The 72,089-nt window shown below is 37.3% G+C and overlaps 1 non-coding gene and 1 pseudogene across 1 annotated transcript; both read left to right on the top strand.

Annotated features, from left to right (window-relative positions):
• The first annotated feature begins 404 nt into the window (after window positions 1-404).
• On the top strand, window positions 405-511 carry LOC138811566 (U6 spliceosomal RNA). The gene has a single exon (XR_011367429.1). It is a non-coding gene; the product is annotated as a U6 spliceosomal RNA (small nuclear RNA).
• A 41,305-nt stretch (window positions 512-41,816) lies between these two features.
• Window positions 41,817-41,913, top strand: LOC138811568 (U6 spliceosomal RNA; annotated as a pseudogene).
• Window positions 41,914-72,089: the final 30,176 nt, after the last annotated feature.

A 72,089-nucleotide genomic window follows, 5' to 3' on the forward strand; every position in this document is an offset into this window, starting at 1 on the left:
ATACAGAATAATTGAATTCGTCCTCCTACACATCTCTTTTTTATTTTTATTTTTTGTGAACATACTGTACAGAGGGGTTACATTTACATGGGCAAGATAATGAGTAAGTACATTTCTTATGAAGCATTGCAGCCTCCTCCTTTGTTTACCCTTCACATCCCTTCCCAGCCTTCCTCCGCCCCCCCCAACCAATTCCACCCCCCTCCCCCGATCCTACACATCTCTTGAACAACAATATCTGGGATTATTTTGTTTTTGACATGTCAATCTTGGCTATTCTTAAATGTGTGCTTATGTAAGAAGTACATGGTTTTAAAATTTCACGAGAATTCTTCAAAACTTACTTTTCTTTGAATTGTCTAGTTCAAGAAAATCAATTACACTTTATATATAAAAAATGCTCTGTGCTCAATTCAGCAGCACATACACTAACATTGGAGCAGTACAGAGTAGATTAACATGGCCCCTGTGCGAGGTTGATATGCAAATTCTTGAATCATTCCATATTTTTACAACTAATGATGCTGGAAAGGATGTGGCCACAAGGGAACCTTACTAGATTCTTGGTGGGAGTGTTAACTTGTTCAACCACTTTGGAAAGCAGTATGGAGGCTCATCAAAAGACTCCATATAAAGCTCCCCTATAACCCAGCAATCACACTTTTGGGGATTTACCCAAATGATCACAAAGAAGACCATACTAAAACTCCCAGAACAACTATGTTTACTGCAGCATTATTTACAATAGCTAAGATATGGAGCCCATCCCGATGGCCCACAGAAGATGAATGGATCATGAAAATGTGGTATATATACACAATGAAATTCTATGCCTCCATGAGAAAGAATGACATCGCCCAATTTGTTAAGAATTGGAAAGACTTGGAAAAAAATTTATTAAGTGAAGTAAGCCAAGTCCAAAGAAACGTAGGTCCAATGGTTTCCCTTATTTTCAACAGCTAATATATGTCTGGGATAAGCGGAATAGATCAGAAGCTATGTGCATATCAGATAAGATGATATTACAGGAAATGGACCAGACAAGTGGTTTTTTTGTTGCTATTGTTTCTAAGATACTTATAATGTGTGATGTGATTTTTTTTGTTCCTTTATATGTTCCTTCCCTACGCTCTAACCCCTGTTTTCACTGTACTTGAAGTTGGTGCGCCTACATCCTGTGTATATGTTTCTCTAATTTGGGGAGGGGAAAGGGAAATACAAAATTCTTAAATATGGATACAGGTTGAGATGCACAAGACACTATGTTGAAAAATGAACTTTACACTTTAGGCAGGGGAAGGGGGAGGGGAGTGTATTTCTGGAGGTGGGAGGGAAAGGATGGTGGAAGAAAAAGAAAGGTAGAGGTTACAATGCTTGTTAGGAAATGTACTCATTATTTGCTCATATAAATATGACACCTCTGTACAGTTATTTTTACAGGTGGACCCATTGGCAACAATGAGAAGTACAAGTCGTTATGTTGAAAACGAACTTCACAACTTTGGTGGGGGGAGCGGGGAGGATTGGGTGGGAGGGCTACGAGGATGGGAAGGGATGGGAAGGGGAAACAAAGGAGGAGGCTACAATGCTTGATAAGAAATGTACTCATTATCTTGCCCATGTAATTGTAACCCCTCTGTACAGTATTTTCACAGTAAAAAAAAAAAAGGATAAAAATGTTCTGATATAGAAGAGTTTATTTCCTCTATTTTACCCAGATAATATCGTTAACAAAGAAATTAATGCAGAACACTGATATGCTGATTTGAAGGTATTTTGAATAAATGTGTGGGTGTGGGTGTGTGTACACACACGCATGCACACATGCACACATGCACATGCTTGTGCATTGGCATGCTCAGAGTTTGAAATCAGGGCTTCAAGGTCTTGCTAGGCCTTTCCTCTCTAGATTGATGAGCTAATATATGAGCTACATCTCCATTCCTGGCTCTTTGCTAGTTCATTATAATTTCTGAAAAATAATCTCATGAATTTATTCTGCCCTGAGTGGCTTCCAACAGTTTTCCATAGATCTCAGGCTCCTGAGTAGATATCCCGAGTAGATAGGATTAAAGGTGTTACCAGCCAGGACAAGGCTTTCAGAATAATTTTAAAAGTAGAAGAAAGTTTACTTGATGGGGGCCTGTTTTATCATCTCCAACTTTTAAATCATTTTGGAGTGATTATATGTGAATTCACTTCGTTTTTGGATTCTTAAAAGATAGTAAGTTTTGGTATTTAAAAGTTTTAGTACTTTTTAAAAAAGGATACAGGAGCTATGGGACAAAAGAAATTTGACTATCTTTGGACCTCAATTTATAAGCTCAGCTCTGTGCATGATAACCCAATGTCACCAACACAGTCTGTGTTCAGACAAAATGTAACAGAAGACAATCACCATGGGCAATATTTGGTATGTTATTATTTATAGGACAATATAAATATTGAAATGAGAGTGTAAGAGAATGGAGAGATTTTTACCTACATTTTTTGTATTGCTAAAAGGCTTTTGGAGACCGTGACTCATTTCCTTCCTCACTATGTGTCTTTGGGCCATGCACTTCGTCCCTTAAATTACAATTTTTCCCAACGCTAAAATGGTAATAACATTAGCATTATAGCAATTGTTATCTTAAGAATTGAGAGAAATAAAACATGCAAAATACTTAACATAAAATTCTGTGAATGAGCTTTGAGTTTAGCCAAAATTTTTTAATACTAAATAGTATGCAATAATATTACAGAAAACATTACAGGTAGTGAGCAACCAGAAGGAATGTGATCTATTGACCATGCTCTGCTTCCAAGGAAGCCATGTGTACAACGTCTCATGCTTTAAATCATACTGGTTATCTTATGTCTTGGTAGTGTAAAAGTATCAAGGACAGAATAATGAAGGAATGTTGTAGACTGAGGTAATGTCCTTATGATAATGTGCAAAACTGATAAAACGTAAAAGTACCTGAGCAGTATATTGTGTTTTATATCATTTAATTTCCATTCAAAGATAGGGAATACTTAGAAAAATGAATTCTCTTTTTGATATCCTATCATAGGTCCTTAGCAGGATGAACTCTTTCTTCATTCTTATTGAGGCATTATCAGATGAGAAGAACTGTATTTTTTGTTTGCTTCCTTCAATTTATTCTTCAATTTGAAATCTGAACTACTTGACACTGAAAGAAACCAAGGGAAATTAGACACGCAGGCTTTGGAAAAAACAATTAACATAAAATAAATAAAATACATATAGCTTTATGAAAGGTCTAACTAAATTGAATTCTATAGTGTAAAGATTAAACAGAAAATGATATAAGCAATATCATGTTATTGAAAATTGGAAAATGTAAAGAGTTGCTTAAATTTTCCTTTCTCCTCCCTTGAATTAATTATTGATTTTGTATAAAGAGATTAAAGATGAGATTAACAAGAAATAATTAAAATTCAAAAGAGTTCAGGGAAGATGGTAGGGGAGAAGGTGGAGTCTAAACAGGCTCTCTCATAGAAAGCAGTTTAAGTATTCCAGTGAACAGTCCTAAGTAAAAGAATCACACCAAGGGTGCCATCACCAGAGAGTTTGGCCAGAGAGGGAAAATCCAGGCAAGGGGACAGGTCCGTGCACTTGCCAGCAGGCTCCGCTGTGGTTGTGGCGGTGGCTGTGGCAGCTGTAGGCCATCAGAAATGAAACACAGAGAGTCTGGGACCAAAGCCCCAGATCAGCGGGCTAGGGGATTCTACACAACACCAGCAAGAACTGACAAGGAACAGACATCTTCATCCTGCAAATCGCAGACCAGCGATGACCCAGGAACCACGACTCTGGCATGAGTAGAAGCCTGACATCCTCACTCCTTCTAAGGGAGCAGAGGAGGAAAGGCAACACTTCCCCTCCCCACTACTGGAGATCTCCATCTTTTATAGTGATAAAGGCCTGGCTGAGCAGCTAGCTCCAACTCAGGCCTTGGAAGAAAACAAGAGTCATTTAGCAGATCACAGGAACCCGACCTCACCTGCCAGGCTCAGCTCCACCCAGGGAAAAGTCATCCCGCCCAAGCAGAGAAAGTTCTGTCCTCCTCAAGTGTTGATTTCTTCACAGGCTAAACAGAGCCAGAGGCTGCCCCTCCCTACAACAGTCTTGACAATCAACTGAAATTCAGTAAACATAAACCCTGAGTATATCTCCAGGATAGGCTCTGTAAGTGTCTCAGAAGCTAGCCCCTCAGGGAAACTCTACTGCTTGCTGAAAGGCCTCCACTCTACCCAGAACCAAGCCTCAACAAAGCATCTCCAAACTAGAGGAAAAATCCATCTCCCTCTTTTGTGAGACTCAAAGCAGATCTCCCTCCCATTGAACTAGCCTGGGAGGAGGATCACAAAATTCTGGGTAAAGCAGAACATTTTTCTGCCTGCTCAAACAAACTAACTTAAGAAACCAATCAAGCCACAAGAAAATCAAACACCACAAGCAGACCAGAGACTCCAACAAGACTGGTTACAGACACAAGGGAGATACAGTATCTTCCCACACCCTCCAAAAATTCAAAGAACTCATTTTTTGTACCTTTTAAAATTTGTTTAAATTTTTTGTTTTCATTTTTAATTTTAAAAAATTGTTTGCTGTTAACCTTTTTTTCTTCCTGTTATAATTTTTATTTTGGGGGAATATCTGTGCGCGCGTGTGTGTGTTTGTGTGTGTGTGTGTGTGTGTGTGTGTGTGTGTGTGTGTGTGTGTGTGTGTGTGTTTTAGCTCTACTTAACTTTTTCTTTTCACTTTTTTTCTTCTTTCGTTCTTTTTTGCGTGACTTAATTGCTTTTCTGCTCATCCTCAGATATACCAATAGTTGATTATTAGACCTTATCCCCCATTGTGTACACAATCCAGAAATTTATTACTCAATTCAAATCATCTTTGACAAGTTCCTTAATAGCAGTACTGCCTCTTTATACCTGTATAATATTTTCAACTCTTTTTTACTTTTTCGCATCTCCTTTCTATCCCTCGCCTTCTCTCATCCTATCCCTGTTCTTCTGTGAATATTACGTTCTTAAATTTGCATAAATTTTAAGTGTTTCAATTAATAGTTTTTAATATTTATTTTTCTATTCTTTCTTGTCTCTTTTTTCTTTTTCTTATTTTTTCTTTCTCTATTATCATTCTAACCAAACTATTTCCTTTATTGAGATTAGGACTTAGATAATTTAATTCTCCTTTTACCTTTCCACATCCCTCTATATCTATTTTTACCCACATTTCTCACTAAACCTTCTAATTTCTTGTATGTCAAATTATTCTTTGCTGTTCATAGCCCATTAGTACATAGATGTTTGATATTGAATAAAAAGATCTGTTGAACTAGATTGTATCTGCAGATTTTTGATTGTGCAACTACAGACTTTGGATGATGCTTGTCTTAAGATAGTGTTCTAGCATAAAACTGGTGTTACTTTCATTCCAAATCGGCAGAACAAGCAGAAAAACACAAGAAAAATGGCAAGTCCAGGTATCTCAACTCCCACTCATAATAATCAGGGGACAGAACAGATAATAATAATCCAGGAGAGAGTTCCCCAAAAGCTATACAAACACTACTGGTAAACATGATAAATGAAAAAATTGAAAACCTGCAAAGGACTCAGTGTGAGCATGATAGGGAGAGAGAGGAGCAAACCAAAGGTCAATACAGGAATATCATGAGCTTGAGACAATTACTCAAAGATTGACACAGGAATTGTTTGAGCAGATTGAAAACACTCAAAGAGAAATACAGGGATGGCAAGAGCAGGCTGAGTCCAGTCAAAGAGATAGACATGAATTGCGTGAGCTGGCTGAGAATAGACAAAGAGAAAGTCAGGAAATGCATAAACGTGAGGAAGCTAATCAAAGAGTAATACAGGAATTGAGAGAGCGGGATGAGATAGACAAAGATCTTTAGAGGCATTTATGGAATCCATAAAGAGAGAGCTGAAAGAAATCAGGAAGACCACAAAGGGAATGCTGAATGGAACCCAACAGAAGGAATGGGAGTCCAAGGAAACCATAACCAATCAACTAAGTGATTTGAGAATAAACACTGAACACCAAATTAAGGAAGCAAAGAAGTTCATAGAAGATCTGTAACAAAGCTCCAACAAAGAGTTTGAAGCAATCAAACCAACCAATTAGAAAGAAAAGAAATATTAACAAAGTAGAAAGTCTTGACAATAGGTTAGACCATGCAGAAGATCAAATCTTGGGGATTGAAGACAGCTTAGATATTATAGAGAAAGAACGTACAAACATCAAGACAAATCCAAGAAATATGACAGATCTATTCAACATTTAGAAGACACCATCAGAAGGACTAATCTGAGGATAATGAGTGTAATGGGGCACTTAGAGAGAGAAGTCAATGGTCTAGGAAATGTGTTTAACAGGATCCAACAGAGAACTTCCCAAACATGCAAAAAGATAGGCCTATTCAGATACAAGAAGCTTTTGGAACTCCAACTATACCAGAATAGAACAGGACTTCCCTCCTTCACATTATAATCCACACAGGATCAATTTAGACCAAGAAAAAGATCCTTAAAGCTCTCAAGGAGAAAAGATCAATAACTATTAAGGGAAACCAATTAGAATCACCTCAGATTTCTCAGCAGAGACAACCAAAGCAAGAAGAGCCCGGGATAAGGTATGCCATGCCCTAAAGACAAACAATTATAAACCAAGAATACTATACACAGCTAAACTTTCCTTCATAACTGAAGGTCAAATAAAAACCTACCATAGCAAAGAAAATTTGAAACAATATATCTCTGCCAAACCAGGCCTACAAAAGATTCTTAAACATATCCTACACATAGAAAACCAACAAGACCACAATAAAGGCCAAGAAACTGCACCCAAATTGAGAATCCAAGAACATAGGAAGAACCCAGTTGGTACAGCTCGCAAGAAGGTGGATAAAATGGCAGGAACTCCCAAATACCTTTCAGTCCTATCTCTCAACATTAACGGAATGAACTCTCCAATTAAGCAACATAGACTACCTAGTTGGATTAAAAAGCAAGATCCTTCTATCTGCTGCCTTCAGGAGTCACATCTTGCCCATAAAAACAAACACATTTTGAATGTCAAATGCTGGAACAAAATCTACCAAGCAAACGGCCCCCATAAACAGGCAGGTGTTGCAAGCCTCAGATCAGATAAAATAGACTTCAAATTAAAATCAATGAGAAGAGATAAGGAAGCTCGCTATATATTATTTAAGGGATCCTTCCTTCAGGAGGATATTACAATTCTAAATATCTATTTTCCAAACAATGGAGTACCCAAATGTATCCAAGAAAAACTACTTTCCCTCAAGTGCCACATAGATACAATGACATTGATTGTTGGGAACTTGACACAATATTCTCCCCACTAGATAGATGAACTCGGCAAAAATTAAACTGAGAAACTGCAGATCTAAACAACTGCATACATCAACAAGATTTCACAGACATCTACCGAATATTTCACTCAGCAGCATCAGAATACACGTTCTTCTCATCAGCACATGGAACATTTTCCAAAATAGACCACTTTTTACGTGACAAAGCAAACTTGCCCAAATTCAGAAACATTGCAGTAATACCTTGCATTCTCTCAGACCACAAGGGAATAAAATTAGAACTAAAAACCAAAAGCTACCAAAGAAAGTCCTGTAACTAATGGAGGCTAAACAACACACTGCTGACTCACGAGTGGGATTTGGAAGAAATTAGAAAGGAAATTCAAATGTTCATGTTATTCAACAAAAAAGAACACACATATTACCAGGTCCTCTGGGAAACAGCAAAGGCAGTACTCCGAGGCAAGTTTATAGCTCTGAGATGCTATATCAACAAATTGGAGAGATCTGAAACCAACAATTTAATGAGACATCTGAGCCTCCTTGAAAAAGAGCAGCAAGATAAACCCCAATCCAGTAGATGGAAATAAATGACAAAATTAAATCAGAAATAAATGAAGTGGAATCCAAAAATACATGGAAAGAATCAACAAAACAAAGAGTGGGTTATTCGAAAAAATTAAAAAAATTGATAGCCCCTTAGCAAATCTTATCAGAAAAAAGAAGAGAATACATACAAATAAATAAACTCAGAGATGAGAATTTTAACATCACCACAGGAACAACCAAGATTCAGAACATTATCAGGGAATAATCCTCAAAACTTTATGCTAATAAGTTTGAGAACTTGGCAGAGACAGAACTTTTCCTGCCAAATATTGACATGTTGTACATAAACCAAGATGAGTTAAACCATCTGAAGAGGCCCATTTCAAGCATTGAAATAGAAAGAGCAATAAGAGACCTCCCATCCAAGAAAAGTCCAAGACCAGGTGGTTTTACAGTGGAATTCTACAAGGCTTTCAAAGCAGAGCTCACACCAATAATCCTTTAGCTCTTCAATGAAATTTGAAGAGAAAGTTCACTACCAAGCTCATTCTATGAAGGCATCATAACCCTCATCCCAAAACCAGGCAGGGACTTATCAAAGAAAGAGTACTATAGGCCCTTTTGTTTGGTGAACATTGATGCAAAACTTTTCAACAAAATTTTGGCCAATCGATTTCAACAATTTATCCAAAAAATCATGCATCATGATCAAACAGGAATCATTTCAGGACTGCAAAGCTAGCTCAATATATACAAATCAATTAATATAATTCATAACATCAACTGAAGCAAGGATAAGAACTGCATGGTTATCTCAATAGATGCGGAAAAAGCATATGACAAGATCCAAAACCCCTTTATAATGAAGGTTCTGAAAAAATTAGGAATCCAGGGAACATTCCTCAATACAATAAAGGCTGTATATGACAAACCTACAGCCAGCATTATACTTAATTGTGAAAAACTGAAGCCATTCCCTCTTAACTCAGGAATGAGACAAGAATGTTCACTCTCTCCACTTCTCTTCAATCTAGTATTAGAATGTCTAGCTACAGCCATAAGATATAAACATAAAGGGGATCCAAATAGGGAATGAAAAAGTAAAACTCTCCCTCTTTGCAGATGATATGTTACTGTTATTAAAGAATCTCACAGATTCCACTCCCAAATTTCTCAAGTTGATTCAAAAAAAGTAGCACGGTATAAAATTAACCCTCAAAAATCAATGGCTTTTCTGTTTACCAACAATGAGAAAAGTGTGGCTGAAATTAGGAAAGCAACTCCATTCATAATAAGCCTCCAAAAAAATAACTAGGAATTTAATTTACCAAAAAGTGAAGGACGTCTATGATGAAAAATTTAAAAACCTGAAAAAGGAAATCAAAAAAGAACTTAGAAAGTGGTAAAAACACCCATGGTCTTGGATTGGAAAGATCATCATCGTGAAAATGGCAATACGTCCTAAGACTATCTACAAATTCAATGCGATATTTATCAATATTCCAACCTCCTTCTTCAAGAAAAGAGAAGCGGCAATCGAAAATTTCATATGAAACAATAAAAGATGCCAAATAGCGAAAATGATCCCTAACAGAAAGCGCAGGGCTAAAGGAATGTCAATACCAAATTTCAAACTCTACTACAAAGCCATAATAATCAAAACAGCTTGGAACTGGCACAAGAACAGACCTCAGGACCAATGGAATAGAATTGAAAACCCAGAAATGAACCTACAGACCTCTAGCCATCTAATTTTTGATAAGGGAGCTAAAATATAGAATGGACAAAAGACAACCTTTTCTGTAAATGGTGCTGGCAAAATTGGTTAACTACTTGAAGAGAACTAAGGGTAGATCGTTAGATATCACTCTGCACCAGAATCAACTCCAAATGGATGAAAGACCTTGGAGTCAAAGCAGATATTCTGAAAACATTACAGAATGGAATAGGAGAAACCCTAGGTCTCCTTGGCAGAGGCCTAAATTTCCTTAATAGAGACCCAGAAACACAACAAATCAAAGAAAGATTGGATAAATGGGATTGCATGAAATTGTAGGGCTTGGGCATGGCAAAGGACATAGCTAGCAACATCAATCGAAAGCCCACTGATTGGGAGAAGATCTTAACTAGCCATACAACAGACAAGGGTCTCATATCTAAAATATACCTGCAACTCAAAAATATTAATTCCCCCAAGAACAAATCTTCAAAGAAACAACAGCCCAATAAGAAAGTGGGCTAAAGAAAAGGAGAAAATTCTCTGAAGAGGAAAGAAGCATGGCCAATAGACACATGAATGAAGAAATGCTCAACCTCCCTAGCCATAAAAGAAATGTAAATCAAAACAACATTGAGATACCACCTCATCCCAGTTAGAATGGCAATAATCAAGAACTCTAATAGCAACAGATGCTGGAGGGGATGTGGACAGAAGGGAGGCTTGCTGCATTGTTGGTGGGAGTGTAAATTTGTTCAACCACTTTCAAAAGCAGTATGGAGATTCCTCCAAAGGCTCCACATAGAGCTCCCCTATGACCCAGCAATCCTACTTTTGGGCATTTACTCAAATGACCCCAAACAAGACTACACTAAGGCTACCAGCACGACTATGTTTATTGAAGCATTATTTACCTTGGCAAAGATATGGAACCAACCCAGATGCCCCTCAAGTGATGAATGGATCAAGAAAATATGGTATATATACACAATGGAATTTTATGCCTCCATCAGAAGGAATGACATTGCCCCATTTGTTAGGAATTGGAAAGACTTGAAAAAAAATTATTTTAAGTGAAGTAAGCCAGGCCCAAAGAAACATAGGTCCCATGGTTTCCCTTATAAGCAATAACTAGTATATGTCTGAGTCAAGCAGAAAAGGTCAGATCAGGTGATGGTAGGGAAATGAACCCTAAGATATGTATTCAAATGTTTTTTTTTTTGTTTCATGCAATTGTTCCTAAAGTATATATAAGATTTTTTGTTGCTTTCTATGTCTCTCCTCCACGGTATAACCCCTGATTTCATTGCATTTGATGTTGGTATAATTTGTCGAGGGGAAGGAAGAAACAAATCGTTTAAATAGGAAATCAGGTGGACCCATTGAAACAATGAGAGGTACAAGTTATTATGCTGAAAAACTAACTTTAAACTTTTATGAAGGGAGAAGAGGGGGAGGAAGATTGGCTGGGTGGCACGGGGAGAATGGGAAGGGATTGGAATGGGAAACAAAGGAGGAGGTTACAATGCTTGATAAGGAATTTACTTATCTTTCGCATGTAATTGTAACCCCTCTCTACAGTATTTTCACATTAAAAAACAGAAATGATTAAAATTGGACAAAAGTTCGGAATAGACCTGTTTTCCAAATAGCCATGAAAGTTGCCAGTGGGTTTACAATGTCGTGTTTAATACAACTTCTATGTTGGCTTAATGCTTTTGGAACAGAAGTCATTAGAGAAATGCAATTCAAAATTACTATGATACTACTTCATAACTATTATAACACTTATCCAAAAAATCAAAGGAACCTGGTGTGGTGGTAAAGGTTTGTAATTCCAAGCATTTAGCAGGTTGGAGTAATAGGATTTTATTCTAAGGCCAGTCTGGTTTACTGCACATAGTACAAACCTGCCCTTATAAAAAAGGTAATAATGTTGGTGAGAATGTGGATAAAAGAAATTTTCTAGGGCTGGGAATGTGGCTCAGTGGTAGAGCGCTTGCCTTGCATGCCTGAGGCCCTGGGTTTGATTCCTAAGCACCACATAAGTAAAAAGAAGAAATTTTCCACACTCTTAGTCAAAATACAGGTTAATATTCTCGTTGTAGAAAGTAGTATGCAGTTTTCTAGAGAAATGTAAAGTTGAAATGTCATCTGACCCACCGATTATGTGTTTATTTCTCTTTGGGAAACTGATAAATATATCTATAGTTCATTGCTATTCACATTATTCACAATAACGGCCAAGATATAAATTCAAGTTAAGGGATGAACTACAGACTAATAAAGCACTGTGTTGTATGCACAATATATTTTTGTTTCATCTTTAATATAGCAAGAGTCTTCTCCCAGTAGCCACAATTTACAATAACCTGAAAGATGTATTCTAAATGAAGAAAAATGTCTTCTGATCTTTGTAAACCACACACACACACACACACACACACACACACACACACACACACACACACACACACACACACACACACACACACACCCCAACCTGAACGATTTAGAGGGAAATGATTCTTTTTGTTCCCAAGAATTTTTTATATTGTGAAAGTACTGTACAGAAGGGTTACAATTACATGGACAACATAATGAGTACATTTATTGTAGTGCCCACGTTGCTGCACCCCCACCAAGAAGACCAACAAGAGTCAGACGTTCTGAAATGCAAAAGCAAGGTTTTTTTTAGATGGGCTGCAGCTTGGGCCTTGTCCTACACTCCCACACAGTGGAGCCTAGGTGGAGAGCCCTGAGATAAATAAAGATTGGTAGGGCTTATAAAGGCAAACAACCAGGTGTTTGGATTACCACCACGTGTTGCTCTGCTAGCTGAGATAAACAAGCAACAAATGATCACTGCCTCAAAAATGGAGTTACTTTAACTGTTCCTCCCCCCTTGACTTATGGTCCTGAGACACAGTATTGTGGCTCCGGCCCCAAACTTCACTTCAACAGCTCTCGATCTTGACTATTCCCTCTATGACCATAGCCATGTTGTCTTTTGCTATTCTTAATTGGTCAATGTGAAAACAACACTCTTCTCCTAGGACAGCACAAAGTTCCCCTTGTTGTACTGAGTGCCTCCCAGGAGTTCTGGAAATGATAATTGAAACAATACCAATAACAATCAGTCCATTTTTCTTTTCTTGAGTTATATATGGAGTGGTTGGTTAGGATGCTTAGTGACTTCCCATGTTTCCCCATGGTCATCCAGGGCAATGGGGTCAGCCATTCTTTCATGGGTGCAGTGGATCTAAGCAGCAATGCTGTCCACCTTAAGGGCAGTGGGTGTAGCCAAAGGTACCATGTAAGGTCCCTTCAACTGTGGTTCCAAAAATCTCAAGTTGTACCTTCGAACAAACACACAGTCCCCTGGTTTAAATAAATGGGGGGTAGGAATAGAAGCAGAATCATATAATGCTCTAAGCTGGGGCCACCCACTTTTGTGGACAAGCTATAGATAGTCAAGTTTACATAGAAATTCAGTGTCACTCAAATGAGCAAGCAATCCAGTCTGAAGGCTAGGGATAATAGGTGGAGGATGTCCATACATTATTTCAAAAGGAGTACACCCAAGGTGATAGGGTGAATTTCTTATTCTAAACAGAAGGAGTGATACCCAGTCTGTGCCAGTCTCCAAAGCCAATTTAGTTAAGGTCTTTTTAGAGTCTGATTCATTCTTTCTACCTGCCCTGAACTCTGGAGTCTATAAGCACGGTGCAATTTCCAATCTGTCCCCAGTGCCACAGTTATCCCCTGACTTACTTTTGAGACCAAGGCCGGTCCATTTTCCGAACTGATGGTGGATGGGAAGCCATAGATGGGTAGGATTTCTTCCAGGATCTTCTTAGCCGCGAAGTTCGCGATCTCATGCTTTGTTGGGTAGGCTTCAACTCATCCTGAAAAGGTGTCTAGAAAAACTAGCAAATATTTATTTCCAACTTTTCCACTTTAAATTTCTGTGAAGTCTAATTCCCAATACACATCTGGCCTATGTCCACGGAGGCGAGCTCCTTTTGTAACCGGTTGATTGGGGGCATTGGTGAGCTGACAGGCTTTACAATTTTTAACAATGTTCTCAATGAGTTGATTTCCTTGCTTAATTTTTTCTTCTGAGTGTTGGAGCAAGTCCTGCATTCTTCGGGTTCCCATGTGAGAGGCCTGATGGATTCTCTTAAGAATTCCCTTGCCCAATCTTTGTGACAAGATAAGTTTCCCCTCACCAGTTTTCCACCAGTCTTTATTTTCTTCTCTGCCTGGGGATTTATAGGCCATGGGAATTTTCTTTATCCACTCCAAGCCTTCTTGGGAGTACTGAGGCTCAGGAGGCAAAGCTCGAGGCCCTGCGTCTACTAGAGTAAGTACTCCCCCTCTGGGATGGAGGGCCGCCTCCTTAGCTGCCTGATTGTACAAGATATTTCCTTTGGTTGTTGAATCAGTTCCCTTTTGATGGCCAAGGCAGTGCATAATGGCAATATTTGCTGGTTCCCCTAGGCTTGGACAAGGCTTAAAATTTCTTGTTTGTTTTTAATAGCCTTTCCTTCAGCTGTCAGCAGCCCCCTCTCTTGGTAAATGGCTCCCTGGACATGCATGGTAACAAAAGCATACTGATTGTCGATGTAAATGTTTAATCCCTTCCCTTTCCCCATCCATAGGGCTTTTGTTAGTGCCACTAGTTCTGCTCTTTGTGCAGATGTTCGCTGGGGGAGTGCTTCAGCCTACACTATCTCAGTGTCCATGGTTACTGCTGCGCCCACATACATTTTTCCATCTCGAATGAAACAGCTGCCATCTGTGAACCAGGTATGCACGGCATGTGACAGTGAAAAGTCCAACAAGTCTGGACTCTTTTCCTTGGCCTGGTCTCTCTTTTCATGCTCAATTTCACATTCTTTACCCTTCCTTTCCTTTCTTTGCTCCTCTGTCTCTCTCTTACCGTAAACCTTTTCCACCACGGCTATTAGATCCCTAATAGACTTTTCACCAAGTCTTTCTAGAGCCTGCAACTTTTGCTTTATGTCTGATGCAGATTGATTTATATAGGAAAACATAATCATCTGAGCTGACTCCAGGGTCTCAAGATCAGATGGGGTATATTGACTAAAAGCTTACATGAGCTGCTCAAGATACCCTCCTCGACTTTCAATTCCTTCCTATCTAACATCATAGACTGGCCATATTAGTAGGTCGGTGAGCCACCACCTTGAGACCTACAAACAGAGCCTGGTGATAGATAAGGAGTCGCTCCCTACCTTCAACCATATTGCAGTCCCCTGTTGGTCAGATCTCAGGAAAATAGGCAGCACTCATGGCAGGATCTGTGATGGGCGCTCCTGTGTGGCCAGGGATTTGTTTCCAGGCCGCCTCTCAGATACGGTCTCTCCCTTCAGTGGTAAAAAGGACCTGTAAAGGCTGACTGCAATCATCTCAAGTGGGTGATGAGTAATGAGAATGGTTTCAAGCAAACGAATTAAATCCTGGGGTTTCTCAGAAAAGGAGGCATTTTGGGTGCTTCAATTGTATAGATCACTGGTAGAAAATGGCCAATATTAGAATTGCTGTTGATCATTTGCATCCACAGGACCTACTGTGCTTAAGGAAAAAACAGCTTCATTAGAAGGGGGAGAGGGGCTGATCCCATGGCTTCCTCTAGTGACTGGCCCCTCAGAAACTTTAAGGGCAGGTGCCGAGGGTTCGGCTGCTGGTTCTATAGCTACCTCCTCCTCTTGGTGATTCTCAGGCTCTGCAAAAGGAACCTGGGAAGCTGAGTATCGGGTAGGAAATATTTTTTCCACGTTATCTCCCTGAAAAACCGGGAGTACAATATCTTTTCCCCTTTCTTAGTTTTTAATTTTTGTTAGTCTAGGGTGGTTGACGGAATGTTGCCCATGATTTCCAGTCCCATTAGTCGTAGAGTCCAAAAAACAATACACAGTACAAACAAAACATACACAGCCCTAAGAGTTAAAAAAAGAAGGTTACGAAGTGGAGATCTCCTGAATTGGTCCACTGACCCCTGTAATAGGGAAGCAGAAGGAGCAGACCCCAGTGAGTGAGTTGGGCCTCAGTTAGGAGCCCTCTTGGTCAGTTCTGGCCCAACACCAAACTAACCTATGCACCACAATTTTCATGGCAGGGATCCAAGGACCATCCCCCTCACAAGAGGATCTGGGATGTCTCCCAGTTCCTCCAGGGTTGTCATGCAAGCGCGTCTGCTATGACAACCCTCAACACAATACCAATTGGAGTGGCAGTCCTCACAAAAAAAAATGAAAATAAAACAGATAAAGAGAGGAACGACAGGACAAGACAATTTGACAGCACTGTTTTACCTTCGGAGTCTGAGGTCTCGTGGGTCTCTTGAGGTATCCTGGATGAGCCCTCACTAACATGTAGTAACCATTTTGCAGGACCCCCACAAAGAAGACCAACTAGAGTTAGATGTTCCGAAATGCAAAAGCAAGGTTTTATTTAGACGGGCTGCAGCTCGGGCCTCATCCTACACTCTCACACAGTGGAGCCTAGGATGAGAGCCCTGAGCTAAAGATGTGCAGAGCTTATGAAGGCAAACAACCAGGTGTTTGGATTACCACCACGTGTTGCTCTGCTAGCTGAGATAAACAAGAAACAAATGGTCACTGCCTCAAAAATGGAGTTATTTTAACCCTTTCATTCTTATCAAGCATTGTAGGCTCCATCTTTGTTTCCCATTCCCATTCCTTCCCATCCTCCCCCTCACCCAATCCTCCTCCTCCCCCAAAGTTGTAAAGTTCATTTTCAAAATAACGACTTTTACATCTCACTGTTGCAATGGGTCCACCTGTAACCGTATTTAAATGATTTGTTTTTTCCCTTACCACCCACAAATTATACCAACATCAAATACCATGAAAGCGGGGGTTATACCATGGGGAAGGGACATATAAAGCAACAAAAAAATCTTATAAATACTTTAGATACAATTGCATGAAAGAAATAAACATTTGAATACATATCTTAGGGTTCATTTCCCTAACATCAACTTATCTGACCTTTTCTGCTTGACTCAGACATATACTAGTTATTGCAAATAAAGGAAACCATGGGACCTATATTTCTTTGGGCCTGGCTTACTTCACTTAATATAATTTTTTCCAAGTCTTTCCAACTCCTAACAAATGGGGCAATGTCATTCTTTCTGAGGGAGGCATAGAATTCTATTGTGTATATATACCACATTTACTTGATCCATTCATCACTTGTGGTGCATCTTAGCTATGGTAAATAATGTTGCAATAAACATAGTCATACTGGTAGCTTTAGTGTCGTCTTGTTTGTGATCATTTAGGTAGATACCCAAAAATCGTATTGCTGGGTGATAGGGGAGCTCTTTGTTGAGTCTTTGGAGGAACCTCCATACTGCTTTCCAAAGTGGTTGAGCAAGTTTACACTCCCAATGCAGTAAGGTTCCCTTCTGTCCACATCCCTTCCAGCATCTGTTGTTATTAGAGTTCTTCATTGTAGCCATTCAAACTGGGATGACTTGGTATGTCATTGTTGTTTTGATTTGCATTTATTTTATGGCTAGGGAGATTGAGCATATCTTTCTTTGTCTATTGGCCCTGCTTCTTTCCTCTTCAGAGAAGTTTCTTTTCAAGTCTTTAGCCCACTTACTTATTGGGCATTGTTTCTTTGAAGATTTGTTTTTGAGGGATTTAATTTTTTGAGTTCCAGGTATATTTTAGATATGAGACACTTCTCCATTGTATGTTTAGTCATCAATAAAGGAGCTGAAAAACATAGAATGGAAGAAAGACAGCCTCTTCAGAAAATGGTGCTGGCAAAATTGGTTAACTACTTGTAGAAAATTAAAGCTAGGTCCTTAGATATCACTCTACACCAGAATCAACTCCAAATGCTTCAAAGACCTCTGAGTCAAAGCCGACACTCTAAAAACATTACAAGATGGAATAGGAGAAACCTTGGGTCTCCTTGGACTAGACCAGATTTTCTTAATAGAGACCCAGAAACACAACAAATCAAAGAAACGTTGGACAAATGGGATTGCATGAAATTGCAGAGCTTCTGCATGGCAAAGGACATAGCTAGCAAGATCAATAGAAAGCCCTCAGATTGGGAGAACAACTTCACTAGAGAGAATTTTTTTAAAAAGTAAAGCGAAGTGGAATTTCTGGGGCATTTAGGTCACAATGTAGAAGACAGTAGATATACTTGATGATCAAGTATAAAGTTGTAATGTACAACATGAGGATACAGGGGGCAACACTGGCCTTACAAAGGAATGAAGATAAGTAAATAGGAGTTCTTCTTCCTAATGGGGATTGCTCTTTTAGTTGTTCTTCCTTCAGTAATGGATAAGCTGAACATAATTCTTTAAGTATATCTGACTTTTGCCCCATTTGTCCCGAAATGGAAAGACTTGGAAAAATTATATTAAGTGAAGTAAGCCAGGTGCAAAGAAACATACGTCCCATGGCTTCCCTTATGTACAATAACTAGTATATGTCTGAGACAAGAAATAACCGTCAGATAAGTTGATTTTAGGTGAAATGAACCTCAAGATAAGGACTCTATATTTTCTTTCTTGCTATCGTTTCTAACATATTTATAAGTTATTTCTTTGTTGCTTTGTGTGTCCCTCCCCCATGGTATAACCCCTGTTTTCACTGTATTTGATGTAGGTATAATTTGTGGAAGTGAAGCAAAAAAAACAAATTGTTTAAATAGGTGGACTCATTGCAACAATGAGATGTACAGGACTTTAAGTCTAAAATCGAACTTTACAACCTTTGCACAAGAGTTGGGGGGAGGGATAGGAATTGATGGTTAGTGGAAACAAATTTGGAGGCAACAACGTTTGATAAGAAATGTACTCATTACCTTGCCATGTAATTTTAAGTCCTCCCTACGGTATTTTTACAATAAAAATTACTAAGAAGATACATTATATTAAACCTTACACAGTGGCTACAAACTTCATTTTAATGGTTAAATAAATATTAGCCCTCCTCAAAAAAAGAAAGAATAACAAACAATATAGTAATAATGTTGTATGTTCAACATAGAACAAAATTTCAAATTTAAATACATGAGATTTTCCTTGATATAACCTAATTATTACAAATAGGGAAAACCTGGGGACCTATGTTCCTTTAAGTCTGGCTTATTTCACTTAGTATGATGTTTTTTCAAGATCTTTCATTTTCTCACGGATGAGGTGGTATCATTGTTTCTGACGGAAGCATAGTATTCCATGTATGTGTATGTGTCTGTGTCACATTTTCTATATCTATTCATCTACTGAGGGGCATCTGGCTTAATTCCATACCTTAGCTATGGTAAATAATACTGTAAAAAACATAATTGTGCTGGTAGCTTCAGTGTGGCATTGTTTGTGGTCACATGGTTAAATGCCCAGAAGTGGGTTTACTGAATAATAGGGGAGCATTATTGTGCACATCACAGATAATCTTAGTAGATGAGCAGAATTACTCAATAGCTATGAACATATGACCATAAAAGGTGATTCCAAGTGAAATGAACTCCAAGACACATTCTTTATTGTTGTTGTTCTTAATGTACAATGTACTTTTCATCCTTTTGTGTTTTCCCCACATATGGTTTATCCCCTCTAGTCACTGTATTTGATTTTGATACCCAGGTTATCACATCTAGGGAACTAGGGAAGGGTAAGAGAAAAAAAAACAAAATGGTGAGACAAAGGACAAAGGGGGAACCTATGCAAAAGTGAAAATCACGAGACAATATGTTGGAAGTAATCTTGGGGGGGATGTTGGGAGGGACGAGGGAGAAAAATGGGGGAAAGTTAAAAAGTTATAAAAGAAATGAATTCATTACCTTACTTATGTAAGTATAACCCCTCTGTACATTACCTTGACAATAAAATTTAAATACAAAATGAAATAAAATACTTGAGAGCAGCAATACAGGAGATGGGAGTGGGGGAAATACAATAGTATACAAAGAAGAGTAGAAAAGCTGTTGGGAGCAGTAGTTTGACTTTAACATAGGAAGTAATAAACTAACATACAGATTTTCAGCCTCATGTCAGTCACTACAAAGGGAAAACAAAATGCACAATCAGCAAACAAATAGAGATAAAATAGAAAACTAAACAACTTAGGTGAAGAGATGACTTGGACCAAGAATAAGAAATGACACAATTAGAAAACAAATAACAGGCTAGTAAGTTTAAAAATTATTACCTACAATTCTATTAAAAGTTTTTTACATCAGGGTTGGGAAGGTGGCTCAGTGAAGAGCTCTTGCCTTGCATGCATGAGGCTCTGGGTTTGATTCCTCTGCACCACATAAGCAGAAAGAAAAAAGCCAGAAGTGGCGCTGTGGCTCAAGTGGTAGAGCACTAGCCTTGAACTGAAGAGCTGAGGGACAGCGTCCATTCACAGAGTTCAGGCCCCACAACCAGACCCAAAATAAATGTTTTTTACATCACAATTTGTTAGAACTATAATTCAAATCACTGTTTAATAGTAGATCATTTTAATAACAGGTTACTTATGCCTGATTTCTTAATATTAAATATTTAACATATAATTTAAATTTAATATATAAATTAAATTTAAATTTAATATATAATTTAAAATTTAGAAAAGAAGAAATTGAAACTAATTTTAATAATACATTTCATGAATTGTAAAATTGACAAGAATTAGAATTTTAAAAATAATATATGATTACTTTTTCATTGATGTGAATTAATGGAACAATTCAAAGTGTATTCTACACTTAGCTCTCATCTTGACATCAAATAATAAATTATTGCACATGACTCTTGGTATTAGGTGGAAGGGTTCAGCACTGTGGTAACACACCACACAGTACATGAGGGTATGACTCCTATCATCTAGCTTAAATTGTGGAAATTTAATTTCTTCATGCATGTTAAATTCCTTTCTAGGTGACATCTACACAGTAATATGCAATTAGATACATGAGTAGCATTTCAGATGATTCTTAAAAGTCATATTCATTAGTTAAATTTTTATTATTTTGTACCAAAAACGTATTTATAGAGAGACTGAATTTCTGAGTAGATGATGGTGTATATGTGCCAGATTACACAACTTGAGGTTCATTTTATATTCCTGACGTTGTTTCTACTCTTGGAATTAATATTCCATAAGGGGTTAAGTGTATTATATTGGATATATGAAAGTAAAATAAATGTTTATTCCATTAATCTTTTGCCACTTGTCAAATTGCAATATAAATTATCCATGTGTTTGAAGTAATGAAAATAACAATAGATATAAGCCAGATAAATCAGTCTGTAGTAGACAAGTATTTTCACCTTTATTTTGATAATTGGTCCTCTTTTACACTACAGAATATTCTTGGGAAAACGTGCTCCAGGATGGCCAAAACTGCAAAATATTATGTTTTTATCTATCGTAAAACAAGGAAGAAAGGCCAACCTTCCATAGAAAAGTCTGTTCCCAGTGATGTGATCTGTTTTATGGTGGTCACTTGGAAATGAACCTTTTTCACAGTCAACTTTGAAAAGCCATCTTGATAGAACATTTCTGTAAGTGGTAACAGAGGCTCATTGATGGCTTTGCAAGGATCCAGATTGCCTCATTTTGAGACAATTAAAACAGGAATTTAGTCAGCTGTTTTTGTATCTTTAGGGAAAAAGCCATTGACTCTAGGCCGGGGGATCACTCCGGCCCAGAGAATTTACTACGTTGAATAGTAATCCTAGATCTCTAAAAAAACACACAAACAAACAGAAAACTCCAGTAAGTACAACCAGTCAGGGCTGCTATCACAGCCTACATGAAGTCAGGCAAAAAACAGAAGCTGAGAGTCATTTAGCTAATAATTAATATATTTTTATGAGGCAGACTGAAATGAGATTCCCGAGAGAGGGTCAGAAAGACTGGTCAGAGAGACTAAAATTGATCACACAAAGATTGGATAATAGAATTCCTTGTAGAACAAATAAATCATAGAACACTTGTGCATGTAAGAACAAGACATAATACCAATTCCAGAAATACACATTTTCTTAGAGATCAGCTTAATGAATTATCAATGGAAATCTTTAAATTCTTAAATATTTGACCACATGTGGGAGAAGGCCAATTGCTGAAGAGAAAGAAAATGTCATCACTCTGTTAGGAGGTCCAATATCACATTAGGAAGTAATCAAACACAGATTTGTAATAAAAAGAGAAAACAATTATTCCAAATGAGGGTTTTATTTGTTTTGATGTAACAGTTCTTGATTTTCATGCTAGCAGTTAACATACAATTGATCCAGTTCCACAGCTGAATTGATATTGACTGCAGTGTTCCCACATGGAGGAAAAGAGAAAATTTAAAATGTCTGATGAAATGAGTTGAGGGTGCCGTGTCCTAATAGTGATATCTGATATTTAGACACAGGTGAAGAGGTGGATTTTCTTTTATAACCCCCCCCCATTTTTAGCCTGCAACCAGAGGCTCATAGTTGTAATCCTAGCTACTCAGGAAGCTGAGATCTGAGGACTGCCGTTCAAAGCCAGCCTGGGCAGGAAAGCCCCTGAGCCTCTTATCTCCAATTAACCACCAGAAAACCAGAACAGGCCCTGTGGCTCAAGATATAGAGCCCTTACCTTGAGTTGAAGAGCTCAGGGCCAGGGCCCAAGCCCAGACATCAAGCCCCTCAACCAAAAACAACAACAAAATAATCTCCCATTTCTTGGACTGCTTACAGCTTTTCCTAACATTCAATAAAGAAGCCATTTTATCACCAACTACATTTAAATCCTATTGTAGCTATTACAAATAGAATGATTTGGAATCTTATGTCAAAAGATTCATATTTGGGGAAAAAAATACCAGCAATGTAACTTTTTTCCAGTATTGAACTCTGGGTCTGGGCCTTGAACATGGTTATGCTGGTAGTTTTAATGTGAACTTCTTTGTTATTTTTTGGAATACTGCCCCTGAATGGAATTACTGGGTAATAGGGAGATCTATGTTTAGTCTTTTGAGGAAAGTTCATACTGCATTCCAGACTGGTTGAACAAGTTCAATTTCCTACTAACAGTGTAATAGAGTTCCCATTTGACTACATCCACCTCAGCATTTGCTATTGTCAATTTTCTTGATAATGGCCCTCCTAACTGGGACAAGGTAGAATCTGTCTTGATATTGTAGATTTATAGGCACCTTCTAGCTACCATAAATGAATGAATCCATGAAACCTATATTGCTCTGAATGTGCATTCCTTTCTCTTAGTATAATTTCCCCAAGCCTTTCATTTTACTTAAGACTAGTGAAAAGTCATCCCTTCTGATGGGTGAATAGAATTCCATTGTGTGTGTGTGTGTGTGTGTGTGTGTGTGTGTGTGTGTGTGTGTCTGTGTGTGTGTGTGTGTGTGTGTCTGTGTGTCTGTGTGTGTGTGTAAAATGACTATAGGCCCATGAGTTCATTTCTAAACCTTCTGTTTCATCTGTAATTTTGTAATTTCATATTAAATTTGGATTGCTTTCCCTACTGCATTGAAGAATATTGTTGGAATTTTGCTGGGTATTGCATTGTCAATTGTTTGGGGGTAATATTGCAGTTTTCACAAATGTTAATTCTTCCAACCAGGAGAATTGAAAGACTTTACATGTCCTTGAATCTCCTTCATTTACCCATTTTAGAGTTTTATCTTTTTTACAGTAGAGGTCCTTCACATTTTTAGCTAAATTAATTCCTAGTTTCGTTGTTGTTTTGTTCTGTTTAGTTTTGATTTGATTTTGAGATAATATATATGATGTTGTTTTTTTGATTCCAGCCTGGATATTCCCATTGTTGGTAACACAGAACAACTACTGATTCTTGTGGGTTTTATACCCTGCTACGTTGCTGAAGGTTCGCATCACCTTTACTAACTTGAGGGAGCAAGCTATAGGTTCCTTTAAATACAGGACCATTTCATCTGTAAAAAGGGATACTTTTCCTTCTTCCATATTTGGATCCCCATTATGTTTTTCTCTTGCCTATTGCTCTTGCTAGGAACTTCACTACTATATTGAACATTAGTAGAGAGAGTGGACATCCTTTTATCATTCCTGATTTTAATGTCTTCATGCTTCCACCATTAGGTACATGTTTATTATCTCTTTGTCATATACATACTCTGTATTATATTGAGGAATGTTCCATGCATTCCTAGCTTCTTAGACCTTTAATCATAAAGGGGTATTGGAGTTTGTTAAAAGCTATTTTTACATCTATGTATATATGATAATGTGGTTCTTGTCTCTGCTTCTGCTGATGGTTTATGTTATGTTTATTGACAAGTATATTGGATCCAATTGGATCCTAGAATGAATACTGTTTGATTATAGTATACGATTTTTTTGTTAGTTGCTGAAATTGGTTGGTGAGAATTTTATTGAGAAGTTCTGTATCAATGCATACCAAAAGCTCAGTTCATAGTTCTCTTTCTTTGATGAGTCCCTATCTGATTTGGGGAAGAGTCTAATTCTAGCTTCATAGAATGTGTTTGATAATTTCATTTCCCTTTATATTCCATTGAAGAGTTAGATCTGAGTATTGCAAGCTCTTTGCAGGCCTTAATTTCATGGTAAATCCATTGAGTTCTAGATTTTTCTGGTATGGGAAATTGTTTATTGACATTTCATTTTCATTATTTCTTATGTATTACTTCCTGGTTCAGTTCGAGTATAGGAAACCATAAATTTCTCTAGAATGCTCCAGGTGACTGGCATACGGTTTTCAAAGTACTTTCTTATAGCATTCTCAATTTTGCTTATTTATGTTGTTATGTCTAATTTTTTCTCTAATTTCTCTTTTTGGGTGAGTTCTCTTATTGTATTTTCAGGGTTTTTTATATTATGAAGGTGTTATCCGGGGGGGGGTGGTATCATTAAAATAAGTAATGAGTACATTACCCCCAACCTTGATATCCCATCCCCACAAAGTTATAAAGTTCATTTCTAACATAGCGTCTAGTGTATCTTTGTCCCACCATTTCTGTGATTTCCCTTCGTTCCCCAAATCAGATTAACTTAGGTATAAGACAAAGGGTATGGAAATCAAAAACAGTGACTACAGGGAATAAACCAAAGTGGAAAACGTAAATAGAAATAACAAAAACAGTTCACTATACAATTATCTTGTATCCATTTCTTGGAGCTCATTTCAATAAGCATAATTTTCTATGGTGATATGCATATAGCTATTTAGCTATTGTGCTCTTTTCTAAGAATATCCTAGGTATATTCTAGTTTTTCCAAATGACTGAAAACATGTACCCTATGAGTTTTTGGGTCTGGCTCTTTTGACTTATTATGTTTTCCAAGTCTTTCCTTTTCCTTACAAATGGGGCAAGGTCATTCTTTCTAAAGGAACCATAGAATTTTGTTGTGAATGTATATGACATTTTTTTGACCGATTCATCTACTGAGGGACATCTGTTTTGGTTTCATATCTTAGTTATGGTAAATAATGCTACATTGGACATAGTTTTGATAGTAGCGTTAGTGTGGCTTTGTTTGTGGTCATTTGGGTAAATGCCCAGGAGTGGGATTGCTGGGTCATAGGGGAGCTCTTCTGAGAAACCTGTACACTTCTTTATGGAATATTTGTGCAAGTTTACATTTCCACCAGTAGTTTAGTAATGTTCCTTTTTGTCCATATCCCCACCAGCCCAGCATCTGTTATTATTAATTTTCTTCATAATGGTCATTCTAACTGGGGTGAGGTGGAATCTCAATGTTGCTTTGATTTGCATTTCTATGGCCAGAAATGATGCATATTTCTTCATGTGTCTATTGGCCATTCATATTTCTTCTTCAGAGAGGTCTCTCTTTCAATCTTTAGCCCACTTACTAAGAAGGTTGTTGGTTTTTGATTATTTGTTTTTTTGGGGGGTTAACTTTTGGGGCTCTAAATATATTTGAGATATGAGGCCATTGTCTGTTGCAGAGCATGTAACGATCTTCTCCCAATCTGTGGGCTTTCTATTTATCTTTCTATCTATATAAATTCTCTTCTTAGTCAGATTGGGTACGGGTAGGTCAATTCTGTTAATTTATTGAAAGAACCAACTCAGTTTTGTTGATCTTTTTATGTTTTATTTTGTCTTTATTTAGGTATTTCTGATTTAATTTTTTTGGTAGGTCGTAGGGCTTGAACTCTGGGCTTGGGCACTGTCCCTGTGCTCTTCACCTCAAGACGAAAGCGTTACCATTTGAGCCACAGTGCCACTTCCGGGTTTCTATTGTTTTATTGGAGATAAGAGTCTCAGGGACTTTCCTGCCAGGGCTGGATTTGACCCTCCATCCTCATATCTCAACTTCCTGAATAGCTAGGATTACAGGAGTGAGCCGCCACCTGTGCGCAACTTTGATTTACTTCTTTTTTGTTTCTGTCTACTGCTTTGGGTTTGGGCTTGTTCCTGTTTTCAAGAAGTTTGAGGTATATAATTAAAATACAGACTTGAGATTTCCCCAATTGCTTGATGTAGGCACTCATAGGTATACATTTTCCTCTGTGTACTGCATTTACTGTGTCCCAGAGGAATTGTTATTTTGTGTGTTCAATTTGTTAAATTTCTGAAACTTTCAGATTTTCATTATAATGTATTCAGTGCCCCACTGGTCATTCAGTAATGTGTTGTTCAGTCTTCATGTGTTTGAGAATTTTTTTTTTTTTGCTTTAGCTGTTTAATTCTAAGTTTATTCTGTTGTGGTCTGACATGATTTGGCAAGTCAATTTATTTTTCTTTCATTTTGGATAGAATTTCTATGTAACATAAGATATGTTCTATTTTAAAGACTCTTCCAAGAGCTGCTGAGAAGAATGTTTCTATTGATGTATATTCTGTAGATGTCTGTTAGGGCTAGGCGCTCAATGTAGTTATTTAGGCCTGCAGTTTCTTGGTTTAGTTTTTCCTGGATGACCTATCCAAGGATAACAATGATGTGTTGAGATGTGTTTTTAGGTTAAGTAGTATTTGGTTGATGAAGTGGGGGTGCTCCAGGATTCAGGTCATTGATGTTTAGACTTTTTTATATCCTCCTAATGGAGAGTTGCTTTTTATCAATATATAATGTCTCTTCCTCCTATTTTTAATTTGAATTCTATTTTATCTTATGTTAGTAATTCTACTGTGGACTGTTTATGGTGTCCATTTGCTTGAAATTTTTCCTTCCAGCCTTTCAGTTTGAGTATGTGTTTGTTTTTGTCAATAAAATGTGTCTCTTGTAGATACTAGATGGATGCATCTTGTTTTTTGATACTAGTATCTAATCTATGTCTTCTATTTGGAAATTTAAGTACAATGATATTGAGAGTTAAGACTTTGAAATATTTGATAAGTCCTGCTGTGTTATGCACCTGTTGTTAGGAGCTGTGCCTCATCTACTCTTAATATATTTACCTTGTTCTCTGGTGGGGAGCATTCTATGTAACCAGTTCCTGTTCTTCTTGATCTTCTCTATGTAGGATATATTTGATTAACTTCTATCCTGCTGATTTGGTGGAGATACATTGTTTCAACTTTTTTTGTCATGAAATATTTTTATATATCCTTTTAATATAAAGGATAGTTTGGTTTGGGACCGTATTCACGGTTGGTAGTTGTTTGCCTTTAATGTTTGTCATACATCATGCCAGGCTCTCCTTTTTACCATATCAGCTAAGAAATCTGTATTTATTCTGACTCTATATCTTTTATAAATAATCCATCTTTTGCCAGGTGTGGATTTGATCTTCTGTTGTGATTTCTTTTTCTGGATTTAGGTTTTTGTCTAGACCATTAAGCGTAGGAGAAGAGATCAGTTGTGGTGAGATGTTGTCATGTTAATACTTGTGGTTACAAGGACAGTTCGGACTGTCCAGTGGTAAGGTGAATTGAGTCTGTGTTTAGATGTGACTGTCTCTGTTCATGATTTATTTCCCATGTGGCCCTTTGTTTCCACACTTTAGTTGTGTTTTTGAATATGTTGGCCAACACAGCAGTCACCTGCCTGGCTGGGTAACTTTTCATAGATTTCTGTTTCCTTGTGAAGACAGTATAAAATCTTCCTCTGAATTTTATATCTATATATAATTATAGCTCACTTGGTGTGAACCTCTAGAATTGGAGTATCTTCTAGGACTCTCAATATCTGTTTCATTAGAGAGAGCTAGGGTAATTTTCTGTTGTTATTCTGCCATTGTTTTTCCTCTTCCTCAGGTTTATTTATTTATATTGTGGATTTTTTCACATAATTTATGATTTGTGATGATTGTATCAGATTTTTTTTTTTTTTTTTTTGTCGGTCGTGGGGCTTGAACTCTGGGCCTGGGCGCTGTCCCTCAGCTCTTCAGCACAAGGCGAGCGCTCTACCACTTGAGCTACAGCGCCACTTCCGGTTTTCTGGTGGTTTATTGGAGATAGGAGTCTCATGGTCTTTCTTGCCCGGGCTGGCTTTGAACCGCGATCCTCAGATCTCAGCCTCCTGAGTAGCTAGGATTACAGGCGTGAGCCACCAGCGCCCGGCTTATTTTTGTTTTTATATTTGTGGTACTTTGAAATAGTGATTCCAGGCTTGTATGAAGAGACAGTAATAATATGAAATGTGAAGAGCCTAAGGCTTAAAGAGGTACAATGAAGGCCTAAGTAACTCCATTACAGGCTAACAACCATCTTGTGAGGTATGAATTATTAATAGAACCATGGGTTTGACCAAGAAATGACACAAAAAGAAAAACAATTCCTGGACAACTGAGACATAAATGATCCTTGGGAAAGCCACAGGAATTTTCTCCAGATGCATTGACCAAACACTGGGTGGCCATGCAGGACAAGGTGACCCAGTGGCCAGACAATTCTCATCAATATCACATCCATAATAATATTAGCCAATCACATATGTATAGCATAGTTTGCTTAAAATGTTAACCAATCCTGTAATTTCTCATGTAAAACTTCCTTAAAGTTGTTTGTTCAATACTATAAAAAAAAACTGTGCTTATTCTACGCTCGGGGCTTCTTAGCATCACCGGTTACCGAGTGCGTGGAGGATCAACCTCGATCTTGCAAATAAACGACTCCTTTGTTATTTGCATAAGTCGTTGTCTCTGGTGGTCTTCAGGGGGTCTCGAGTCCAGGTACAACAAAAGGGGCTCATCTGGGCTCTCCCTCATAAGCTCACCCAGACACCTGATCAGGGAGTAGCAAAGAACAGCCGGTAAGTTTTGTAACTGTGATATTTGTGTAGTTTTCAGGTTGCGTCTTGGAGTTGGCAAGAAAACCTTGTGGACGTGCTATAAGGCAGCCAACGGGACCAGTGGGAGAGGTCCTCCAGATGCCCGGAGAAGGGAAACTATTCACTAGTGCGGACATTTGGGCCCATCTGTAGTCCTGAACTGTCTGCTTGATAGTTTACAGGGTAGACTGTCCACTAGTGCGGACATTTGGAATGTTTCCTGTCTTTAGTCCGGCACTTTTTGTCTGACAGTCTACCACCCAATCTATCACCCGCATGCAGTTACTGTGTCTTCTCTTAAAATCTATGTGTCTGTCCGTATTGTGGCTTTCATTGAACATTTCCTCTTTCATATTCATCCTGACACAGATGCCTGGAAACCCTGTTTGCCTCCATGTAAAATTGTTATTCTTTGTTCATTTTCTTGTCCAACAATAATTACCTTCTCTTTCAGACTCTCTTGTCTTCTCCTTCGAAGGGTGAAATTTGGCTTAGAAAGTTGGCCCACTTGAAGCAAAGCTAGAGTCGAGTAGTCTTTTACCCGATGACATTGCTGAAACATCACCTAGTGTCTCCGTCTATCTCTTTGGGATCTTAAACAGGCCAGCGAATCCACACTTTTCTCCTTGAGACACTCTGAGTTGTGGTTTTATCCTAAATCCCCAAAAGCACCAGTTGTTTAATTTTGTGATATTTGTAATTGCCTTCCTCCTTTTTTCTTGTCTTGTGTGTGGATTGATATACGCTGAAATGAGTCAGAACCAAAGTACACCTCTTACCTTTCTGACAGATACTTTTAAAGACGTTAAGGAAGGAGCTAACAATTTAGGTGTTAAAGTTAAAAAAGAAAAAGTACTTTGTGCAAGTCAGAGTGGCCTACTTTTGAGGTTGGATGCCTGCCCCCAAACAACTTTTAATCTAAACACCATTTGGGAGGTTAAATGTAGGGCTTTTCTCCCAGGAAGTGCAGGACACCCTAATCAGATTTCCTATATTTTAGTATGGCAGAATTTGGTGCAGGAACCTCCAAAGTGTCTGTTGCCCTTTCCACCCTTTTCTGTCGATAAAAACAACATTTTAGCATTAGAAAAGGTTGTGTGAACTACCCCCTCAGCCTCCTTATATACAATTTTACAGGAAAAAAGTGAAGATCTTCTCTCATTAGACTCTGATCTCCTCCCATACACTTCACTGCTGCCTCCTCCACCCCTCATGGAGGAAGGGGAGGCATCAAGAGATGAGGAGCAAGGAGCCAGCAGCAACTTGGAAGGGCCAGCAGGAAGAACTCGTGGTAGCATTCAGAGAGCTGCCAGCCTGAGACTCCCTGACACCACCATGTTGTTGCTGTTCAGAGAAATTGGGCCACCAGAAAAAAACCAGAGACCCCTGACTTCAGTGTTGGCCCTTTCCACCAGTGACTTATATAATAGGAAAACACAAAATGCAAATTTTTCAGATAACCCCAAGGATTTGATTTATCTCCTAGATAGTGTAATGTTCATGTGCCAGCTGACCAGGGATGATTGCCAGCAGTTACTTCGGGTCTTGTTCCACACGGAAGAAAGAGAAAGGATTCAAACTGAGGCTAGGAAACTGGTTCTGGGGGATGACGGGTAGCCTACTGCTAAACCTGATTTCACCAATGCATCTTTTCCATTAACCAGGCCTCGAAATGATGGTTGGGACTACAACACGGCAGAACGTAGGGGGAGATTAAGGGTCTATCCCCAGACTCTAATGGCGGATCTCAGGGAAGTAGCCTGCAAACATACCAATTTGGCTAAAGTTTACATGGTCTTACAGGGAAAGAAACCCTACGATGCCTAAATAGTCGAGGTCTACACATACATTAGTGCACTTACTGCCAAGAAATATTGCATTAGGTCAAAGAATGTGCTAAGAAAGGGAAACTAAACAAAGCAGTGGCAGCCCCATAGAACCTCGACACTAATGGCTAACAGTACTGCTAATAATGAATAAAGATGTCAAGGTTTAATTCCCTTCCCTGAACCCAGGGTAGCACTGAGAGTGGATGAGACTCCAGTAAAATTTCTAGTGGATACTGGGATCCAGTACTCTGCTTTAATAAAGCCCTAAGGAAAAGTCTCAGATAAAATCTCTTGGGTGTTGGGCTAGGATGTAGCTCAGTGGTAAAGCGCTTGCCTAGCAAGTACAACGTCCTGGGTTCGATCCCCAGTACCAAAAAGAAAAGACAAAAAGTACAGTTAAAAAAACCCAAATAACAACAAAAAACCTCTTGGGTGCAAGAAGTAATGGGAATTAAACAATACTCATGGACCACCGAAAGAACAGTGGACCTGGGGATGGGATGAGTGTCCCACTCATTCTTCGTTATTCCAGAAAGCCCTTATCCCTTATTGGGAAGAGACTTGTTAACCAAGGTCAGGGCACAGATTCACTTATATCCAGAAGGTCCCCAGGTGGAGGATGCTCAAGGAAGACCAATACAAGTATTGACTCAGGGCCTGGAAGATGAGGACCGGTTGCTCCAACCACCCTAGACTCCTGACCAAGAAATCACCTATTGGCTGGAAAGGTATCCAGAAGCTTGGGCAGAGACTGGTGGAGTGGGACTAGCGAAACATATACCAGCTCTCTTCATCAAAGTAAAATCAGGGGTGGACCCAGTTAGAGTTTGACAGTACCTTATGTCCATGGAGGCACATGGGGAATTACACCCCACATTAGGCGTCTGCTAGACCTGGGTGTATTGCGACCCTGCCAGTCAGAGTGGAATACTCCCCTGCTACCAGTCTGCAAGCCCAAATCTAATGAATGTAAGCCAGTACAGGACTTCAGGGGAGTCCATAAAAGGGTAATGGACAATCACCCAACCATACCGAACACCTACACTCTCCTGAACACCCTGCATCAATATAGGCAGTGGTACATTGTATTAGATTTGAAAGATGCCTGTTTCAGCCTACCCTTGGTGCCCAAAAATCAAGTTCCCTTTGCCTTTGAGCGGACAGATGTCAAAGGAGGTGTCAATGGATCTGGACAAGACTCATTCAAGGATTCAAAAACTCACCAACACTCTTTGACAAAGCTTTGCATGAGGACTTGGGTGAGTTTAGGGGAAGCCACCCTGGTCTGACTTTGTTGCAATATGTGGGTGACTTATTAACTGCTGGTGCAACTGAAAGAGAATGCATCCACGGAACAGAAGATTTACCCCAGATATTGGGAAACCTTGGTTAATGAGCATGGGTCAAGAAAGCACAAACCTGCAAATCAGAGGTAACTTACCTGGGTTATTTATTGAAATGGGGGCAGCGATGTCTCACCAAAGACAGAAAATAAACTGTCCTTCAAAATTCCAACACCACGGTCACAGCACCAAGTAAGGGTGTTTTTGGGTTCTGCCACCTTTTGCCATCTGTGAATCCAAGGGTTTGCAGAGCTGGCTAAACCTCTTTACGAGGAGAAGCAACTGTTTCAATGGACAGAGGAAGCTGAATGAGCCTTTGAACAGATAAAAAGTGCCTTATTATAAGCCCCAGTGTTGGAACTCCCTAAGGCCAGTAAACCCTTTTATTTATATGTGGATGAACATAATGGAATAGCAAAAGGAGTCCTAACCCAATATTTGGGCCCGTGAAGAAAACCAGTAGCCTACTTGTTAAAGAAATTAGACTCAGTAACAGTAGGATGGACACCATGTCTGAGAATGATAGCGGCTACTGCCCTGATGGTAAAATACACAGATAAATTAACCATGGGACAAGAACTGTATGTGACCACCCCCCACACTATTGAGGGTGTGTTAAAGCAACCACCAGATCGGTGACTCAGCAATACCCAACTAACCCATTACCAAGGAATGCTACTCAACCCTCTCAGAATCAATTTCCAGGCTCCCTCGGCTCTCCATCCTACTAGATCAGGATCTAAACATGCCACTACATAACTGCTCAGAAATCCTGGCACAAGTCCATAACATCCAAGAGGACTTAAGGGTCCAGCCATTGCTGGATGCTGAACTCGTGTGGTTTACAGATGAAAGCAGCTTTATTCATCAGGGAGAATTATGCGGGAGTGGCAGTAGTGACTGAGACTGATGTGGTCTGGGCTGAACCTCTACCAGTAGCCATATCAACACAGAGAGTCAAGTTAATAGCCCTGACCCAAGCTCTAACACTGGGAAAGGACAAAAGGCTAACTGTGTACACTGACAGTCCATATGCATTTGCAACGGCTCACGTACACAGAGCTATTTACAAAGAAAGATGATTACTGAAATCTGAAGGAAAAACCATCAAAAATAAAGATGGAATCTTGGCTTTAATTAATGCTCTTTGGCTGCCTAAGTTAGCCATTGTTCATTGCCCTAGACATCAAAAACCTAAAGATGCTGTGAGTAAAGGCAGTACCCTGGCCTACAGAATAGCCCAGGAGGTGGCATTACAAAGCCACTCTATAATGATGATTAAAACCCAGACCCTGGTACAAGAACTCTTCAGGATACTCCAATATACACCACAGAGGACTTGAAATGGCACAATGTATAATGGTTGGTGGAGAGATTTTAGGAGCAACATTATACTAGCCATGAACTGGTGGATAAGATCACATTTTTTTCTTTCCTTTACTTATATATTTTTGTTGGTGGTGGTCTTGACATTTGAACTCTGGGCCTGGGCACTGTACCTCTGCTATTCAGCTCAAGGCTAATGCTCTACCACTTGAGCCACAGTGCCGTTTCCAGTTTTCTTGCAGTAAATTGGAGAAAAGAGTCTCCGTGACTTTCCTACCGGGGCTGGCTTTGAACTCCAGTCCTCAGATCTCAACACCACCCAGCTTAGGATCACATTTCTAACAGTGTACACTCAGCATATGTAATTTGTATATTCATCTATCTTTATATGAAATCTTGAGTTAAAAATCTGGACTACAGCTTAGACTTTACACTCAAAAAATGTTTGTAGTTTAAAAGTTGATTCTACTGGATAAATGAAACCTAAGAATGTAAAGGAGTCTTGGAAGTTCAGTTTGCATCCAGCCTGGGCAGAACAGTGTTTGAGACACTATCTATAATTAACCAGCCAAAAGCTGGATTGGAAGAATGGCTTAGGTGATTGAATAACAGTCATGAGCAAGAATGATGAATAAGAGCTTGAGGCTTTTGCAAACATACATGTAAACATACACATACACACAGAGGCCCTTATATGTGCCTCTGAAGCAACTCTCAGAATATGTAGAAAAGTTAGAAAACAATAAAAAAGATTTCCTGAGTAAAACTAGAATCAAGTAATAATTTTTAAAATGAGAAAATCCTCAAATGAACTTTCTTCAAAAAAGTTGGAGAATATTACATAGGTAAAGACCAGAGATAGTAAGAGAGTCAAGTAGTCAATATTAAAGGGATTGGATCTATGGAGGAATGAATCAGAGACCCGGCAGATGCATTGAAAATGTTCATACCCTGTGTCAAATGTTAGAACATCTTTGAAAATAGTACATGAACAGTCTGAGAAGTCCAGTGGATAATATCACTGGAGAAGTTCAGAATTGCTAATCTGTATCTAGATTAAATAAACCAAGAAGGGGCTGGGAATGTGGCTCAGTGGTAGAGAGCTTGGCTTGCATTCATGTAGCCCTGGGTTTGATTCCTCAGCACCACATAAGCAAAAAGAAAAAAGCTGGAAGTGGCTTTGTGGCTTAAGTGGTAGAGCGCTAGCTTTGAGCTGAAGAGCTAAGGGACAGCACCCAGGCCCAGAGTTCAGGCCCCATTACCGGACCCAAAAATAAACAAAAAAACAAATAAGTAAATAAAGAAAGAAACTATGGTGGGGCAATGTGATACAAGCCTTGAATTCGAGCACTCAGACTGACAGGAGATTAGAGACTGTAATTATTACTGATACCTTCCCTGAAGCAGGTAGTATAATTTTGTCTTAATAAAACAAACCAAACAAGATAGGAATGCACTGTTGGAAGTTTGGGCTAATTTCTTCATTATGGTTTGAAAAGCCAAGTTTTCTATTGAAATGCAACTGGTATATAACCCTCAGTTGTGTTTTAAATGCTCTCTTCATTACAGAACATTCATAGATGCAAAATGGTTCATGATTCCCATCCAAAATTGGAAAAAGTAAGTAATCATCATTCTGTTTGGTTCCAAGGAAAGGATGAAGGATTACAAAAGCTTAAGCCTGGAGGAATAGCAAAGTTCATCTAATGTAGGTCTTTATAGCTCTTGCTAAATTAGAGTTAAGACTTCAAAAAATACTTTGGTTTCGTTTGTAATTTCATATTCTATAGGATACTACAATTTTTTTTTAGGTAGAGGGTTTAATTGACAAATTTATAAATGTTTCTTGCATTCTATTTGCCTAGCATATTGTTTCAAGAAAGTTATAATTAGAACTCAGTTAATAGATAATTCTAACTGCTCATGTAGAAAATGATAATATGAATAATGTAGACCGAGTTGCCAACAAATTGATGATACTAATTTATAAATTTAGAAAAAGCAATTTTTTGAGACTTTAATATAACATGGTATGAAGAGAATAATTGTGTGACATCTTCTTTCTTCTACCTGTATGTAACACAAGAAGCAATTTCCTTAATTACGTGCCTCTGTATACAGTGAGAAAAATGCTAGGTTTGGGGTTTGTTTTTATTTTTGTTTTTGTTTTATTGCTTTGTCATGGGGCTTGAACTCTGGACCTGGACACTGTCTCTGAGCCTGTTAAGCTCAAGGCTTGTGCCCTAACACTTCAACCTCAGTACCACTTGTGTCTGGCTTTTACTGAGAAGTTTATTGGAGATACGAATCTAGGGAACCTTCCTGCCTCATGGGCTTTGAACTGTAATCTTCCGATCTTAGCATGCTGAATATCTATGATACTTAAAAAAGTATAAATATAAATAATATTTGCAAGAATACCAGGTGAGGAAAAATGTTGCAACCCAGTTTATTGTGGTGTTCTGTCCAGAACACGGAGGGCATCACATTAGCAGAGGTGTAGTATTTTTCCCAATAGAGATAAGCTATTTGTGATGTGAATTAAGGGAATTTTGAGGTGCACCCTACAAGTTGAAAACTGTTGGTCTAGGATGACTTTATGGCATAAATTATGGGATTGATGGTCATAGAAATAATAGCTTAATCTGATAAACAATTGCTTACTCTTGAAGAATTAATTATAACCGACGCTTTACAGTTTTATCCTATACCAGAATGTGGCTATTTTTCTGTTCACTTCTCAATCTGTAACACCCCATTGGAAAATGCATCTATTGCAGAATTACATAACATGGAAACAGGTACTATTTTGAATCTCTCAGGTATGGAATGTTCAGAATTTTAAAGTGAGTAATTATTAGTCATAGGAATTTTGAAGAACATACATATTCTTTCCTCTTAAAAACTTATTTACTTTTAAAAGTTATGGGTTTCCATAGAATTAAGCGGTTTTCGGTTTTAATATGAGAAAGTACTAGTTAATTCTTTTTTGAAAATATTGGCAAGTATATTGTGAAAAAATTGTCTAGTTGGATAACATTCAAGTTGGTGGCCCTCCCATAAAGAAGGGGTAATTCATTCAAATTAGATGCCAAATAGTACTGATTTTTTTAAAAGTTACTACATAAAGAACAATATTTACTATACCAATACAGTGAAATTTTATTTCATGCTGTTTTTTTAAAATTTAATTTTAATGTGAAAGTGATGTGCAGTGGTTTAGCAATTGTAAGTCAGTGAATACATAACTTTTCAAACTTATTATCCCCTCTCTCATTTTTCTCACAGTTTTACTTAACCCCAATACCCCTCACAAGTTGTAATGTACATTTCCAACATATTGTCTTCTGAGTATTACTATTGCATTGGTTTTCCTTTTCTCCTTTATCTCGCCATTTTGTTGTTCCTCTTCCCTTCCCTAATTAAGGTAAATGTATACACAATACACAGGGTACCAAAATCAAACACAGTAGGAGATAAACCATAGGGGAAAAACCCAAGGAAAATAGAAATCACATAGTACATTAAAAACAACTGCAAATAAATATCTCTTTCCATATCTTAGAGTTCATTTTGCTCAGCATCATGTTCATATATAAGCATAACAAAGTCACTGGAAAATAATACTTTCATGGGTACTATATCATGAAAACAACATGTTAACTGTTTTTGATGGTAAAGGTGGAATTAGGATTGGTAAATTCGCGATTCTGATAAAGGAATTTCAAAAGAGTTTTAAAATTATGACAGGTAAATGTTAATTGTTCAAAATTTTAACTTAGCCTATTAAGAAAATTTAAAATTGCCTGAGAAAATAGGCTTTCATGCAAAGAAATTCATGGAGACTTAGCTGAGAAGGAGCAATGTGGGTAAGATGGCTCATTTTCACAGTAAACAAACAAACCTCACAAACCTTGTTGTAAATCCTGTAGGTTCCCATGAGAATTGTCCTTACCCAGGAAATATACTCTTACTGCGTGAAACAAGGTTGTAATCGAATTTAAATTCAAAGCTTTTTTTTTTAAAATAAGACATCAAAATTTGTGAATTGACCTTTAATTACTAAACAGTAATTCCCTTAAAAAGATAATTTGAGTCAAAATATTTAGGGAGAAAGTGCCCTTCACAATGAAACAACGTATTGAGTTTACACTTTTCTGTTTTAATACTTTCCACAATGTCTTTGCATGTGAAGCACTGAAACACAGAAAAAAATCTGATTGGATACTTCAAACCAGTGATTTCACATTTCATAGTAGCTTAAAAAATCTAATATCCTTATTAACATGAGATAGTGAAGACTTCTTTTTTTACATAAGCCAGAAAGTTTGGGGATCAGAAAAGAATTGAGCAAATTGAAAAGGTAAGAAAACACATTATTAGAAACCCTAGCTAAGCATTTTGGTTTCAGCAATGGAGGGGACCAAAACTTTTTGATATAGATTGTCTTAATGTTTTTGATACCTAAAGAGATTTTACAGAGCCTATTTGGCTCAGTATAATGAAGAACAAATTGAATGAAGACATGACAATAAATTCCACCTCCAAGTAAAAGAGTTTTCAAAGAGAAACCATGAAGATGTAGCAGTGGGGGACGTCTTATAGTCCTTCAGCTTCACTAGACTTGAAGCCAAGAAGTTGTGATTAACTGGAAATCAAGCAAGAGCTAAGAGGAGGACATAGAAGTAGGACATAGAAGTATTGTCCTTTGTAACAGACAATGTCATCCAAGGAATCGGTGATTTAACTCTATTCTTCTCCATATATCATGTTGAGCAAATACAAGACCAAGAGGAAAATAATCTATTTAAATAATTTTGCAAAGAATACCTTCACTGTTCCTGATATGGTATCTAAGGAGAGTCTTAAGAGAGAAGATAAAAGTCTTAAGAGAGACGATAATAGTGGAGTATTCTTAGGTTTCCTCTAAATATCTTTTTAGCAAAATATATCGTTGAGGTTAGAAGTGATTGAACCAAAAAGTGGTTGAGTACTTATTTTTGTGGGCACTTTAGACACAAGAAAATTTCAAGGTAAAAGAAAAATGAAAAAAAAATTATAGCCAAATAGTTGTGATTATAGGTTCTTCGACTGGATTTTTGGAGACAAAGTTTTGCAGTAGTGTTGGTCCTCATTAACATAGCTGTTGGGTTTTCGTGGCAACCAAATGAAAAGGGGAAGTTTAATGGACTCGCTTGAACAAGTGAACAGCATGATAGAAAATAATGGCAAATAATATTTAATGAATTATTTTGAACAATTACTTTGTGAAAACAAAGAAGGAAAGAAAATTCAAAATCACATGACGTTATTAAAAGTATGAAAATGGAGTAGTGAAGAGATTGAGAGGAAACATAGAGGACTATTTTCTCTCCAGTGGAGTAATAGGTTCTTGATCTTGCTTCTTCCATTCTTCTTCACAAGCTATCAAGTGTGCCTCAGGACTGGAGTATCCAGTTCAGACAAAGAGCACTCGCAGAAGAAAATATTTGCAGTAGCTATAGGTGATTTATAACCTTAGACAATCTTTTTAAATCTGTTCAAAATTCTCCCCTACCCCAAGCTTCCCTCTTTGAACAGCTTTCTTTGCTTTTCCAAAGACCGCCCTTCATTAACAGCTTAAAATTTTGAGAGGTCATATTCATACTCTCTAGAGATTGCTGTTTGGTTGTGATTTTTGTGTGTTTTTATTGTTGTTTTTAAGTGAATTTCAAAAGGTTGTGCAAGTGTGTTACAATTAAATATGTCCATCTAATTGTACAATGCTCCTGGATCAGAGTCACTCCTTCTATCAACCTCAACCAACCCTTTCTCCAAGATTGAGTTCAGATTTAGCACTTCCTTTATTACATATGTACATTGAGTATTCTAGCTGTACTTGCCCCTTGTTCTATTTTTCATTCGTTCTATTTCTTGAATATTGTTCCTCTCTGGTTTCAATTTCCTGATAGTCATTCTGTTAAACTGCCTGTTAATACTTTGAAAGGTTTATATGCATTCCATGGAGTTTCACTCCCACATACACTTGAACTGTTGTCAGCTTATATTTCCATAATTCATTAATCTGCAATAACAATTTGCAAGACTGGAGATGTTAAGCACTTAGACATGATTTTATTCTCATTCATTTGGAAGATTAATCTTTAATCAATAAGAAAGTTTAAAAATGGCTTAGAATTTATTCCTAACTACGAGTTTTTATAAATATCTTTGGATAATGGTGTGTGATTATTTTATTTTACATAGGATAATTTTTTCTACTACCTATAAGTTTTGGAAAAAGAAGAAAACTAAAATTTACTTCTTAGAGGAATATGACAGAAATAGAAGATAGATTTTGTTTATCACATCTCTCATCAGTACCCATATTCAAGACTTAAAATCATATTTCTTACTATGTTAGACAGATAGGGAAAACATAAACCAACAAATGATAAGGCAGCTATTAGTGACTTTTTAAAATGTACCTTCTTATTTGATGAAATTTACTTTGTTAGCTAATATTTGTGTTTGAAATATGGGAGGCTGATCTATTTAACACATTTCTGGAAGGCACCTACTAAACAACACAAATGGTGAGGGGTCCTATTTCTACACTTTAATGAATGGTTTAACTTGTTTGGTATTAGTGCTGGGTAGGTAAATCAACTCTATTGTAACTTGCTCCCTACACTTGAAAACCTTGTAAAGTCACTATCATCTACTTGTCAAGGTTATTTTGGCAAATGTGATTTTAAATAGTTTATTTGAAAATGAATATACGTTAGGGAGATAAAATGTAGGTTATCATTGGTTTGAGAATGACAACATTTTTACACTACAGAACCTAGTTTTACTGAACTACCAGTGTTTTGAAGCACTAAGGATCTTCCCAGTTAATGCTATTCTAAATTATATTTGACCTCTAAATCAAGTATTCCTAGCCTTGGTAGACCAATTATGTATCTATTATTACAGAAACTATTTTTTGGGGAGGTTGTCCAGTCGTGGGGCCTGAACTCTGGGCCTAGGCACTGTCCCTCAGCTCTTCAGCTCAAGGCTAGCACTCTACCACTTGAGCCACAGCGCCACTTCCGGCTTTTTTCTTTTTGCTTATGTGGTGCTGAGGAATCGAACACAGGGCCTCAGGCATGCAAGGCAAGTGCTCTACCACTGAGCCACCTTCCCAGCCCTACAGAAACTATTTTTTTGGCTGCACTGAAATCTTTCATTAATCATTAGGAGAGGAGTACTAAAAATAATCGTGTTCATTTGTGATTTTGTTCACTCATATTACAGTACTTTCTCTCAGACTTTGTGATCTCATCTTTCATTTTAAGTTGCCTTGAATTTCACAATTGATTTCTGCTTATTCTTGTAAGGAATTGGGGTCCTGAAATAATGTAGGAAATGAGAAATTGAGATGAGTCTTCAATTCTTTTGTAGAAAGATTCACTGTGTGAAATTTAAAATCAGCACATATAAATATAAAATATATAAGCATATATAAAATAAAAATTGTTTTGCATTATTGTGTTGTGGTTAGGGAATCAAAAGAAACTCTGTTTTAAAGTATTATTCGTTTATCTCTACCTCAGATTTTGGTAGAGTTAGACTTAAAGCTTTAACATTTGTAGATTTACAGCCTAGAGCTAAGAGGAAAAACTATGATTAAAGCATTACCAATTTAAGGCCTAATATGAAGGAGAAACATATGGTCTTCTCCAGGAGCTATGGAAATATTTGGTGATAGAAAGTCAGTAGTGTAAATTCCTGCCAGGTTGGATGATAGACAGGCTAGAACAGTAGGTAATCATGCATATGAACAATTTTTTCACCTTCTTGGCTTTAGCTACTTTTGAAATGATAAGTATAATAAACAATTATATTTTGATAAAATACCTTCCATTCTGAACAATTCTGTCTGAACTGTTCATCTCTCTATGATCCCTTGTAACTAAGATTAGTTTTGTTCCAGTAAGACAATCTATGCTGTCAGGGTAAGATATTCTGGTTGGTCTGTTCCTACATGGAAGAAGGGTAAACGTTCAGGTAGACATTTGTCCCAGCAAGACCTCATTTGGGAAATTTTAAGCTGCAGAAGTTTAGAAGTAGCTCTTAAGTAAGGCTTACTTTGAATCCATTAGCTCTACAAAGCTAACTGAGTTGATAAATAAGTACCTGAAAAGCCATCACCTTTGGACTTAGTTGAAAAGGTTTCAAAGTATGATCAAATTTAAAATGAAAATGACAAAATAGACACTGAAAAAAATTGTAAATGTGAGTAATTGACCAAACGATATGTTTTTTCCACTATACACAGAATTTTAGAGAAATAAGATCAATAGCATTTTTAGGAACATTAAGAGTTCCTTGTTACAAATGGGGAACCATGGATATATGCCTGTATAAAGATTGCAACATTAAGTACTTAAATTTAGAGGGTACTGCATGCTTCAGAAGCAGGTCTACCCAAATTACAATACAGAGTTTAACATGGCACTTGCACAAAGATGATATGAAAATTTGTGAAGTATTCCATAATTTTCATTATTCTGATGCAAGAAATGAAAAACAGTTATTAAAAAGCTAATTACAAAAAAACAAGTGTAAAAATACATGTAATTTATAGAACTAAAGGTTAGTTTGACATCAGTGTATTAATTCTTCCCCTTAGAAAGGCCTTTACATAGCATAACCTTTACAAAAATTGAAATTAGATAACATTGTAATTTTATCCCAAAGAAATAAAATAATATAAGGACCTAGGAAAAAAAAAAGAAATCTTAAACTTCTTCTATATGGAATGCAATCTGAAAGGACACATTTATTAATGAAACTATACATTATATAACAATGTAGAATTCCAAGTATTATATCTGGGAGCGAATGAAATAGATTATGGATATTATACAAACATAGATATACTTTTTTCAGAAAACTACGAGGAAAAACTTTAGTTTCTATACTATTCATTTCAACAGATAAGTTAAAATTATTTCTGATTTAAAAAAATCACAAACTGCAGAAATCATTATAGATGTATACAAACAACTCTTGAATACATTTTGACATCAAAGTCAGGCAATTCACTTGGAAGAATACCATGGAATCCATGAATTTTTAAAGTAAAATACTGCTGTTACTTTGTATTGTGAAAAAAAATTAAGGGACACAAAGGATGGACTGGCATTTTGAAATTTAAGAAACGTAACCAAACCATTATGACTTAGGAGAACAATTTGTACAGCCTTCCACAACTTCAAAGAGGTAGTGATACATACTTATCCTTTTGGCAATATTAAATGCAGTTTCTTCCAAGTTTTTCTTCAGACCTGGTTTGATATAATGGTTCAAGAGAGTATCTTTTCTATTTCTATTCCCAGCAGCAAGATGCAGGGCAGTCAAGAGGCCTTATTTTGGGTATTGGTATCTGCATCATGATGAATTAAGAAAGAAGCCACTCTAATATTATTGTACATATAAGCACTGTGCAGGGTTGTCAGCCATTCAGAGTTATTGCATGAATATCTGCCTTGCGCTACCAACTCATGGACAATGTCTAAGTGTCCACTCTAGGCTTACCAATGAAGAGGGTTATACTCATCCTCATCCCTAGTATTCATCTGAGTGGCCTTTTTGGAAAGTAGTCTACACACCGTAGTAAGCCAATTAATTTCAACATCCCAAAGAATAAATTTGCTTGGATCCTACACCATATTTTTTTCTTGCAATTGATACCATTTCTCACTTTTTCATCTTCTTCCTTGTCTTCGTCAAAATTTCCTAACCAGGGGCTTTGAGTGCAAGTGGGAATGAGATGTCCACGTATTTCACCAAGAGTTCACAATGGATGAACTGGTCAGAAAAATCTGGTGAATTTCCTGCATATGTTTTTTCACCATGATTTATTTTCTCTTTTTCCATTTTTGCTATTTTAAATTATTCGAAATGCATAGTAGGGAATTGATAGAGAGCAGAGGAAAGATTTTCCTCAGTATTCAAAATTACAGGCTGAAAATGAGGACCAGTGGGGTCTTCATGTTAGCTTATTCTAGGAATGAGAAAATAGGAAACAATGCCTTCTATGTCAATGATTTGGGAAATACCATGTTATAGTGTAAAAGAACTCACTATTCAACATAAAGGCTTTAAGAGCTTTCTAATAGCTTTCTAATGTTGGTATCCAACATTAGAAAAAAATGTATAATGCAGAAGTAAAATAGAAGTCCTTTGTATGACTACCTAAATTCTTTTTTTTTAAATAGCTATACAACTCTGAATTTTTTAAAAATTTTTATTGTGTACATACTGTACACAACTGTACACTTTGTATGACTACCTAAATTCTTTTTTTTAAATAGCTATAAAACTCTGAATTTTTTAAAAATTTGTATTGTGTACATACTGTACAGATGGGTAACAATTACATGGGCAAGATAATGAGTACATTTCTTATCAAACATTGTAGCCTCCTCTTTGTTTACACTTCACATCCCTTCCCAGCCTCCCCCTGCATCCCACCCAATCCTCCCCCCACAGCAAAGTTGTAAAGTTCATTTTCGACATGACAACATGTACTTCTCATTGTTGCACCTGATCCATCTGTATCTTTATTTAAACGAATTGTTTTTCCCAATCCCCTCCTCAAATTATACCAACATCAAATAGAGTGAAAGCAAGTGTTATACTGTAGGGGAGGGACATACAAAGCAAAAAAGAAATAATCTTTTATATGCGTTAGAAACAAATGCATGAAAGAAAAAAAAACTTTTAAATATATATCTAAGGGTTCATTTTCCTAACATCACACTATCTGAACTCTGCTTGACTCATACATATACTAGATATTGAAAATAAGGGAAACCATGGGACCTATGTTTATTTGAGCTTGGCTTACTTCACTTAATATAAATATTTCCAAGTCTTTCCATTTCCTAACAAATGGGGAAATGTCATTCTTTCTGATGGAGGCATAGAATTCCATTGTTTATATATACCACATTTTCTTGATCCATTCATCTACTGAGGGGCATCTGGGTTGGTTCCATATCTTAGCTATGGTAAATAATGCTGCAATAATCATAGTTGTGCAGGTAAATTTAGTGTGGTCTTGTTTGTAAACATTTGGGTAAATACCCAAAAGTGGGATTGCTGGGTCATAGGGGAGCTCTATGTGAAGTTTTTGAAGAACCTCCATACTGCTTTCCAAAGTGGTTGAACAAGTTTACATTCCCACCAACAATGAAGTAAGGTTCCCTTCTGTCCACATCCCCTCCAGCATCTGTTGTTGTTAGAGTTCTTGATTTTTGCCATTCTAACTGGGGTGAGGTGATATCTCAATGTTGTTTTGATTTGCATTTCTTTTATGGCCAGGGATGTTGAGCATTTCTTCATTTGTCTATTGAAAATCCTTCTTTCTTATTCAGAGAAGTTTCCCTTTAAGGCTTTCGCCCACTTATTTAATGGGCAGTTCTTTCTTTGAAGATTTGTTGTTGGGGGATTTAATTTTTTGAGTTCCAAGTATATTTTAGATATGAGACCCTTGTCTGTTGTATGGCTAGTGAAGATCTTCTCCCAATCCGTGGGCTTTCTGTTGATCTTGCTAGCTATGTCCTTTGCCATGCAGAAGCTCTGCAACTTCATGCAATCCCATTTGTCCAAACTTTCTTTGATTTGTTGGGTTTCCAGGTCTCTATTAAGAAAAATTCGGCCTGAGCCAAGGAGACCTAGGGTTTCTCCTATTCCATCCTGTAATGTTTTCAGAGTGTCTGCATTGACTTTGAGGTCTTTGATCCATTTCGAGTTGATTCTGGTGCAGGGTGATATATAAGGATCTAGCTTTAGTTTTCTACAAGTAATTAACCAATTTTGCCAGCACCACTTACTGAAGAGGCTGTCCTTCTTCCATTCTATTTTTTAGTTCCCTTATCGAAGATTAGATGGCTATAGGTCTGTAGGTTCATTTATGGGTTTTCAATTCTATTCCATTGGTCCTGAAGTCTGTTCTTATGCCAATACCACGCTGTTTTGATTACTATGGCTTTATAGTAGAGTTTGAAATTTGGTATTGATACTCCTCCAGCATTGTTCTTTCCGTTGAGGAGCGTTTTTGCTATTTGGGGTCTTTTATTGTTCCATATGAATTTGTGGTTTGCCTCTTCTATTTCCTTGAAGAATGAGGTTGGAATTTTGATAGGTATCGTGTTGAATTTTTAGATAACCTTGGGAAGTATTGCCAGTTTCATGATGTTAATCATTCCAATCCAGGAGCATGAGAGATTTTGCCATTTTTTAAGTTCTGTGTTGATTTCTTTTTTCAAGATTTTGAAGTTTTCATCATAGAGGTCCTTCACTTCTTTAGTAAAGTTAATTCCTAGGTATTTTATTTTTGTTGGGCTATTACAAATGGAGTTATTTTCCTAATTTCAGCCACACTTTCCTCATTGCTGGCATACAGGAAAGCCATTGATTTTGGGGGATTAATTTTATACCTTTCTACTTTGCCAAAGTTTTGAATCAATTTGAGTAATTTTGGAGTGGAGTCTACGGGATTCTTTAAATACAAGGACATGTTGTCTGCCACGAGGGAAAGTTTTATTCTTCTTTCCCTATTTGGATACCCTTTATGTCTGCATATTGTTTTACTGCTGTAGCTAGAAGAGAAGTGGAGAGAGTGGACATCCTTGTCTTGTTCCTGAGTTAAGAAGAAATGGCTTTAATTTTTCACCATTATGTATAATGCTAGCTGTAGGTTTGTCATATACAGTCTTTGTTGTGTTGAAGAATGTTCCATGGATTCCTAATTTTTCCAAAACCTTCATCATAAAGGGGTGTTGGATCTTGTCGAATGCTTTTTCTGCATCTATTGAAATAACCATGTGGTACTTACTCTTGCCCCTGTTGATGTGATGAATAATATTAATTGGTTTGCGTATATTGAACCAGCTTTGCATCCCTGAAGTGAACCCTGTTTGATCGTGGTGTATGATTTTTGGATGAATTTTTGAATTCGATTGGGCAAAATTTTGTTGATAAGTTTTGCATCAATGTTCATCAAAGAAATGGGTCTATAGTTCTCTTTCTTTGATGAGTCCCTGCCTGGTTTTGGGATGAGGGTTATGCTGGCTTCCTAGAATGTGCTTGGTAGTGAACTTTCTCTTTCAATTTTATTGAAGAGTTGGAGGACAATTGGTGGGATCTCTGCTTTGAAGGCCTTGTAGAATTCTGCTGAAAAACCATCTGGTCCTGGACTTTTCTTACCTGGAAGGTCTCTTATTTCTGTTTCTAATTCAATGCTTGATATGGGCTTGTTAAACTGGTTGAATTCATCTTGGTTTCGTTTTGGGATGTCAATATTTTCTAGGAAAAGGTCCATTTCTGTCAAGATCTCAAACTTATTAGCATAAAGTTTTGAGCAGTATTCTCCTATAATGTTCTGAATCTTGGTTGTTTCTATGGTGATGTTTCCATTCTCATCTCTGAGTTTATTTATTTGGGTGTATTCTCTTTTTTTTCTGATAGATTTGCTAAGGGTATGTCAATTTTGTTAATTTTTTCGAAGAACCAACTCTTTGTTTCATTGATTCTTTCTAAAGTTCTTTTTATTCTAATTCATTTAATTCTGATTTAATTTTAATTATTTCTTTCCATCTACTGGATTGGGGTTTATCTTGCTCCTCTTTTTCATGGAGGGTTAAATGTGTCACTACTTTGTTGGTTTCAGATCTCTCCAATTTGATGATGTAGGAGTTCAGAGCTATAAAATGGCCTCTGAGTACTGCTGTGTCCCAGAGGAGCTGGTTATTTGTGTGCTCATTTTTGTTGAATAGCATGAACATTTGAATTTCCTTTCTAATCTCTTCCATGACCCACTTGTGATTCAGCAGTGAGTTGTTCAGTCTCCATGTGATACCGGACTTTCTTTGGTGGCATTTGGTGTTGAATTCTAATTTTATTCCCTTGTGGCCTGAGAGAATGCAAGGTATAATTTCAATGTTTCTGAATTTAGACAAGTCTGCTTTGTGTCCTAAAATGTGGTCTATTTTGGAAAATGGTTCTTATGCTGCTGAGAAAATCGTGTATTCTAATGCTGCTGGGTGAAATATTTGGTAGATATCTGTTAAGTCTAGTTGATATATGCAGCTGTTTAGTTCTGTGGTTTCTCTGTTGAGTTTTTGCCGAGTTGATCTATCTAGTGGAGAGAGTGGTGTGTTAAAATCCCCAAGAATTAATGTCTTTTGATTTATATGGGATTTGAGGGAAAGTAGTGTTTCTTGCATAAATGTGGGTGCTCCATTGTTTCGCGAGTAGATATTTAGAAGTTAATATCATCTTGAAGGAGAGATCCCTTAATTAATATGTAGCAACCGTCTTTATCTCTTCTCACGAATTTTAATTTGAAGTCTATTTTATCTGATATTAGGATTGCAACTCCCGCCTGTTTATGGGGGCAGATTGCTTAGTAGATTTTGTTCCAACCTTTAATATTGAAAATTTGTTTGTTTTTACGGGCAAGATGTGACTCCTGGAAGCAGTAGATAGAAGGATCTTGTTTTTTATTCCAACTAGACAGTCTATGTCGCTTAATTGGAGAGTTAAGTCCGTTAACGTTAAGAGAAAGCACTGAGAGGTATTTGGGAGTTCCTGCCATGTTATCTACCTTCTTGGGGGCTGCAAAAACTGGGTTCTTTCTATGGTTCTTGGATTCTCAGTTTAGGTGCAGTTTCTTGGCCTTTATTGTGGTCTCCTTGGTTTTCTATGTGTAGGACATTTTTAAGAATCTTTTGTAGGTCTGGTTTGCTAGAGATGTATTGTTTCAATTTTTCTTTGTTATGGAAGGTTTTTATTTGGCCTTCAATTATGAAGGAGAGTTTAGCTGGGTACAGTATTCTTGGTTGATAGTTGTTTGTTGTTAGGGCGTGGCATACAACATTCCAAACTCTTCTGTCTTTGATTGTCTCTGCTGAGAAATCTGAGGTAATTCTAATTGGTTTCCCTTTATAGGTGATTAATCTTTTTTCCTTGACAGCTTTAAGGATCTTTTCCTTGGTCTGTGTTGATCCTGTGGATTATGATGTGATGGTGGGATGTCCTATTCTGGTCTGGTCTGTTTGGAGTTCTAAAACCTTCGTGTATCTGAATAGGCCTATCTTTTTGTATGTTTGGGAAGTTCTCTGCTAGGATCCTGTGAAACAAATTTCCTAGGCCATTAACTTCTGTTTCTAGGTGCTATAATATCTAGGCTGTCTTCAATCCCTGAGATTCGATCTTCTGCATGGTATAACCTGCTGTCAAGACTTTCTACTTTGTTTTCTTATTTCTTTTGCTTCTAGTTAGTCAGCTTTGATGGCTTCAAATTCTTTGTTGAAGCTTTGTTTTAGATCTTGAATGAACTTCTTTACCTCCTTAATATGATATTCAGTGTATATTCTCAGATAACTTAGTTGTTTGGTTATGGTTTCCTTGGATTCCCATTCCTTCTGTTGGGTTCCATTGAGCATTCCCTTTGTGGTATCCCTGACTTTCTTCAGCTCTTTGTTAATGGATTCCATGTATGCCTTTAGTGATCTTTTGTATTCTCTTCCTGCTGTCTCAATTCCTGTATTACTCTTTGATTAGCTTCCTCCTGTTCGTGCAATTCCTGTAGTTCTCTTTGAGTGTTCTCAGCCTGCTAATGCCGTTCCTGCCTTTCTCTTTGAGTATTCTCAAGCTGCTTATGCAAATCCTGTATCAGTTTTTGAGTAGCTTCCTCACGCTTATGATATTCCTGTATGAACTTTTGGATTGCCTCCTCTCTCTCCCTACACGCTCATACAGAGTCCTTTCTATGCTTTCAATCTTTTCATTTATCATGTTGGCAGCAGTGTTTGTAGAGCTATTTGTGAATTCTCCTCTGGATTATTCATTTTCTGTTCTGTCCCCTGATTATCAAGATTGGGAATTGCGATAACCGGATTTGCAATTTTTCTTGTGTTTTTCCGGTTTACTCTGCCCATGTGAGATAAAAATAGCACCAGTTTTGTGCTAGAACACTATCCTAAGTCAAGCATCAACCCAAGTCTGAATTTGCACAGTCAATAGTCTACAGATACAATCTAGTTCGATAGATCCATCTATTCAACATCAAACAACTATACATTAATGGGCTACGAACCGCAAAAAAGAATTTGGAAGACCTGTAATTATTAGGGTTAGGGAGAGATGTGGATAAAAAATAGCAATAGATTGATATGGGGAGGCTCAGGGAGAGTTAACTAAGTCCTAATCTCAAAGCAGGAAATAGGTTGGGTAGGATGAAAGTAGAGAGAGTGAATAAAAGAAGAAAGGGAACGGGAAAAGAAAAGCCAAGAAAAAATAGAAAGGTAAAAATTAATAACATTATGTAGATGCGATAACAATCTATTTAGATAAGAAGGTGAATTTATTGAGAGAAGGGGAGGGATATAAAGGAGATGTGAAAAACTTAAAAATAAAAATGCTTCAAATATTATATAGGTATTAAGAGGTAGTACTGCTATTAAGGAATTTAAGTCTTAATGGTTTTGAATTCAGTGATAAATTTGTGGATTAAGGGTGTACACAATGTGGGTAATGTCTAATAGTCAACTCCGGGTTTATCTGAGGATGTGCGGGACAAGAATTAAGTCACATAAAGAAGAACGAAAGAGAGGAGAAGGTGAAAAGGATAAGAAAGGAAGAAGAAAAAGATGAGAAGTTCAGTAGAGCTAAGCAAAAAACAAAAAGATAATTTAAAAAGACAAAAAAAAAAAAGAAAAAGAAAACCAAAAAAGAAAGAAAAACGCACACTCACTTATTCGTAAAATAAAAATTATATGAGGAAAAAAAAGTTTCTGGAAAATAATTTTTTTTCAAAAAAGCCAAAGATTGAACATTTAAAAAAAAGTTTTACAAAAAATAATTTATAGAAGGTACCAAATATTAAAAATGAAAAAAGAAGAAGAAGAAGAAAGTAAAAAAAAAAAAAAATCTTTGATTTTTTTTGGAGGAGTGGGAAAAGTCCTGTATCTCCCTTGGGTCTGTAACCAGCCTCTTGTTGGATTCTCTGGTCTGCATGTGGTCCTGTGGCTTGGTTGGTTTCTTAAGTCAGTTTGTTCAAACAGGCAGAAAAATGCTCTGCTTTACCCAGGATTTGGCGATCCTCTTCCCAGGCTGGTTCATTGGGAGGCAAATCTGCTTTGAGTATCAGAAAAGAGGGGGAAGCAGTGATGAGGCTAGGTTCTGGGTAGAATTGAGGCCTTTCAACAAACAGTAGCTTTTCCCTGGGGCTAGTTTGTGAAAATTCACAGAACCCAGCCTGGAGCCATTATCATGGTTTCTGTTTACTGAATTTCAATTGATTGCCCAGGCTGCTAGAGGGAGGGGCAGCCTCTGGCTCTGATTACCCAGTGGAGAAAGCCACTCCAAGGGCTGGCGCCAGAGCTGGGTGACTTTTCACTCGGTGGATCTGGGTCTGGCAGGTCACGCTGCCATTAAGTTCTTGTTACCTGCTAAATGACTCATTTTATTCGAAGGCCTGAGTTGGAGCTAGCAGCTCCTCCGACCTTTGTCGGTATCCAAGATGGAGATCTCCGGTGCTGGGAGGGGTGGCCTTCCCTCCTCTGCTCCCTGAGAAGGAGTGAGGATGTCAGGCTTCTACTCACGCTGAGTCTTGGTTCCTGGCTCGTCTCTGTTCTGCAAACTGCAGGATGAAGTTGTTCGCTCTTTGTCGGTTCTTGCTGGTGTTGAGAAGAATCTGCTCGCCTGCTGTGTCTGGCTCCTTCGTTCTGGACACTCTGTGGCTCAGGTAGGCTCCTGCGCTTGCCCACCGTCACCACAGCTGCTGCCCCCGCGGCGGCTGCTGGCAAGAGCTCAAAAGTGTCTCCTTGCCTGGGTTTCCCCTCTCTGGCCTAGCTCTCTGTCCTGTGATGGCACACTTCGTGTAATTCTCTGGCTTAGGACTGTTCACTGGAACTCTAAATCTGCTTTTTATTGGAGAGCTCACTTAGACTCCAGGTTCTCCTCCTCCATCTTCCCGGAACTCCCCAATTCTTTTTTTTAAAGACACTTGTTTTCATCTACAAATAGTCCTGTCTATTGTCTTCAGGTGATTTTGATGATTGAAGATGCTTAATGAGAAGTCAAAATGTATTAGTAGTCCTTTGTTATCAATTAAATTTCACTTTTTCTTCTTGGAGAATATAATGATCAAAGCAATAGTTCACAATCAGCAAGCAATAGTTCAGAATCATGGTTCAACTGCAAGTGAATCACCAGTAAGTAATCCGCGATTCCATTTTCCACAAAGTTTTGTCACAGATACAATCTGCCTGCCTTCTCTAGCTGATTTCCTAGCCTGGACCTATTCCTTCATTGTACAGGAAAAGTGTAATTCACCTGATTTCAGTCAGATCTGTTAGTAGAATTATCAAGTATTTAGATTTTTTTTTTATTAAATTAGTTGTGGGGCCTGAACTCTGGGCCTGGGCACTGTACTTTAGCTCTTCAAATCAAGGCAAGTGCTCTACCACTTGAGCCTCAGAACCACTTCTGGATTTTTCTATTTGTGTGGTGCTGTTTTGTGAAATAGCAGAGCAGAAAGTGAAATGATGCAACCAAAAATATAAAAGCAAAATAAATTAGGATAATTATGGAGCAACCATTTTGTCTATGAGAACCATGAAAGAGAAAGAGGAAGAGATACAGATGTGCAATGACCGAACTAGCCACAAAATCCATGCTTCTAATCAATTCACAGAGCAAACAATTTTTTTTATTTTTTAAAAGAGACGGAAATAATATTTATATATAGAAATTAGTAAATACGTTTTAGTCGCCTACATAAAGAGAATAATCTTAATCCTTGGGCTGGGAAGGTGGCTCAGTGGTAGAGTCCTTGTCTTGCAGCTTACTACAGTGCAGAGACTACTTTCCAAAAAGGCCACTCATATGAATACTAGGGGTGAGGATGAGTATACCCCTCTTCATCTGGAAGCCCAGAGTGGACACCTAGACATTGTCAATGAGTTGGTATCTCAAGGCAGATATTCATGACATAACTGTGAATGGCTGGACACCCCTGCACAGTGCTTATTTGTGGAACATATTGCAACAGCACACACACACACACACACACACACACACACACACACACACACACACACACACACACACACACACACACCATCATCAGATTTCTTCTTAAGTATTTTTTGTGTATGTCTTAAGAAGAAATTTACATTATTAACTTGAATTTCTGACAGGATAATATCATCACTGTACATATTGCTTCTATATTCTCAGTTTTAAATTAATATCTAAGTATGTGCTTTACATAAGTACAGGAAAAAGTAGGAGCCACACGGGTGGCTCAGGTCTTTAATCCTACCTAATCAGAAAGATGATATCTGATGATTGTGCTTTGAAACCAGACAAAAAAACGTCCATTAGATTCTCGTTTGAAAGTAACCAACAAAATCTAGAAATGGCGCTGTAGTATAAGCAGTAAAATGCTAGCCTTGAGAAAATTAAAACAAAAAAAAATAACAAATTCTGGGACAGAGCCAGGCCCTGAGTTCAAGCTCTCGTATTACCACCAAACTAATGAATGAAAGAATGAATGAATGAATGAACTAAAAATAAATTAAGTGGTCACATGTGGAGAGACAGGTAAAATGTAACAACCGTGGTGACTGGATTATGTATTATTTTGTAATAAGTCAAATTATCATTTTTCCTAATCACTAATATTTTATTTGAACTTTTTTGTACAATAAGCCCTGAATTTCCATGTATGTATATGTGTGTGTACATGTGCACACATGTGTGTGTATGTGTGTGTGTGTGTGTGTGTGTGTGTGTGTGTGTGTGCTGTTGCAATGTTGCTTGCCAATGTAGACAGGGTGAGGCTAAAAAGAGCTGTGTTGCAATGTTGTTATTTATCAGTGTTCTGTCCTGTCATTTCAGTGGAACCACCCTTCTGTACATTTTATTTGTCAAATAATAACATCATCATAATCAAAGCATTTACATCATTAAGTTAGATAAAAGAGATCACTTTCAGCTTTTAGTATATGTTAGGTAAGAAGATACACATATAATTATGTAGTAAGTTATTGCTGTAAGATGACTGTCAGTACAAAATATGTATTTGACCTCTTAAATTGGATATACTTTTAAGAAATACTCATGGAGTGATTTTGACCAACTTGACCAAACAGGTATTACAAGATATGTATTTTAAATGTTTTTTTTTCTTTTATGCATTTGTTTCTAACACATTTATAAGATTATTTCTTTGTTGCTTTGTATGTCCCTCCCCCACAGTATAACCCCTGCTTTCACTATATTTGATGTCGGTATAATTTGTGGAGGAGAAGGGGAAAAACAAGTCTTTTAAGGATACAGGTGGACCCGTTACAACAATAAGTACAAGTTGTCATGTCGAAAACGAACTTTACCACTTTGGTGGGGCGGGGGAGGATTGGGTGTTCGGGCGGGGGAGGCTGGGAAGGGATGTGAAGGGTAAACGAAGGAGGAGGCTGCAATGCTTGATAAGAAATGTACTCATTATCGTGCCCATGTAATTGTAAGCCCTCTGTACACTATGTTCACAATAAAAAATAAAAAATAAAAAATAAATATGATTCTCACTTGTCAGCGTCCTTAGTAGCTAGGGTTACAAGCATGAGCCACTGGCGCCTAGCTATATAATTAATTTTTACACATTTATGAAGTATGGAGTGGTAATCCCATTCATTTATATGTTGTTTAATGATCAAGCTACATCATATCCATTAATTTCTGAATGTAACACTTCTTTATAGTGAGAATGCTCAAAAACTTATCTTCTGGCTATGGTGATATATCTATTCTTAACTATAATAACTTTGCTTCTTGTAGTATAAAATTAATATATTTACTTTTAGTAATGGAATTTTGCTAATTAAAGTTATATCAAACATGAATTGTAAAGTGAAAGAAATTCATAGTTCCATTACATGTTTAAAGAAAATGATTATGCACTTTTTCAATTATATTTCTTTGGAATGTGTAATATTCTTTGATTTCACTTAAAATTGGTAACAATTATATTATATCAAATTGATTTAAACTTGTATTTGAAAATTGCACACAGCACAAATATACTTCCACTTTCTTCTAACACATAATTAAAATAACAGTATAGGAAAGTTTGGTGTTAGCTGTTCAATGTAGAATCATACAAACTCAGGATGCTAAGACCTGAATATTTTAGTTCAATACCAGTTCAAACAGACAAAAATGTGAAAACTTATCTCCAATTATCTAGCAGGAAGCAGAAGGTGAGGATGTGGCTCAAGGAATGGCGTGTCATAAACCATGAGCACAAAATACAACAGAGACCATTAAACATTGAGTTCAAGCCCTAAAAATGGTATATACACAAAAGACAACAACAAAAAATAGTATAAACATCAATAATAAAGACAAAACTTGTAGAAAAGATCATGAGAAATGTTGTGTGAACATCTGGAAGTCAGAAATCATTTGCCAGAATTTTGATTCATTAGAAGTAAAAGTCACAGTATAATTTTAACAATCTCATTGAAATCATTTGTGATGAAACCTGGCTATTGAGTAACATGTGGAAGAGCAGACTGGATTACCTGATATAGTAGACATTGCCTGAAACTATACACCATCCCACTCTGCAAAAATCTAAAATCGTGCCTGTTAATTTAAAAAGAACCTCATGCTAGAGACTTTTTGGTCCACACAGACTGGGGTCCTTATTTTGTGGCTTCAGACCAGTGCTTTTTAAAATAACCACTCCTGTTTTACTCCCCTTCACTGGTGAAGCTATACCCTAAGCTGGCACCAAGCAACTCCCTAGAATAGGGCAAGAGCATTTGCTGATGCTCTTCCAACTTCTCTCTGTGGCTCTGGATATCCAGACTCTTGTAGCTAGGATGGGTTACTTTGATGTCCAGGTTGCCTCAAACTGGAGATGAACATGTAATGGATATGTCAACCTGAGTTAGTTTCAAACTATGATCTTCAGATCTGAGTCAATATGCTCAGCCCAGTATTTCCAGTAAGTTACTTAATCTTTCTGACACTCAGGTTCTTCCTGTGTGGAAAGTGAAAAGAATTACTTTGTGGACCTATGAATCCAGTGGGAGTTATGACTAGGTGCAGGAAGTATAAGTGTTCAGGATGAGTGGACAGAGTCTGACACTCTCATAAAACTAGGTATTTATATTGAAATGAATTCCATGAATTGGAAACAAGAGGTGTTTTTCTGTTCTTGTTTATCCTTTTATGGACATTGAAGGTGCCACAGAAATTCAAGGAGAAAAGGGAAACCAATGCAGCAGTTGTACTCTGTACATATTATATTCACAATGAGCTAAACTTGTGGACAGGGACAGGATGGAAAATCAGAGAGGGAACAAAGTGATGAGATTGTCAAACAAGAAGTGAACTCATTAGCAACTTATAAAATGGTGATCTGTATATACACTACCTTAACAGAAACCATTTGAAAAATCCAGGTTGATGATTCTCTATTCCAGTTTTTGTAGAGGTCCTTAAGACTCAGGTTCACCTGGAGTTTTTGAAGGTCACATTATATGATAATTAATGTAGAACCAGAATCTCTTAAGAAATGTTATACAAAGTATTTCATTCTTAGTACCTCTTTCTCTTTGAGTGGCGATACTATATGTTGTTGTCAGATCTCAATTTTTACTTTTTGTTTTTAGTACTTGTCAGGTGTTGAATCCTTCTTAAAGCTTTGTGACAAAGGTCTGCTATATCTTGGCACGCTGCCCCTAACTAAAATGGTAATTAATCTTTGAAATTAATGTACTTGAGTATGAGTTTTATTTATTGATTTAATTTGTGGGTGGTGATGAAATCTGGGCCTGGTTGCCATCCCTCAGCTCTTCAGCTCAAGTCTAGTGCTCTACCACTTGAGCCACAATACCACTTCTACCTTTTTCTGCTTAGGTGGTGCTGAGGAATCAAACCCAGGGTCTTGTGCATTCAAGGTAAGCTGTCTACAACTGATCCACCTTCTCAGCCCTTATGAGTGGTATGTTTGTGCACAGGTCTATCAAGCAAATCTATTGAGCAAATGTATTCATTTGCCACTAGACATATTCAAAATTATGAATTATCTGATATTTTAATGAATAAAACTCTTATCATTGATACTAGGAAGTGTTTGTCTCCATATACTAAAAACATGGAGTAGGGTTTTTTAAACTAATACTAAAAAATAAATTTTAAGATCTTGTTGCTAACAAATGTGTCCAGGTGTTATTACATTAAACAGAAAATTCGAAATGTTTTTTTTCATGAATACAGAGATAAAAGGTCTTATAATTCTTATTTCAAGATGCAAATTAAAGGGGAAAAACAGTCAGGAGGTAAAATTTATATTGACTGTTAATAGTTAAAGAGGAAAAGAACATCCTAGATGACAAATTAAAGACAAAGCAATATCAGACCACTATATGCTCAAAATTAAATAAGAAGGTTTAATTGAAAAATTGAGCTGGAATGTGCACATCAGGCAAAAGCAAGAAATCAGAGCTTACCACCAACATAGAAAAACCATAATGCATATCTCAGAAATAGGAAAAAAGTTCCTTGTCCTTAATTTCAATGATACATATAACCCCCCCCATACATGCGTGGACGCGTGCGCACACACACACACACACACACACACACACACACACACACACACACACACACACACACACACGAATGTATGCAACAGCTCAACCTACTCACATCCATTCAACATGAATCAAAGATCTTCATATAATATTTGGAACTTTAAAAGTTTCTAGTCTTGGAAATAATTGATAACAGATACATAAGCAAATATTTTCTGAATAACACTCTGTTATGTAAATGAGAATTTCTGATGGCTATATCTATTTAAAATATCTCTGAATCTCGGAAGAATTAAACAAGAGACAATACGAATTTGGGACTATACTTCTACTAGCTATTCTGCAAAGGCTTAATAAGAAGTTATGAGAGCCAATATTAAATACCAAATTAATACAGTAATACATGTGTAAGTGAAGTGAAAGACAGTTATCAGAGACCTATGCTGCCTCCAATTCTCAGCAGGCTTCATACTGTGACACCTTTGATTCTGCTGTGCCAGGCCCACAGTTCTTTTCCCTAGAGCAGGGGCCCTGCTGGGCTTGGGAATGGGGTCTGTGTGGAGAGGGAGGAGGCCACAGGGGAGGCCGAGCTTTGGTTGTGGCTAAGGGCGGTGGGGAGAGGATGGTGAGGAGGCCCTGACAGAGGCTGTGAAGGGAGGAAGAGGCAGTTGGGTAACAGCTCATGCAGCAGCAGCCCTAAAGGCAGATGGGTTCTGGGGAGTGTCTGTGAGGTGTTGAATTTGGGGTGAATTTGCTAGGGCTTGTTTGTTTGGTGAGGAGAGGAAGAAGTCTCGAGTCCCACCCAAACAGATAATGAAAAATGAGACAACCAATGCCTGAAGAATTTCAAGAACAAAGGCAGGGACTTATAGGTAACCTCTAGGGGCAATGAGGACAGCAAGGTTGGGCCTGTGGTCGTCATGCCTCCCTTGATGCCCTTGGAAGTGAGGGCGAGCTCTGCTGTGGGCTAGTCCTGGCTCTTGCCTTGAAGCAGGCACCAGGAATTGTCAGCACAGCCTCAGCCTGCCCCAAGGAGGTGGCCTGTTGTGGGTGCTGTAGCCGGGGCAGTTGCTAGGAGGCTATACACAGAAGGGCAGAGGAAGTATGGCTGGTAGGCTCTGCTCCAGCCCAGCCATGCTCAGGGCCACTTGGGAAGTTCCAGCTCTGGATCATGATCAAGCACTGCTCCAGACAAGTAGGGCCTTTGCGGACCTGTGCAGTGGCTGCCACGTGTGGGTTGTGAACCTCCTTAGAATGGCCGAGGAGTCTCAATGGAGAGGTACATTTGCTTCTGTGCCTCTCCCATCTTCTGGATTCCTGCTCTCCTCCTGCCTCCTGCCATGTCCAACTACAGGAGTCAACTTCTCCAAGCCAATGAGAGGCCATCCCGGAGATGTTCACAGGGCTTTCCAGGCTGCTTCACCATGAATGCAGGGCTCACAGGGTGCCATCTTCCAGGCAAAGCATACCCCCATTTCAGCTTGGCGATCCCTGCCTAGAGGACCACAAACTGCATTCTTACACAGAAATCCAGGGGTACACAAAGGTGTCCTGCAGTCTAAGGCATCCTTTCCTTCCTCCTGCTCAGGTGTGGAGCAGCTTTGGAGCCAACTGCAACATCATGATTGATTATATAAAAAGAAGAGGAAAAAAGCTTCATTGTCCCAGATACAGCTGCCCCTGGGGTTCTCTGTGTACACTAGTCTTGTGCTTAGATAACGATCCCCAAAAACCACCAAGAAGCCAGTCTCATGTGACCACGTGGGAGACATTTATTGAAAGCTCGAGCCTGGACTCACAACTGTCACCATTGCAGTGGGTCAGAGTTGAGAGCCCCGACCCTACAGTTAACTGGGTAATCTTATAACAATATTATTGGCTATCGAGTGCAGGCTAAGCAATAAACAATAATTTGTGGAGGAGAAGGGAAAAAAACAAAACATTTAAATAGGGATACAGGTGGACCCATTGCAACAATGAGATGTACAAGTTCTTATGGAGAAAAACGAACTTTACAACTTTGGTGGGGTGGAAGGGGGGAGGACGATTCGATGAGGGGGCAGGGAGGAGGATGGGAAGGGATGGGAGGTTGAAAAAGAGGAGGAAGCTACAAAGCTTGATAAGAAATGTACTCATTATCTTTGCCATGTTATTGTAACCCCTCTGTACAATGTTTTCACAATAAAAAAGTAAAAAAAAAATTAAAAAATTAAAAAACATCTGTAGCTTTAGGTACTTCCTGTCATCCGCTGATGGCTATTGCTAGGGGACTTATGGGCAGAACGTTATTGTGACATTTCACGTTTTTTCCAGGAACCTGAGTTCTAACTTTCAGTAAAAGTCTACTTGCAATGGGTACTTTTAGTAAAGGTCTTCACAATGGATACTTTCAGAGTATTCGGAGTCTAAATCTAGAATGCCTGTACTTTGGCAAAAACTTCTCACTAGGCGTGTGTGTGTGTGTGTGTGTGTGTGTGTGTGTGTGTGTGTGTGTGTGTGTGTGTGTGTGTGTGTGTGTTATGTGAGAGAGTCAGACACAGCTGAGGTTTGGGGTAAAATACTCTTGCCCTTCAGCATTGAGTTTTGGTATCTATTGTTAGTCCCACCTCCCCAATTTTGAGTTCTAATTTTGTCCTTCTAAATACTTTTATCCTTTGATCTTCTTGATATTCAGATTCCTAAGGTCTGCTTATGAACTTCAACATTTGCTTCATGAAGGTGATGTCTTTATTCTAACTTTTATGAAGCACTTTGCTCTCTTTAAATGCAGTTTGTGCTGTGTTAGTGGTTTTACTTAGCCCAGACTGTGGTGGCCCAGGCTGTGCCTGTTAATTCTGAGATCAGTTTAGGCCAATATGAGATACTATACTTGTCAGTATATCAGTGAAAGAAGTTCAGCATCTTTATTGAAACAATTTCCTGGGTGAAAATACAAAAAAAAATCCAGTGATAAAAATGTACAATCTGTTGTTTTTAGTTAATTGTGCACAACTGTAATGAAAAAAATCTTTTTACTAAAATGAGTATCTGTAATGGGAAAAAATAAAATGTTATAAATCTTAAAAATCGATCAAATACCAAAAGAAAAAGTAAGACACTAATCAGGAATGAAGGAAAAATGTAGTGTTTAATAAATAAATGAAATGTTTGAGATTCATATCCAAATAGAAAATAAGAAGGAAAATAAAGAGGAAAGTCACTGAGATCCTATCTTACACACCAGAATAGCTATCACCACTCAAATATATAAAATGCTGGAGAGGTTGAAATAAATCAGGAACTATATTTGGTTTTGTGGCATTGTATACTAGTGCAAACCATAGGGATATCTTAATGGAAGTTTACACAATATCAAAAAGACAGATATGTTGATGTCCTTTACCGCATTTGGATACATATTGAAGGAATATAGATCAACATGAACATCCATGTTCATGGCAGCAATATTCACAGCAACCAAGCTGTGTAATCAACCTAGATGCACCAGAAAGAGGGAATGAAGAAAATGTGCTATTCATAGCTGTGAACATGTTCTGGTATATGAGAAGTGAATGTTTCTACTGTATCATTGCTAAATATTTTGAATATATTCCTAATCCTACTTTCACTCCGTTTTGTGGCATTGTGTTTTTGCTTTAAATCAGGAATGTCCATATTGATTTTCAGACCAGTTACAATAGGGTGAAGATATCCTATAATATGTGGATATTAGATCAAAATTTAAATATATCAATGAACACATAGAGGACCATCATATATAGTTTATAATTTGAACCAATTTTAAGAAGACAATGGTTGGGGGAAAAGACGCTGTTAGAAGCTTAACAAATACACAGACATGGAAAAATACAAAAACATGTGAAACTAATTACTGCTAATAGTAAATCATTTTCCTCAAGTTTTAACAATAAAACCATTAAAATAATACTTAATAACATCAAATAAATATGCCATGGAAGAAAATGTACCATAGATATACGTTTCCCCATAATTTGTTTTACTTTATAACAAATGGATTAGAAGAAAGTGTAATTATATTTCTGAAGATGCTAACACTTTCAAGTGTCATTGATTGAATCCAGCAAAGGAAAGTAACAGAGAAGTAGAGAGTAAGAACAACCTGGGGTATGGATAAAGATACTCAGTAGAACTTTGTGAAGAAAGAATGTGCTCCGTTTTCCTGATCAAAATAGAGCTAGGACAGCTAACTTTTGACAGAACACTTGTAATGTAGAGTAGTGGAGTTAGTAAATTAGGTAGTAATTTATTACTTTTATTCCCTAATCTTATGATGTGATTCCCAAATGATGTGAGTGATACTAGATTTTCTTTTTTTTGGGGGGGGGGTCCGGTTGTGGGGCCTGAACTCTGGGTCTGGGCGCTGTCCCTCAGCTCTTCAGCTCAAGGCTAGTGCTCTAACATTTGAGCCACAGCGCCATTTCCACCTTTTTTCTTTTTGCTTATGTGGTGCTCAGGAATCAAACCCCAGGGCCTCAAGCATGCAAGGCAAGCTCTCTACCACTCAGCCACCTTCCCAGCTCCCTGATTTTAGATTTTCTGAGCCCTTTTTTTCACCAAAAGTTTCTAATTCCTCACACTGCCAATGGTTCTTCTGTTACTCTCATTTCTCTTTGTTTCTGAACTAAACTCCTGTAACCTTTTGGTTCATGAGAAAGAGCTGGAGAAATATGAGGATGGCTTGGAGTCTGAGCTAACGTCCACTCCAGTTTGGAGGATCTGGTAAAGAACTTCCACCTGGGTCTCAGAATCTGATATTAATTGACCTTATTGGAAATGGAGAAACTCACTCCCTCAGGCAGAATCTGTCATTCCTTGACTTTCTCTGAAGAGATTTGATACTAGGGCACAATTCAGAGAATGAGCTTTCCCATTGTCAGAAGGAACGGGTTGAAAACTAAAAGTGGCCTCAGGTCCCAAAGGGCCAATCAGAAACCAAGAGATCACACTTTCCTCCTCATCAAGGACCTTCTGGTAGGAATAGAGAATGAGCAAAGTCTAAGATGGTGATAAACTGAGACTGTGCCTAAGAAGTAAACAAAAGATTGACCCTCTCTTTGATTACAAGGGAGTTATGTAGTGAGACATGAAAACTTCCTTCATAAAAAAATTCACCAGGGAAGTTATCTCACTGCCACTTTGCAGGAGGTCAGTTTCCCCAAAGGAGAAGTTGTTAAATGTTGTGACTGCCAGTTTGCACTCTAGGCTGTTGTCTCTCTCACCCCTTCTCATGTCAGGAATGCATTGCTTCTTTCAGGCACTCAGCTACCTGTCCTGACTCCTATGCAGGAATAATGTAGGCTGTTCTTTGGCTAACCTATTGCATTTAAGGTACAATAGGCCCAGGCTATGGTCATGCCCAGAGGTAGATTCAAGAGGTGAATATAAGCTCAGATTTGTACAGAACAACAAACATATTGAAAAAATTAAATTAAATTAATAGGTAAGTAGTTTAGGGTTTATAGCCACAAAATTAGGTAATTATTATTAATACATCTAGAATCACGGATTAGGAAGAGAACAGTGAATTAGGTTCAGGATACAATGGAAAGATACACCATAGCCATAACAGGAGATGAGAGTATGAAGGAACTATTGGCATAGGTCCATTTAATATCTTAGGAGTAACCTTGGATAGGAGGCTTTTAGAATAATATCTAAAAGAGAGTGACTTTCTGGGCACTGGTGTCTCCCACCAGTAATCCTAGCTACCCGGGAGGCTGAGATCTGAATATTATGATTCAAAGCAAGCCCAGGAAGAAAAAGCCAGAAGTGGTGCTGTGGTTCAAGTGGTAGAGCATGAGCCTTGAGCTCAGGGACAATGCCTAGGCCCTGAGTGCAAGATTTAGGATCAGCAAAACAACAAAAAACAATAATGATAAAAGAAATAAAAGGACTTAAAGACATGCTATGGAATGATGATCATGTGTAACTGTTTAGTGATCATAAAAGGAGACAAAATTTGGAGCAAAATGCTATCTATTTTTTAGTAATCAAGGATGCAAAGCAAATGCCAAATTCCTCTTCTCAAAAACTTCTAAACTTGGGCTGGGAATGTGGTTCAGTGGTAGAGTGCTTGCCTTGCATGCATGAGACCGTGGGTTCGATTTTTCAGTGCCACATATGCAGAAAAAGCCAGATATGCTGCTACGGCTCGAGTGGTAGAGAACTATCCTTGAATTGAAGAGGTGAGCAACAGTGCTCAGGCCTAGAGTTCAGGCCCATTGTCCGGCCTAAATAAAAACAAAAAAATAAAACAAAAGAAAAATCTTCCAAACTTATCTTTTCTCATAATTGAAGAGAGGCTCCTTTTACATAAATTCTTCTTATCTAGCTCAAGGTCATTAGAACTTCAGTAGACTTTTCCTGTTGAGATATAATGCCTCTAACTCTACTGAACCTAATCATGGCTAGGAAAATATGGACATTAATACGTTTGTTGTATTTTTCCTTATAAAAATATAATACTGTCAGTTATTATATAATATATTATAATATAGAAAATATTATATATTGTATTATATATTAAATGTATTATAACATGTATTATGTATTAACAGACTTCCTAATTTTAGATGTAGGAACAGGCAACATATTGAAAGAAAAATGATTGAATCTCTGAGTTATTTCTCTACCACAGTACAATACCAGGTTTCCTTCTTATTACCCAGAGAGCAACATAGGAAAGCGATGCCCATGGATGTGGTTCTCTGGATTTTGGAAATTGTGATCATATATATATATATATATATATATGAAATAGATCATATATATATTTAAATATATATATAACATATCATTTAATAATAGTGAATATGTAAAACTATAACAACAGATAAATAAGTGAATACCTATGTGCACACACTCCCAGTCACCTTCATGTATAAGAATTTCTTTTCTTTCTCCTATTCACCAACACAGGGAGTATATGAGTTGCCCTTGAATTGACCTGGACGTTCTTTATCGGTATACTGTAGCTTCACATCCTTTGTTCCCTAAGTAGCCAGAAGCTATGTATTCAATCACAAAACTGTTACAGGCAAAAGTATCCACCTTGAAACATAGAGGAACTTGGATTTCAGAAATGGCACAAATAAGTGGGAGGTACAGCAGTACTTTTCAAAATTGAATAGATTATATATTTATTAGAAAGCTTGTAAGAAAAAAACTTCAGTGTAGGATGATACACTTGAAGAAAACTACAGTTTAAATTACATATAGCTGGTGCTGCAATAGACAATAAATAAGAATTAAAAAATAAATTCTATATGACATCAAATTACAAAGTTCCAGGGCATTTCCCTACACTTGAGAACTAGAGAAATCCATATTAAAAATAAATAAATGAAAAGACGAATATTTTATACCAAATTTCAAAACATACTATATGTTATACAAAGGAAATGCAATAAGCATGCATTTTACAGTCTAATAATATCATATGGTATGAAGAATCTGATTAACTGATTCATAAAAATCAATACAATGCAGTTAAAACATCCGATATCTCAAGTGTCAACTTAGCAGAATACTTTCAATCTATGATGTCTATTTTGCATATTATTCAGCCCTATCCATCCTACAATGGCATAAGGCTCTTCCTTAGAAAGTCCAGAGATCCTTCTACTGTGAGTGCTCAATGTAGACCTGTTCCCATTCTCTTTTATTTGGGCATATGATAGACTGACTATCTGTTAATTGCCAAAGGCACAATTTAGACAGGCTTCCAGTAATGATATTTTAGCTCTCAGATTAAAAGGGAAATTGAAGACAGAAAGACAGAGGGAAAATCTACCAGATCCCTGAAAGATTTCTATCATTGCGCTAAACCTGTAGTTTTCTATTGACAGTTGAACAAACTGCAGTAATTGCCACTCCAACCACATGTCCAAAAAGTGGCTTTCCAAATATTGGCCTATTTTCACTTTGGTAAAACAGGACACACTATTGTGGCCCCGTTTTACTTAAACTATCAGCTATGGTTGTCCCAAAGGTTAGTTGACCTTACCAATTTCTTAAATTTTAGGTCATCACACAATCACTTCATAGCCCTTAAATATTAAACTACCTACCCATATAAGTCTGCATTACATATTTATTACTGTTTTTTCTTCATTTGTCATGTTTTACATATTTGTGTATCCCAGGACTTAGCTCTGTAATATTCCTTCTAATGGTTGTTACCACTGAGTACAGTAATTATTTCTGTATTTTTTCTCCAGTTCTGTTTTCTTTAATTCAAGTCCTTAATAGCATCCTGTCTACTGACAACTCCTAACTACTGATTTTAGCAAACTCAAAAGATCCCAAAGTGACCTTTGATCTCTATCTACAAACCATTCCCTCATTACAATTTGATTAAGTGATAAATCTTCCAGCTGTCTTTTCAAAATACCTTGGAGTCATTTCAGACTTACATACTTTTTCAAGCCTCATATTTAATCTATGACCAGGTTTCGACAAATTAACTCACTGTATATTTTAGGAACTATATATATATATATACTTATATATATATATATATATATATATATATATATATATATATATATACACATATATATATATGGTATATGAGTGCCAGTACTATGACTTAAATTTGGGGCCTAGGTTCTTTTATTTTTCTTTTTTTGGGAGGAGGGGTCCAGTCATGGGCCTGAACTCTGGGCATGGGTGCTGTCCCTCAGCTCTTCAGCTCAAGGCTAGTGCTCTACCACTTGAGCCACAGCGCCCCTTCCAACTTTTTTCTTTTTGCTTATGTGGTGCTGAGGAATTGAACCCAGGACCTCATGCATTCAAGGCAAGCGCCCTACCACTGAGTCACCTTCCCAGCCCCTTACTTTTCTTTTTTGCTTAGGCTTTATTTGGTATAAAGATCACCTACAATGTCATTACGCACACACTTTTCATTTAAAAATATGGATATTTTGTAGCAATGTTATTGCCATTATAACCATAATTAGGAAGATAATGTAGGTTCATCTGCTCCATACATCTTGAAAGGTAATGAATGTGAATCTTACAGAATATCCTCAGATATGCCTGGTGGAAACCTGGATTTGAATTAGGGGTCGACAGCTGATCAGTATTAGGTACTTGGGAAATTTGTTTGGCCTTCTTTCCTACTTCTGTTTTCCATAAAATAATTCATTTCCTAACTGGAGGAACTATCATGAGCACTAAAATTACCCTAATGCAGGTGCAGTTCTTGGAATGGTGTCTGCACATTTGTACTAGGTCCCAGAGAAGTCAACTTCCATCAACATGGTCCCAGCATCCTTCCTGAAGGCCTTAAGACATATATGCCCAATTGATACTAATATAGGTGAAAATTTTTCTTTACTAAAAAACAGTCTTTTCTTCATATGAAACAATGAAAGTAATGTTGGGGCTGTCCTGTGGCTTTCACTCTGAAGGAGTTTTGCCTAAATTTTTTTCTTACTCTATTAGTGGTATCAGTAGCATTCTTTAGTGTTACCCTTCATTTTTCTAGTTCTGTGTTCCATTTGGAATACTATTGTAACTTAATTTATAATCTTTGTGATCAGAATAAATAAACTACAACTGCTGAAGTTTTAAATAAAGAGACAATTTTAAGTGTGCATAACATTTTATGTGCTTAGTACTTTCCTATAAGTATTAAGTTTTCTTATATGATTTATATATTTATTATGTGATTCTTATATGATTTCTTTGAGATCCATAAATAAAACATCTCAGAACAGGAAAAGAGTAGGTAAGAAGTCATAAAAATACTATTATGGTGTCTTAATGGCTAAGTGTAAAGAACATGTAACAAAACAGTTGGAAGATTCATTTGCTCTTTTTTCTATTCTCTCATCCTTCATTGTAGAAACCTTCTCACTATGAAGTGCCAATTCATCTGGACCTTTCAAGCCTCGTCTCAGTGACAGAAGTGACGGGATTAGGACATGTGCTCCAATGACTGGCTTTTAGGAAGTTCACAATAAAGCAATACCAGTACATATAAAGAAACTTTTATGAGTGATGTGGATTGACTTCCTCAATTGCCAAAATTAAATTCATATGTCAAAACATCAAATTAATTACATTATAATATATGCAGTTCAACTGGCATCACTAACACTTCCATAAATCAAATGCAAACTAAAAGCTCTATATCAAAAACCAACATCTAAGGCAGTGTTGGAAATACAAGAAGGAACACAATAAATCTAATGGAATGAGATCTTTAACACTGGCAATGAGAAATGATAGCTGAATTTTTAACCAATCTTGGAAATTTCAGGTGTCCACTAATGATGTGATTGTAGTTGCGGAACTGACCTTGGTATTAAGATTAAAGGTAAAACTCAAAGGAAGCTACGGTTGCTGCACTATTGTAGCTCCATAGTGTGACCCTCCCTGATAATGGTATAGCACAGAGTAGAAGCTACGTCAGTAAAATGTATAGGAAGGATTTTGCACTGAGAATAATTGCAGGGGGTGATCATCACTCTTGTATTGAAAATGTACAGCCCATATTTCTACTTTAAATTCTAGAGTATTTCTGATCTGAAGACAATTATAACACACCAATTTTTTGTGAGTACTGAGCCTTTAGGTGTGTATTACTGTAATATTTGTAAAATCTTTAGAGGCATGGAGTGGCCTGACCCTCAAATTTCATTCTGTTAAGTATCATGGAGAAATGTTCATAATGATGCAATTCACACTCATCTAAGTCGGAATCAGGCAACTGAGATAAGACATTAGGCTCATTACTCCAGTGACGAGGTTTGTGAACTATGAAATAAATACAATGCTTGATAATAAATGTACTCACTATCTTGCCCATGTAATTGTAACCCCTCTGTACAGTATTTTCACAATTAAATAAAAAAATAAGAAATAAAAAAAATAAAAAAGAAATGTACTCATTACCTTGCCCATGTAATTGTAACCCTTCTGTATATTATTTTCACAATAATAAATAAATAAAAAATTTAGAAACCTCCCCAAAATAAAAAATAACATTATTTCACAATGTATATGCGTTTCTGAAAATTTATGCAGTATCAATTACCAAATGTAAAAATGGGACAATTGTCCATCGCTTATATTATCAGAAGTTAAGATACTCCTGAATTATACTTTCTTGCTAGAGGATCATAGGGAGACTGCTGATGGTTGGTACCTTTTCAGGTGCTCCTATACATTTGTAAATTTTCTTTGAGGAAGTGTTTTTCCATCGTTTGTTTTGAGGTATTCAAAATATCAGTACTGTCACTAACCACAAACATAGAACAGCAAAGATGATGGGATACCTTGCCAAAGAACTCAGAAATCACAGGAAGTGATAGGAAAGAGACACCAGAGGACCCAAAGCCTCATTGCTGTCTTCTGGATCGCCAAATCCTGTTTAAAATGCTTTATATTTATTCTACTACAGGGGTGAGGTAGTGAGTGCCTACAGGTATGTCCACAAACTAAGGCATCAATCTACCTTGTGGTTACAAGTATTAACTGAGGTATTGTTTGTATACATGGTGATAATTGAATCCCTTATTTTTAGGGAGCAGAAGGGAACAATAGTCATTACAACCATAGCACAGACATCCATCTTGTCTCCAAAGAATTAAACTTTTAGTGTACAACAGCTCTAACTTAAATACTTTTGAGATAATAACCCATACCCCTGTCTTCCCTTAACTGTTTGACCTTTCCAGAGCACAACCCTCAGGCTTTTGATTGCCATTTGAGATGGCTTCCCAATATATCCCTTTCCAGGTATAACAATTTGACTCTAGAATCCCTCACAAGTACTATTACAGATCGGTTATATTGAAAGGCTATTTTTTTCTAGGGTAGGTTCACTTTTTTAAATTGTATTTTATTTAAAGGTACTGCATAGAGTGGTTACAGTTACATGAGTAAGGTACATTCCATGTTGAATATTGTTACCCACTCCATTGTTGCTCTCCTATCCTTTCCCACCCCCACCCTTACCACCCCACCCCAAAGTTGTAAAGTTCATTGCCAGTAGAGTGTATTGTGAATGTCATTGTTGCAATGGATCACTTCTTTCATCATTCTGTTATTTCCCTTTCCTTCTCCAAATCAGAAAATGTATATACAAAATGGAAGGTATCAGAATCAAGACAGAGATGTCCAGGGATACATCAAAGACAAATGAAATAAAATAAGATCTAGATACACTACTTTCTGACATCATGGTTGATACCTGAAAAAAAAAAGTACTTGTTGTTTCCATGTCTTGGAGTTCATTTCAATTAGCATCATTTTGTATGGTCAAATGTACATAGCTCTGGAGCCAGCAATCCCACTCATGGGCATTTGTCGAAATTATCTCTAGATACTTAATGGATGAAAAATGAATTGAAAATAGCAGAGAAAAACAAATCATCATGCAGGTATTCTGATTTTGTAATTCTAATATGAAAGAACTGAAGCTTTTGTTTCATGAAGAAGGAAGTTTAGCCTGTAATTTAAATGCAAGTCATCAGTTGTAATGAGTCTAAAGTTTTTTCCTTCAAGATATTCAAGAGTACTATACTCATCCTCTGAAGAGGATTGTTTTATTATTATTTTATTTTATTTTAATTAGCTTTGCTTAATATTAATTTACTTGTAGAAAATAAGTTAAAATATCTTCTCTCCGGCTGGGAAGGTGGCTCAGTGGTAGTATTTGCTTTGCATGCAAGAAGCCCTGCGTTCAATTCTTCAGTACCACACAAGCAAAAAGAAAAATGCCAGAAGTGGCGCTGTGGCTCAAGTGGTAGAGCGCTAATCTTGAGCTGAAGAGCTGAAGGACAGCGTCCATGCCCTTAGTTCATGCCCCACGACCGGACTCCAAAAAATAAAACACTAAAACTACAAGCAAAAGTCTGTTTTTGCAGCATTATTACCATATCTAAGATATGCAACCAGTCCAGATGCCCCTCAATAGATGAATGCATCAGGAAAATGTGGTATATATATACACACAATGGAATTTCATGCTGCTATCAGAAAGAATGGCACAGTCCCTTTCTTAAGAAAATGGAAAGACATGGAAAAAAATCATTATGTGAAGGAGGCCAGACTCAAAGAAACATAGGCTCTATGGTTTCCCTCATTTTTATTAATTAATATATGCTTAGGATAGTCCTGGCAGATAGGTTCATTTTCTTACACTCTTAATGGTCGCTGTGTGTGTGTGTGTGTGTGTGTGTGTGTGTGTGTGTGTGTGTGTGTGTGTGTGTGTGTGTGTGTGTTTGCAGTAATGAAACCTGACTCGGAGCCTCAAGATCTTGCGTGTTTTTTCACTCATGACTGACTGAATCTGTACTATTTTAACCAAGGTTTCACTCTGTGTTTGATTGAACAATTGAACATAAATATCTCATGGATTGCTACCCCAGTCATCTGTGAACCATGGTCTTCCAATTTCAGCCTCATGAGATGAGATTCTGACATCTAGCTCTATTGCCAAGTGTCATTTGCTTTGTTTGGTTTGGTTTTGTTTTTGTTGTTTTTGTGCATCCAAAATCTGTATGGAAAACAAATAATTTATAATCAGGACTATTCACATAAAATGTATGTTGTTTAAAGATTACCTTAATAATGTAATCCTTTTGCATCCACATTATGTGATTTGATTTTTTGAACTCTATTGTTGCAGTCAAGTGACTTATATATAATTTGAATCTTCTTGTCTTGGTTTTATAGGGTGTTAGGTGTTTAAAAACAATTTATCAATGTTTAATTCTGCACTACTGAAACAAGACCTTCATGATTATTCAATGCACTGTAAATCATAAGTTTATCACTACTTGAGGCACCATATGAGAACAAATAGTTTCCTATAATACCTACACATATTTTAGACCTCAATGTCATGCAATGCACACTTCTGCCAAATATGCAAGGGCATCCTTTGTAATTCTCCATGGATTTTCACTGTTCTTCTCTCTACTCTCCAGTGCTAAGTCCTGTGATGCTCATTTTGATTTCCTCCCCTGTTACATTCATCATTGCATCTTGGGAACTACTGGTATGCATTACTGTACTTCTGTTCATTCTCCTTGTGCTTCGGCTTGTACCCCTCTCACCTCGAAGGGGATAAAAATTGGGGATATTTGCTTTACTCTTTATCTCAGACATCTATCTTTACTTTGTAGAAATACATTCATTGAATTCCTTCTGTAAAGTCTAGTGTCCTGAAAATTATTACTGCATCTTCATGGCTTTGTTATGTGGCAGAAGGGAAGAACATAGATCAGTACTGTAACTTAGGTAAAAGATTATTGCAATCATGCTTCAATAGATGCTGTTCATTGGATAATGTTTACTTCAAGGTCTGCCTGCCTGCTTCCTTTTCACTGTTTATTTTTCAATGTAGTCTTTTATTCTGGAAAATATTTATGGGCCTAGTGAAGATCAATTCCTACTGTAATTAGTCATTAATTTTATTCCAAACTCATTTCACACATCCTTCTGAGTTTCTTCAGGGTCTGTGTAGTGCTTCACATTTTTAGATATGTTTTAACATTGATGCATCCAATGATGAAGACACACACCTTAAGTCACCATTTTGATGACTGAAAAGAAACCATGCTGCAATCTCACTATATGGCAATTTTCTGGTTTTAAATTCTTTTAGATTAAAATTGATCCTGAACAACAAATATTCTGTTTACAATTTTATATTTTCCTAATTATTTTAGTATACTTCCCAATATTATATAAAGTTAAAACATTATCACTTAGTTTTAGGATTTCTAAAACAGTCAGAGTAAAAGTTGTATTCATTAACAATTTTAAAATAATAGAGTGTCCTTTATGTCCATTATGACCAAGTGAGATATTTTAAAATTTTTATTTGTAGTCCTTAAAGGTTTTGCTGGGGAATCAAGTCCAGTGCTTCATGTGTCTTTGTCTACTGTGGGCCTCTGAGCCTGACTTGACCTGTGGTTTTATTTTCACTCAACTGGAATAAAGAAATATTTCACTAGGAATTATTACTTGCTTACTTTCTCCAATATCTCTCGTATACATAAGAGTAATATAATTC

The sequence above is a fragment of the Dipodomys merriami genome, unplaced genomic scaffold (assembly GCF_024711535.1).
Source record: "Dipodomys merriami isolate MVZ:Mamm:240054 unplaced genomic scaffold, mDipMer1.0.p SCAF_535, whole genome shotgun sequence".
Taxonomy (NCBI): Eukaryota; Metazoa; Chordata; class Mammalia; order Rodentia; family Heteromyidae; genus Dipodomys; species Dipodomys merriami.